This window comes from Argopecten irradians, chromosome 14 (genome assembly GCF_041381155.1).
Source record: "Argopecten irradians isolate NY chromosome 14, Ai_NY, whole genome shotgun sequence".
In the NCBI taxonomy this organism is placed as follows: domain Eukaryota; kingdom Metazoa; phylum Mollusca; class Bivalvia; order Pectinida; family Pectinidae; genus Argopecten; species Argopecten irradians.
The window spans coordinates 14,556,996-14,623,583 of NC_091147.1; the positions used below are offsets into that span (position 1 = coordinate 14,556,996).

General features: G+C 35.2%; 2 protein-coding genes across 2 annotated transcripts; both read right to left on the reverse strand.

The window, feature by feature from the left end:
• Positions 1-2,524: 2,524 nt before the first annotated feature.
• LOC138307651 (uncharacterized) lies at positions 2,525-8,053 on the reverse strand. Its single transcript, XM_069248467.1, has 3 exons — positions 7,670-8,053; positions 4,740-4,931; positions 2,525-3,909 (listed from the first exon to the last, which is right to left on the reverse strand). Exons 1-3 carry the CDS (start codon positions 8,049-8,051, stop codon positions 3,191-3,193), a joined length of 1,293 nt encoding a protein of 430 aa, XP_069104568.1. The 5' UTR covers positions 8,052-8,053; the 3' UTR covers positions 2,525-3,190.
• An 8,583-nt stretch (positions 8,054-16,636) lies between these two features.
• LOC138307545 (protein unc-93 homolog A-like) lies at positions 16,637-59,075 on the reverse strand. Its single transcript, XM_069248347.1, has 5 exons — positions 56,515-59,075; positions 30,239-30,372; positions 22,944-23,057; positions 21,254-21,521; positions 16,637-18,571 (listed from the first exon to the last, which is right to left on the reverse strand). The coding sequence occupies exons 1-5, from the start codon at positions 57,941-57,943 to the stop codon at positions 18,339-18,341; spliced, it is 2,178 nt and encodes a 725-aa protein (XP_069104448.1). The 5' UTR covers positions 57,944-59,075; the 3' UTR covers positions 16,637-18,338.
• Positions 59,076-66,588: the final 7,513 nt, after the last annotated feature.

Sequence of the window (66,588 nt, forward strand, 5' to 3'; positions counted from 1 at the left end):
CAAAATCTGGATGGCACAACTAGGAACCAAGGGTAACCTCCATGTGAAGTTTGAACAAAATCCCTTCAGTAGTTCTCAAGAAATATCGATAACAAACTTCAACTGCCAAAATCAAAGATGGCTGCCTGGCGGCCATCTTGTTTTTCTGATCAGCCTCAAAATCTGTATGGCACAACTAGGGACCAAGGGTACCCTCAATGTGAAGTTTGAACAAAATCCCTTCAGCAGTTCTCAAGAAATATCGATAACAAACTTCAACTGCCAAAATCAAAGATGGCTGCCTGGCGGCCATCTTGTTTTTTTTTATCAGCCTCAAAATCTGTATGGCACAACTAGGGACCAAGGGTACCCTCCATGTGAAGTTTGAACAAAATCCCTTCAGTAGTTCTCAAGAAATATCGATAACAAACTTCAACTGCCAAAATCAAAGATGGCTGTCTGGCGGCCATCTTGTTTTTCCGATCAGCCTCAAAATTTGTATGGCACAACTAGGGACCAAGGGTAACCTCCATGTGAAGTTTGAACAAAATCCCTTCAGTAGTTCTCAAGAAATATCGATAACAAACTTCAACTGCCAAAATCAAAGATGGCTACCTGGCGGCCATCTTGTTTTTCCGATCAGCCTCAAAATCTGGATGGCACAACTAGGGACCAAGGGTAACCTCCATGTGAAGTTTGAACAAAATCCCTTCAGTAGTTCTCAAGAAATATCGATAACAAACTTCAACTGCCAAAATCAAAGATGGCTGCCTGGCGGCCATCTTGTTTTTCCGATCAGCCACAAAATCTGTATGGCACAAATATGGACCAAGGGGACCCTCCATGTGAAGTTTGAACAAAATCCCTGCAGCAGTTTTTAAGAAATAAGTGATAACAAGCATTGTTTATGGACGGACGACGGACCACGGACGCAGGGCGATTTGAATAGCCCACCATCTGATGATGGTGGGCTAAAAACTAACAACAGCGACCCAGGCGATTAGAAACACAAAAACTTACAACAGCGACCCAGGCAATTAGAAACACAAAAACTAACAACAGCGACCCAGGCGATTAGAAACACAAAAACTAACAACAGCGACCCAGGCGATCAGAAACACAACAAGAGATCCCAGAGGGATCTTGGCGCCCACCAAAGAATGATTTATGTCTGACAATGGAAAGAGGATCTTTTCCCTGCTTTTCAAACTTTTTCAAACACACTACATATAAAATTTGAGACAGATCGCTATAGTACTTTCTAAGAAAAAGTGGTAACAAACTTCAACAATGAAATCTAAGATGGCGGCCGGTTGGCCATCTTTTTTACCGATCAGTCCCAAAAAGCATTATGGAGCAGTCCTTAAAGGTACTATGCACAACTAGGGTACAAGGGGAAACTATGCTTGGAATGTGAGAAAGATCCCTTCAGTACTTTCTGAGAAATAGCGATTAACAAACTTTAACTATCAAAATCCAAGATGGCTGTCGGTCGGTCATCTTGTTCACCGATCGGTCCCAAAATGCAATATGAACAACTAGGGTTCTAGGGGAACCTACATATGAAATTTGAGAAAGATCCCTTCAGTACTTTTTGAGAAATAGCCGTAACAAACTTAAACTATCAAAATCCAAGATGGCCGCCTGTCGGCCATTTTGTTCACCGATCGGTCCCAAAATGCAACATACACAACTAGGGCCCTAGGGAACCTATATATGAAATTTGAGAAAGATCTCTTCAGTACTTTTTGAGAAATAGCGGTAACAAACTTAAACTATCAAAATCCAAGATGGCCGCCTGTCGGCCATCTTGTTGACTGATCGGTCCCAAAACTAGGGTCCTAGGTGAACCTACATATGAAATTTGAGAAAGATCCCTTCAGTTCTTTTTGAGAAATAGCGGTAACAAACTTTTAACTATCAAAATCCAAGATGGCCGCCTGTCGGCCATCTTGTTGACTGATCGGTCCCAAAATGCAATATGCACAACTAGGGTCCTGGGGGAACCTGTATATGAAATTTGAGAAAGATCCCTTCAGCACTTTTTGAGAAATAGCGGTAACAACCTTTAACTATCAAAATCCAAGATGGCCGCCTGTCGGCCATCTTGTTGACCGATTGGTCCCGAAATGCAATATGCACAACTAGGGTCCTAGGGGAACCTACATATGAAATTTGAGAAAGATCCCTTCAGCACTTTTTGAGAAATAGCGGTAACAACCTTTAACTATCAAAATCCAAGATGGCCGCCTGTCGGCCATCTTGTTGACCGTTCGGTCGCAAAATGCAATATGCACAACTAGGGTCCTAGGGGAACCTACATATGAAATTTGAGAAAGATCCCTTCAGTACTTTCTGAGAAATAGCGGTAACAAGAATTGTTAACGGACGGACGGACGGACGGAAGGACGGACGGAAGGACGGACGACGGACGACGGACCACGGACGAAAGGCGATTTGAATAGCCCACCATCTGATGATGGTGGGCTAAAAACTAACAACAGCGACCCAGGCGATTAGAAACACAAAAACTAACAACAGCGAGTATGTTCTGAGAGGTTTCGGTTTTATTAGTTTTAACGTCCTATTAACAGCCAGAGTGATGTAAAGATGTGTCGGATTTGTTGGTGGAGTAGACAGTACCAGGAGAAAAACCACTGACCAGCAGTCAGTACTTTGCAAATTAATGCCCCACATGAGATACAACCTCTCGACGCAGAGGTGGAGGGCCTGTGGCAATATGACGAGACATCGTCACCATTCGGCCACTGTGGCCCCATGTTCTGCAAACATGCATAGTAGAACAATATGATTTATATCAGTATATCGCGAAAATTTATGTCCATGAAAAAGTTGTTAGGCATGAATAAAATGTGAAATTAAAACCATCGAGAAAATGCGAAATTAAACCATGGCGAAAATAAGTTGATTTATAACTGCATAGATTTATCCTGATTCTTCAGAGAAGACCAATGGATTTTTTTCTACTTAGCTTTATTATACAAGAACAATGAATTATATAGGTTCATTTTGCTTCACACATAAACTGTAGCACCAAGATACATTACAAATTGCTACTTTCAATGGTGCTAAGTTAATGTATATGACAAAGGCTAAATACACATTGTACATGTAGTGTACCATAATTATTATTCCAAGCATTTGGGAACATTTTGTACAAGTTATCCAAGAAAGTCAGTTATTAGGAAATCTATTCGTTTGGCTTTCTAAGTTTACAATACATCTTTAAGTCTTGTGTCAAGGTTCCAACAGGCTTAGAAGATATCAAGTTATTGGAAGGCATTCCAATCTGTATCTCCTTATAGAACCTTAGCTTATTTTTCATGTACTCATGAAATCTGGATTTGTCAAGTTTCACTTTATCATGAAGGTCTTCAACACCAAATGTTTCGAAATTCAAAAATAACCACAGAACTACAGTAGAGAATACTGAGATTAGAGTCTCTGATGGTGTCACATGCCAAAGTTGTAATAATTCACCTGACTGAAGTAAAATGTCATTCACAGGATCATAAAGAAAAACAGATGCATGCTCAGCAGTACAACCAATGGTAGGAATAAACAGCCCAGTTAAACCATCATCCATATTGACCTGTGTAAATGCGTTTGTCACTGTTTCTGATACTAACTGGTCTAGCGTACGTAGGTCTGTAAGTACATTTCCATTTCCTCCACCCATCTCAAGAAGCACTTCAGAATTGTCACTCGAGGTAACTTTCCTTTTCTTTGTAGATGGTTCTGAGGTGGTTGTATCTGGTGATCTAATATCTGCATCATTTGAGATGTTTTTCGACACCATGTTGTGAGAAAAGTTTCGAAAATTATTATTTTTATTTTCTTCAAAAACTGTAACTGCAACCATATTGTTCACAAGAATATCAGCTTTTCCATGCCATGTGGAGAAGGACCCTAGAATATAAAATAATAAAAATCAACACGATTCACTCTCACAATAACTTATTACAAATAGAAAAAAAAAGTATCTAGATTATAGTGAATGCTCATATAAGGCATGTACATTAATTGTTCACAATCTATATAAACATAGAATTGGTACACATTTTTAACATACTTTTAAAAATAGTAAATTCTTGCTATATAGTGTTTCTCATACATACAAATATTTTTTGGAGGGGGACAATATAGACACATCCTCAGATCATAACAAACCAAGAATATTATCCTATCGAAATCACATATCACAATGTAAATTCTTGTTTTTCACATACATGTACTTATATTTTTTGGAGTTGAGAGAATATTACCCCAAAAAAATATATCAAAATCACAATACAACCATTTATCGATTGCTTTAAACCTTTCATTTTCGTTAGTAATAGCATTCAACGTTCTTCTCCAACATTGGAAGGGAAATAACTCTGGCAGATTTTATATAGATGTTCTTGTCTAATGCTTCAGAAGGAAGGGAAGTAATTCTGAGAGATGTATACTTTTTTTCTTTAAATTATAATGTGACTACCAATAAGAGAGAAGGGAGGTAATCTGGACATTATCACTAGAATATGGTTCTATGTGAAAAAAAAAAAATCCTTACTATAAACAATATAAGTAATATAACTTACTATAGCTTAATGGATAACAGAATTAATGTAGGTAAATCCTCCAACAGACAAAATGGAGCACAATACTTAGTATACATGTAGCTGATTTGTTTTATTGGTAAAAGAATTCACTTCTTCTGATTGTCTGAGAGCATGACAGAAATCAAAAGTCCATACCTATTGATGTATTGCCAACACTAATCTCCACATTAGAATTCCCCGGAAGCTGTTTTTCTGTATCATCTATGATACATTGTTTTCCAGGAATCAGCTGTGAAAATAGGTGCTGGGTAAGTGCTGCAATAACATTTAATTTACCAGAAGCTTCCTTCATTATTTTTTCTATGGCTGTTCCATGACTCCTCCGAGCTGAAATGAAACAAGTTTGTTTAGGCTTTTAAAAGCATAAATAATATGCACAGAGAAATATGAAATTATTTTACTTCACATTTTTTTTCTTAGACCCCCTAAGTTTTTCATTTCTACACTGCAATTGTTTTTGATAATTATCTAGACCAGAGGCAACTTCGCTAGCCAAGGGTATTAGTCCGATTCTCTTTCTATTACCCTTGGCATATCTCACTTCAGAACGGGTGGTCCCGCACTGCGCCACCTGCTGGATCACCGCAGTTGCGCCCCTTCCATTTACGTAATAAGCAACCAATTAAAAAGCTCGTATCATTGTTGTATGGTTGAAAAAATGGCAGCGCCCTATGAAACATGCGTGTTGTTTGCGACCGATTCAAAATACCAAAGATGAACATGTGTGTGAGTCATTTGTTTATTAGTAAGTTCGGACACCAGTTTTTGTGTTTCATGCAGAAGTTCTGCAATGTCCAATTTTGTAACGAGATCGCAGTATATCTTTTAATTGTTTAATTTGTGAAACATAAACCACGCACGTACTTTCCAATCTGTTTGGAGAGCAACGTCTCCAAGACGTTCATTTAGCTGGTATAAAACATCTAATTGATGAAATAGATAGTAATATAACTTCGCTAGGAGTTGATGTTGACAGGCATGACATGCCTGATGCCTCATTATACAAATGTAGGTCACTATACTATCGCTTCAGTTCAGTTTTGTTGACATATCAAATCTGCGTTTTCATTGGTCGCCTGAACCTAGCCGCATCCAATCAGAATTTGAAAGCAAAAACACCTGTTCTGAAGTGAGATATGCCAAGGGCAGTAGGAAGAGAATCGGACTTAATACCCTTGGCTAGCGAAGTTGGACCAGAGGGTGATATATATATAAACATCATACAAGAAAAGTGAGAAAGCTTGAGTTAAAAGGCTTTTTCAAGATTTAAATTATGTAATTTTGGATATGTGGATTTTTTGAAGGTGCGCTGCAATTTTTTTTCTTTTTTCTTTTTTTTTTCTTTTTTCTCAACTTAGACAGATTCAAAATCTAATTTTGACTACTTTTTTATATATATTTTTTCTATCATTGACCGATCATGATCACTACATACATATTCTACAATTGCAATAGTATTGCATGGATTATATATCAAACTAGTACTCCAGTCAATGAATAATTGGTTGCTATGTCTTACATCTAATGCAGTGTTTGTTGATTAAGAGTTACTTCCCTTTATACCTGCTGGCTTATTAACAACAATTTAAATTTAAGTAACACATTATCAAACACACTAATGATCATGAACAATGTTGGTTTTTATATATTTATATATTTTTTTTTATATTACAGTATATCGTGACTGTTATATTTAGTCATTTGTCGTACATACCAAACCTTTTGTGAGTATTAATCCAAGCTAAATTACAGCAAAATTATCTAATCTTTTAAACTATTGATAGCTTACATGTAATTGGTGTATGACATATGTACTGGTAATAATTGTTATTGTTTTATTGAATTAACCATTGATTTATGGAGTTGAGAGGCATACAACCAATAGCTCCATGCATAGTATTATTACAATATATGAACGTAGTTCATAAATAATAATAAAATATGCACCTTATATTTGAAGAAAACCTAAATGTGTGTGGTACAGAATTAGACTGAGTGGCAGAGCCGATAATCAATGACGAGGTAGCTAAATCAATCGGTAGATCATGATCAATCATCCGACTAGTGTTTGGAGGTCCAAGGTTGGAGCCCTGCTACATTTTCCCCTATATCTCCTGTAATATATACTAATACTGTGTATACTAAGTAGAGGATATGCTAAATTGTAAGATGTTGTGTTCTGGGAACAAAGACATATATAGAGAAAGGAGGCCAAGGGAGGAATGCAGCAGAATTAAACTGGCCATCTTTGGTAAAGCATTGTGACCTTGGGTATTTAAGGAATGATTTTTATTGTTTGTTGTTTTTATAATTACTGGTGTGTAAACTGCATTTTTTGTACAGATATTTTTAATGATGCGCGTTAGCACGTCATGTTGAAATATCTGTACAAAAAAAGCAGATTACACACCAGTAAACAACAAACAATAAAAATCATTCCTTATATTTACATTTCGACCGACCATTTCATTTAAATTAAGTGTTCAAATGAAATAATACCTTGTTTTTCAATGTTATACGATGGTTGGAACAGCCGGTCAATTGATGGAATCCCGGAACAGCTGGCTCAATTTGGCGAAAAATGTTGTCAAATTCAGAGAGTACACAAAATTTAGTGCCACGTTAACTTTATATTTTTCATCCCATTTATACAATATTTTTTAAATATTGTATTTGCTAATATATAATTTTAGATTTACATTACATTTATACATGCATGCGCAATTTATTGAAGATTTGTCATACATATACAATATGCCTATCCGGATGCGTATTCACACAACTTGCGGAAGTCAGTGTTCCAGTGTGTGTATTCTTGCGTGGCAACCACTGCGTTTATGCAAGTGTAAACGATGTCGCAGTTGGTAAGGTTATATAGCAAAAAGAAAACAGAAATGTATATATTAAAATATCAAAGCTCAATCGGTAGAGCATCGAGACGACAATCCCAGATTTAAATCTTGGTCAGACTACTACATTTAGTTCTCTCCCGTTACATGAATTGTACGCTCACAATAGCTATATCGATGCTGTAAAGTAATGCTACACTATATTTATATAATTACCATGTAGAAATTCCAGTAAAGACAAGAAACTTTTCGCTATATCTATATCTTCGTCGTATAGTATGTAGTCGACTCCATCTTCCAGGAAGCCATTGATAATGACCAGTTTGAAAAGATATTTCATGTGGATCAAACCAATATCCTCGGTGTCAGTAATCCCGACTTCTTCAATGTATGGTTTGAGCTCCACACACGCCTCTGAAAATGCACAGGCCCTTTTTGCGTTGCAGGAGTCTATAACCAGATTGATAAATGGTGCATCGTTTTGAACAATATGCATCAAGCATATCTTCACCAGCCTTTCTTCTTCAGATTGTTTAAATGCTCGAATTTTGTCATACACAACATTGCGATCACTCATATTTTCGATGTGCGCCGCCATGTTGGTTTTACTAAAAGTGAAGGCGGATCCGGACAGAAACCGTCGAATGATCCGGAATTTTCAAATATTGATTTTATACCGGGTACGTATTACTTCGCGCCGGTTTAGAGATACCTAACACTAAAATATGTATATATTGGGCTAGAAAATAAGATCCACTAAAATGTTTGGATAAATTGCGCACTGTTTTATAACTGCTGTTCAATTTTATTTTTGAAAACTGAGATATTTATACTTTTGTGTCAAATACCAAACTGTACATGTATATATGCTGTCAGTTCTCGTTGTGTATATATGTTTCTGTTCTCATTAAGAAATATTACATTATTAATTAACTGTAATTCCTTCACTGGATTTTATCTACATGAAAGCTTAATCACAAACCACGAAAGATAATATACAGCAAAATTAATTTGGAAGCCAAATTGTCTTCTTATGCTTTAGCCCGTGCATGTGTTGTACATCTTTATGCAGTTGTAATTTAAATTACATTTATACATGTATGCAAATGCATGGCATGTACATGTATAGATCTAGACTGCATGTATACATATATAGCTAGGGTAAAGGTGGTATTTTCGATACGCCATGCAGAATGAAGCTCGCGGATGGGGACTCTTTTCATATCTACTGTACATGCATATCATCTGTGAGATAAGAGTATAGTACTCCAGTCTCAAACTCATAAATAAAATATGATGAAATTTACATGTTTAATAATAATAATTATACTATCTATTACAGTTGTAGCAGCAGATCTCGTTGTTACATTGTATGATGAACGGGAGTTTTTTTTTTCAGTACCAAGGAACCTTTAATCAACAGTTACAGATCAATAGAACTACATTTGTATTTAATATAATATCGATGACGTCACTTTTAATACGGCATCATATCAAGAAGTCAAAGATGGATTTTACAAACATAAAATGTAAAATGTATCTGTTTTTTTTTATATGCTAAATATACAAGTAGACATTTCCACATTATGACCTTAGGCACCTGAAATAAATTCACCGGTCGTCGATTTTTTGTTCTATTTTTGGTGTACTCAAACTGAAAATGAAATGGGCGAATCAAATTTGCTAATAATTGACAAGGTCGCAAACAACACTGAAAATGTCAGCAATTTATGTATTTGAAATGTTGTGGAAATTTTATTTGAGCACATTTTGCCACCTAAAAATTTGTAAGCATTATATGTAGTTATCTATATACATTCAAGAAAATCATATAGTTTGACCACAAAAACCATTATTTTTTTATTATTTTTTTTTATACAGTTTTTGATAAAAAAAAAAAACAGCCCTGTCAAGCACCCCTATTGAGCACATTTAACTTGGCCATATAAAAGTATAGGCCTCTTGGATATTTTTTTTTATTTTTAAATGTTTTTCAAGGGTTGGCATTAATATTGTTACATATTAAATATAGTTTAAATAAAATTGGTTTGTGGGCTTTCCATTATTCATGAAAGAGGTTCTTTGACTGCGCTAAAATCAGTACGATTGCAATATACAATGTATTGTATTGTACCTGTCGGTTTGACGCTTAAGTTAGTTGTATATGCTGCAGAGATAAGTCTGTCATATGTTTTGTTTTTACAAAATATTGCTTAAATCAAATTCTAATGTTATGTTGGTACAAAATCCATGCATGGATTTCTATTCAAGAGTTCCAAAACAAAGGACACAATTTCAATTTCTTATGGTTCATTCTCAGTTTTAGATCAAAATGAAAAGGGACTGAACAACTGGCAAGGTCTTTGAAATAAGTTTTCTCCCAGAAATCTCTTAAGTTTCGGTTGTGATTTAATTTGAACATGTAAGGTCATACCAATATATGTGTTAATGTAATTAGAAATCTTGTCCCATGTAAGTTCTATGTGTCATAACTGGGCAAACATTTTACGCGTTATTGTTTTTCCAGTTATCTATATGAAAGTATAAGACTTTGCAACAACACACAATTTATGCACTCCAATAGTTCTTGTTTTTATTCTTTATTTATGTTAGATGAAATTACATCTGAAGATGTCACTAATATTTACTGATATCGTTGTATAAATGTGAAATGAAATAGTAAACCACAACTTGACTTTTAAGTTTGACTGTATGTACTCATTTCATTTCACTGCGATGTAGACGTAAATATCATGAGTAGTGGTGGACAGAATTGAAAAAATTCTGATCCCTTAAATAACTTTGTAAAATAAAAAACCTATGCATTGTACGTATTATTAATATCAAAATGGTGGTAACTTTTGTCGATAAAAACCATATCAAAAGTGATGTTCGTGATTATGAAATTAATGACACACATATCTTCAAAACCATCTCTTTTAATTGAATTTCCAAACTGGTTCCCGAACTTATTTATTTAACCTAAATACTAATGGGCTAAACCAACTTATTTTCGCTCGGATTTTATTTCACGTTTTATCAAAGTATTTTATTTTTTCACGACAATTTAATTTCGCGATCTAAACTTCTACTTGTACGTGTACTTTGAACATTTTCGCGAGGATTGGTTTTCGCGATATATTACAGCCCCCCGAAATTTCATCTCATGTGACGATAAAATCGTTTACAGTATATTGTTAACTTCATGTCATTGCGAAATATTTCATTACATATGTCTTGAATGTTGAATACATTTTATGGTCAACTTGATATTTCATTGATTGTTCCCATTAGTTATGGTATTTGGCCCCTTAGTCTCATTTCGAGATTTGTTGCATATAGATTGGATACATTTTCCGGGTCAATCTAATATTTCATTGCTGTCATTTGTTTTTGCCTCTTAGTCTCGTTGGGAGATATTTCATTGCGTATGTCTTGCATGGTTTAATTGATTTTAGGGTCAACTTGATATTTCATTGATTGCCCTCAATAGTCATGACATTTTGCCCTTTTTCGTTAAGAGATATTTCATTGTATATATCTGCATGGTTTAATTCATTCTAGGGTTAACTTGATATTTCATTGATTGTCTCATTAGTCATGATATTTTGCCCCTTTGTTTTCATTGAAAAATATTTTATTGCATAATTATATCTGCACGGCTTAATTTTTTTAGGGCCAACCTACATATGTAATGTAATATTTCATTGCTTGTCCCCAGTAATTAAATAATTACTTGGTTTTCGCGTAATAACGTAAACAAATTACTGGTATTTTATCTATTGAAGACCAATAGGCTTTCGCAGTAAAGATTTTTGTAAAAGAATAGACGACGCATTTTGTAATTTATATAGTTTATTTAGTACAAGAAAGACAGGGTTTTCCTTGGAGAATATACCATTGTGTGCGAGTGGTATATGATGATACACATTTAACAGGAGTGTAATTATAAAAACGATGACATGGAACAGTTTCATGAGCAACGAATTCACTTACAACAACGTAATGTTAAGGAGAGGAATAGTGAAATCGTACAACGTCTCAATCCAATGGAAGAGAAAGGAAATATCCAATTCGTGCGACGTCATAATCCCATGGAAAAGTGTAGAAATATTAAGTCGAACAACGCCACAATTCCTCCGAAATGATAAGAAATATTTCATTTGTACGACGTAATAATTCCTAAGAAAATATTCAATTCCGCGGAAAAGTGAGAAACAATAAATTTCTACGACTTCACAAGATCTTCAAAAGTAAGAATACATATTCATTTCATGCGACGTCACTATTCCATGGAAAAGTGAGAAATGTTCTTTTCTGCGGATGAGAGGAATATTCAATTCCAGAAGGTAACCTGTTAAAATCTCATGACATCACTATTCCACGGGAAAGTGAGAAATATTCAACTCGTGCATGCAACGTCACATCTCCATGGGAAAGCGGAAAATATTCAACCCCTATAACGCCACAGTTCCTTGGAAAAGATAAGAAATATTTAATTCGTACGACATCACAATCCCGTGGAAGACTAACGAATGTGCATTTCATGCGACGTCGTCAGTATTCCGTGGAATAGTGAAGAATGGTTTCGATTTGTACAACGTCGCAATCCTGCGGAAAACTTTGTTATCATACAACGTCACAATTCCATGGAAGAACGAAAACATTCAAATTGTACAACTTCATGATTTCGTGGAATAGAAAGAAACATTTAAATAGTATAACGATTCATGAATTGTGGAAGAGTGTTGAAAATACTCAAATTGTACAACAATATATATGACTTGGTGGAATTGTGAGGATATATCTAAATCGTACAACAACTAATGGATTGGCGGAAGAGTAAGGAAGTATTCAATTTGCACAATGATGTATATTCAACTCGTTAACAAATTAATGCCACGATCTCGTAAGTTAGAAAATATTCAAACTGTACAATACTGTTTGTGCTACTTTTATGGCGTTTTGTGGGAATATTCTATTATGATCACAAAGTCATGACAAATCTGTGTAGTTAAATATAACGAGTGATAATCCTACAATGCCTTTGTTGAGAAACCAGAAACGAGTTACCCACACCAATTTATTCTTCGTTATTAAAACTGACAATGCGAGTAAAAAGCATGCATTTGAGACCGCCTCTCTGGTTATGAAAGTTTCGTATCCTGGGACGTCAGTAGCCATTTTTCGTTTACTCTGCTTGGATACCAGTCTTCTGACTGTTCTTTATATAACGCATCTCAGTTGAATGCCTTTTAACTTTGCATTGTCAGCTTCAAGGTATGTGTATCGGTGCGTATATGGTACTACATTGTGTGCGGCTTGACTCACAACATGTATGGAATACTATTATCAGGATTCACATCAAACATAATACATATAACGTGTTTTCTCTTATTGCAACAATTAAGAGCTCTTTAACATGAAGACCATATCACTACATTAAAATCCGGGTAGGTTGGATTGACTCATGATTCAGTGGAATAAACTGTAGTTTTTGCATAAACACATAACTCAGAAAATACCCCACAACTTAGGAATGTCTTTTCTGTTTACATTAAATCATGACTTTCATCAGCGTGTAAACATCACTTTGCTATGTTTTTATTACATATGTATTTATATTCGATTATGTTCGTTACGATTTTTGTGTGTCGATCATCTGATATGATACAATTTTACTGATGAACAACCAACAAACTTCAGTTTAAGCCAAAATTAAAATTACACATGATGTTGTTTTGGGACCATGTTATGGGCACATGTATTCTAAATAATCATTCCACGTACATTAACTATATAACATGTCGAAGTATACTAATGATTGAAATACTGACATCAAAATATGGAGTTGGCATTTATGTTGTCATGGGTGCAAACCGCATTTGCTAAAGTAAAACGATATGGCTGCAGTGTGCATGTAAATAACATATACATATTATACAATACCCGAAATTCATGGATCTATGTAACATATCAAACAATGCTCTTATGTATTAAATTCATATCCTATGCCCATAAATATGACGTGACGTATTCACAATTTGACACATACATTTATCATTATAATTCAAACACTACAAAAATACTGTAAATCAACTTATCGTCGTGTGCGAATAATTTCGCAGATTCCGCGAAAATATTTCAATGACAGGTAAAACGCAGGAAAATTCCGTCTTTGCATATTACAGAGTTAGCTCCCTCGCGTGTAGGTATCGATTGTTACGTCATTATTTTGTAAGCGCCATTCACGTCGGTTTTTTCTCTCGAAAAGTATGACGTTACTCTCGCAAACGCATGACGTCACAATCAATACCTACCTGCAAGGGCAGATAACTCTGTAATATGCAAATACAGAATAGATCGCGAAATCTCCCTATGGCATGAAAACGCGGAAACAAGTCGCCGCGGCAATAAGCTGGTTCACAGTATGGCATGACCAAGGTGAATTTAATTAGCTTTTGTGTAGCATTCATGTCTCGTCAACAATGGAATCATATCTATAACAAAGTATGCTAAACATCGCTTCAAATCTGATTGCATTTAAATCATATTGATATATACACATACCAGACCAAATCAGTACAACTAATATAATCACCATAAGTATACACCTGAACAGTTTGTAGTATAACACAGTCATATGAGAATAACAATGAACATCAAACATACTAACAACACATCTTGCATCCCCATCCTCATCCCCCATCCCCGCCCCCAACAACTCCTCAGCATTGATTATTTGTGCTGCAAATGTTAGCGATTGATAATTATATCAATCAAAATCATAAAAAAGTTCTGTATGTTTCATGACCTTATTTTATCACAATAAAAGTTAGACAACATATTTTGTGTTTGGAGTATTTTCTATGAAGAAATATGACAAGATCGCTACACATTAAATATATCAGATCGTTAAATGACTGGTTACCATCATATTAAAGTCACACTTTAAAAAACACGTACATTTTGTTATTATGATTCCTCCTTCAAAATTAGTCCTCTTAAAGTGGGTTGTAGTCAACATCCACTTTGGATAACAGTAGATGTTTAGAGAATATGACATTTATCATCATAACAAAAACATCAGAAAAATAAATTAGCATTATCAGGGCCCAGTTGTTCAACTTTAGACTTATCACAGTTTAACAAAGATTTTTTTTTTAAATCAAGATAACATCATTTCTTTTGAAGTTAATTTCAACGAAATTTCTAAAAATGTCTCAGGTACTCCGTACTGCACCTATTTGCCAACTTTAGAAAGAAATGAAAATTTCACTTACTACTTATGTGTATATATGTGATTAAGCTAAATATCTTTTGAACAACTGAGGTGCTGTTATACATGTAGTTAAGTTCTATCCTTTCATGCACTTACGGAAATGATATATACACATTGTCAATGGATATGTTCTACGTTTTGTGTTCTATACATTGTATATGAAATACGAATTCATTTTATGTAATGCCTGAAAACTGTACATGTATTGATATTTATACAAACGACAATTCTGGTCGATCGAAGTATTTTTCTCTTCAATTCAAATAATTATGATAAAACGAAAACATCATAAAAAGAAGGTTTTGCACATGAGCCTTACTCAGATTTGAAAATTTTCCAGTATTCAAATTAAAAAAATGTTAAATACCAACGAAGAGAATTATTTTTCGTATTCTAATGAAGTTATATGTATGTTTTTCGCTTTTATTATGAACATTACGTTATGCTACTTATTCGATAAAAAAAATCTTTTCTTTATGAAAATAACATCATCCGATGTGTACAAGTGCCAAATACATGTATATAGTAATGTTGTATATGACCAGAAATGCTAGTAGAAATAAAGTAACGGCTATTGAACATAAACAATTCAATTTTAAAGGTGAAAATTGCTCATGCACACACGTTATATCTTACACAACAGAATAGCATTATATTATCTATACATTTATCAAACTTTCAGACCCTAGGACCACCACGAGACATTTTTCCAATACTGTAACTCGTTCAAACAAATATGGATGCACGACATTATATCTTTTACATATATATATATATTACGCATACTTTTTAACATAACTGTACCATATATACCTCAATGATTTACACGAAAGGAGACATCGATAATCGAATGGTATAAAATGACATTTATACATAAGATATATTGCATATTCCTCCGCTGAGACTTGGTCTGTGGTCGCTATTTACAGTCAGCCTTGCGCATACGTGAAGTAGTCATTATTTACAGTGTTTGAATATACGTTCAGATTTATTTACACTACTATGATTAGTTTGATGTTTTCCATGTAGACATATCTTGGTACTATTACAAGTGCTAGAAGGTAAGGTATTATCAGATGGGCAGTTTATAATATTTTGTGTGTAAATAGCTCGATTCCGCCAAGCAAACCAAGAAGGAGTCGATGCCTTTCGAAATTCATTAAGCATCGTTTTAAGCATCGTTTAAGATCAGACGTGGATTGACAATTATAAATAGATTTTGTATTCACTGGTTTGCATGGTCGCGACGGTCGCTAATTACAGTGTAAAAACATACATAGTGCAAACATGGATTGGTCACGATACAGGGTGTAATTTTATCAGTTCTACACAGGCGTTAAGTAGATGTAACCTGTGATTATTTACAGTGTAATAAGCTACGTCTTTTGGTAGAGTGTTCACAATGACTAAATCGGTTCTTTACATGCTTGGAGTGGTCACAACTCAGAGTGTGATTGAATCGGTTCTGTACATGCTTGGAGTGGTCACAACTCAGAGTGTGATTGAATCAGTTCTGTACATGCTTGGAGTGGTCACAACTCAGAGTGTGATTGAATCGGTTCTGTACATGATTGGAGTCGACACATCTCAGTGTGACTGAATCGGTTCTGTACATGCTTGGAGGGGTAACAATTCAGAGTGCGACTGAATCGGTTCTGTACATGCTTGGAGAGGTCACAATTCAGAGTGTGACTGCATCGGTTCTGTACATGCTTGGAGGGGTCACAATTCAGAGTGCTACTGAATCGGTTCTGTACATGCTTGGAGGGGTCAGTATTCAGAGTGCGACTGATGAATCGGTTCTGTACATGCTTGGAAGGGTCACAATTCAGAGTGCGACTGAATCGGTTCTGTACATGCTTGGAGAGGTCACAATTCAGAGTGTGACTGGAAATCAGTATTCAGAGTGCGACTGATGAATCGGTTCTGTACATGCTTGGAAGGGTCACAATTCAGAGTGCGACTGAATCGGTTCTGTACATGCTTGGAGAGGTCACCATTCTGTGTGTGACTAAATCGGTTCTTTACGTGCTTGGAGTGGTCACAACTCAGAGTGTGACTGAATCGGTTCTGTACATGCTTGGAGTGGTCACAACTCAGAGTGTGACTGAATCAGTCTATACCTGCTTGGAGTGGCCACAATTCTGAGTGTGACTGAATCGGTTCTTTACATGCTTGGAGTGGTCACAATTCAGAGTGCGACTGAATCGGTTCTGTACATGCTTGGAGGGGTCTTAAATCAGAGTGTGACTGAATCGGTCCTGTACATGCTTGGAGTGGTCACAATTCTGAGTGTGACTGAATCGGTTCTGTACATGCTTAGAGTGGTCACAATTCTGAGTGTGACTGAATCGGTTCTGTACATGCTTGGAGTGGTCACAACTCAGTGTGTGACTGACTCGGTTCTGTACATGCTTGGATTAGTCACAACTCAGAATGTGATTGAATCGGTTCTGTACATGCTTGGATTGGTCACAACTCAGAATGTGACTGAATCAGTTCTGTACATGTTTTGAGTGGTCACAATTCAGATTGTTACTGAATCAGTTCTGTGCATGAGTTAAATGATCGCAATTTAGAGTGATTGGATCGGTGCTGTACGGACGTGAAATGGTTCTTATTTACAGTGTGTCTAGATCAGTTCTGCGCATGCGCGGAGTTGTCACTACCTATCTATTGTATTAGTAGATCATTTTTGACAAAGCAAATATCAGTCACTATTTAGAGTGAAATATAATCCGTTCGGTTTCAGGCTTTGAACGGTCACTATTTGAGTTCATTAGTTCTGCACCATTTGATTTGTCACATCCAACCTGTATCTGAATTAGTTCTATGAGCAGACATGAAGTAGTCACTACTTAGGGTGTGACTTTATCTGTTCTTGACAGCCATATTTGATCATGTTTCCTTTAACGTTGATCAAGTATTCCCATTGTAGAGAATGCTTTAATTACTACCACTTCTGCACAAGTAAAGAGTCATCACTATTTAGAGTTGATAGATGTGGCTTTGCAGACTTTGATTAAGTGTCACCATCTGGAGCGAATATATAAGCTCTGCACAGGTCCCCCGAACAGATCATTGTCTGGACATAGATTGAATGTCCACTATAAACAGTTTAAGTAGCTCAGTTCAGCACAAGCGTGAACCCACTGGTCAGTGTATGTAGACCATTCTTCGCCGGCTTTCAATGCGTTGTAACTATTAACAGAATAAGTACATCAGGCGCACTATTGCACAGGTGTGATACTTGTTTTTATTTACAATGTTAGTAGATTATAATACACAGGAATTAATCCGAGTGTCACGTATTTACAGAGTTGGTTCTGTACGGATTAGACCGACTTTTTACAGAGGTGTTAGATGAACAGTTGACCGCAGATGTAGATAAACTGATTAGTATTTACAGTGTAAATATCCTGTGTTTACATATTACAAAGGTATCTGTCCCTATAGGTAGGTAATGACTGCGATGTCATGTTTTGATAATTGTAACGTCATATGTTTTCGTAGAAAACGACGTTTCGCTCCTAAAGTAAATGCGTCACAATCGATATCTTCCAGCACGGGAGATAACTTTGTAATGGGCAAAGACGGAATAGTTTAGTTCTGCGAGGGTTCATCGAACACGTCGTTGTCCACCTGCCGGACTTTGTACTCAGCCAGGACGTAGAACATGACAGATACCACGAGCATGATGATCAGTATGAACAACTTTCCGGAAACACACATGAAGGTCCCACTCAGGAAGGAGAAAGCAAGTCCGAAGCTTTGTAGCAGGCGGTAGTTGGCGAAAGCAATATCCGCGTCTTCGGGGCACGTCACACAAATCAGAGCTGTGAAATATACAAGGATTCAGTCATCAGAGAAATGTATTTAAAGAAGTATGTGCTCCATCTTATTAGCAAAGAGAGACAATCTATATGCCAAAGAGGGAACTCTCCCTCTGGTGTTTTTTAAAAAGTCATTAAAAATATTAATATATGCATGCGATTGATCCTATATGCAAAGAGAGGAAATATCACTACAAATACAAAGTAAATGGGATCCCTCCCTCTACTTTGTAACAAAAGTCAAATATTTTCAGATTTATCCAATGTGAAGAGAGGAAGAATCAATTCCCTGAATAAGTGAACGGCATACTTGTGAACAAAGTGACCCGATCCCCAACCCACACTTATTCCCTCCCTCTCGATATCGTTAAAATCTTTTAAGTATGCCATGTTTGTTGTGCCTCCATAAATGAAATAATGAATGAAAAAAGAAACGTTTTTAGAGAATCTAGTTGAAACCAAATGTGTGATGTACTTGAAAGTGTGTGTGAATGTTGATGTTGCATGTTATTGCATGCATATATGTATCGAGGGGAAAAACAATAAACATAGCTTCCCAATAACAAACCCGTTTGCTTATTTTATTTATTCGTCTATTTATCATAATAATCATTTATCTGTTTGTATATCTACTCCAAATGATTATTTCATTATTTTATTTCAAAATAATAACAATATATATTATCGGTTAGTTGATTCTATGTGTTGAGAAACAAGCAGTGGAAAACTACCTACTAGTTAAAACACAAAGATAATTTGTAGTAAGCATTAAACACTAAAAGATTATCCATGGTTACAGTTATTATGAACATGCATAATTAATGTTATAAATGGGTTATTAAGAGTTAAGAGTCTATTTGAATATCGTATCGCAATATAATGGTTAGGAATAGACATGAAAAAAAGTTTTAATCCTTAGAGTTATTGCGTTGGAACTGAAAAATAATTGCGTTCCAACGAAATAACAATGAACATTTTTCGGAAAAATATTTCGTTCCCACAAAATAATGAAAACTAACTATTTTCCACATTGGATTTATTTCGGCGATCAAGGTGAATTCGCCAAAGTTCGTCTCCGCGAAATAAACATCTTTTGCAATTTAACCTGAAAGGTATTCTCATTTGATTAAGAATCCACGTAACTTTATCTCCGCAAAAATATTTCAAAATGGAAATCGCGAAATTTAGAAGCCACGAAAGAAAGTAATTTTACAGTAATAGTAAGTTCCCTGGTAAAATAATTCGTTTCCATGCAACAACATTTATGGTTGTTGTTCCAGCAACCATATAAGTTACACATATGTTTACAGTGTGGAAAAAAGGTGGGGTTTTTTCAATTATTTTTCAGTGTCCGAGGATGATATAGAGGTTGACAAATTGAAAAAGTACATTGGCAAATTGCTCAATCGATCATCAATACCATAAGCATTATGAACTTAGATTTAGATATGTAATAGATAAATATATATCCATATGATTTGTTAAAGTCACTTGCCTAGGAGTGAAATTAATGCGTTTGATCCCCAAGTGTCTTACGAAAGTGAACGTAAATCAAAATTAGGTGCGGCGATCACGTAACAGCATTATCTATTTTACAATGGATATATGGTAGCAGAGTGGATAGTTTTTAGTGCAGCGTTTTTCATGCACACAATATAGATATAAGCTTAAATTTGTATATATTCGACAAATAATATATCTTATTTCAAGTACATGTACCACGCTGACATTTATACTCTACGTTAAGCAGAAGACAAATTGAGAATCACGCTACTGGGGAAACATCCATGATGATAAAGTTAAATACAATTATCGAGAGGATGAGCCATGAACGCAGTATGTATATTTTAATATATCCCCCATGTACAGTAATATATTAGTAGCGCTATAGTTGTATCGTACTGTGCCAAATACCTATCAGTTTCATCAGACTTATTGATCGGAGTCATACCAGCGTTTAAAGAAGTATTGATCCAAGTCACTGAAACGTTTTAGGAAACAGAAACAGAGTAACATCGACTTTTCCTGAGAAGATGGAAAGTTAGAATTAATTGCGAAACCATTCCATCTCAGACAGTTTCACTTATTTTGTGCATGGCCTAGAACGTATCAGTGAACAGTAAACAGACGTTGTAATGAAAGTAAAGAAAGCAAACACGCTAACCCAGGGACCAGCAACATTAGGCAGACAGAGTTTACATAGTTTACATGAGGGCAATTCATTTGAACGGTAATACGTAAACTTCTGGCCCGAGACGGTCATTCATGCCTTGCACGAGATGAGTCCCTGAGGAGTTGATGTTTTCATGTTCATGAACTTTACAAACGAATTAAAATAAACTGTTGTGAGTTTAGATATCGGCATTGAATTCCCTTCTTAGTAATATATGTAAATGTAAACAAAGCAAATTATCTTGATCGACATCAAAATTGTTTTGTCCACCTAAAGACATTCTCATTTTGTCCATTAAGCTAGACTCATAATCATGACGTTTTGAATTATCACAAACATTCTATATACATTACATACGCATGTTAACGGCTTTAAATCATAAATCCAATTTCCTAGCATAAGGAGCAAAGGACAAAGATGTATTGACAGTTCCCTATGATTAGTTTTATTACTTTGCTCATAGAGAATTAAAACTCGAGGTAGAGGAGGAAGAGGAGGAAGGGGATACTTACTGTTGCACTGTGTCTGCCAAACTGCATCGCAAAATCCCCAGGATGCTGCTAGCAAGAAATAAATGAATTTATTGTTGCTGTCGGGAATCCATATCAGAAAGCCTATCATGATCGCCATGTGTATGACCCCTCCAAAACCGAACACCACCTCCCTCGGGACCAACTTGGCGACCAGCGCCACCAGTATGGAGCTCACCACATTGGCCACGCCCATTACGATCATGGAGTAACCAATGTACTCCTCACCCAGCGCACACGTGACATAAGACTGCAAAAAATGAACATTTTTATTACCACATAATTTACATTTCACGATTTTTTTTCAGAATGGACTTATTTTCGAGAATTTTATGTATATCCTTTGAAATCGTCATTCACATGACAGACTCTGATGTGTTTACTATGTAAAACCAGCTTTAGGGACATCAGAGGGACGGACTCAAGAATCACGCAACATTCTATCTGGCCAATAAACAATGGAGTAATTTTATAAAACGTAATTTTTAATTGGTTAAGTTTAATTTAATGACTACTTTAGACTGTTTCATGAAAAAAGAGAAGGGAAAAGACTGTTTCAGGATATTTGGCCCAGTCTATGACAAGAAAAAGACGAGTACTGTATATCTTAATGTAGACATCGGCAAATTAATTCTATTTACCCTAATACAATTGTATAAAATACCTCATTAACTTTTTTATCATATAAATAATGTATAATATATACACAATGTAAGATAAACATTTCCAATACTTGTAGAACACAGTGTGTTACGCTAATTGTCTCCTAAAATAGTAGGACTGTTTTAGTTTTTACCTTATTGGTTCAGAGTTGAAGATTTATCTTTATGGTTTGCTATTTGTGACGCAAGATACAGCTCATGAAGAATATATCGTATACTTAAAGAGCAGAAGCCAGTGTCCTGAATGTGTTTGCTTAACTGATGGCATTAGAGAAAACAGCTAGTTACTGGAGACTTGAAAACATTTGTTTCTGTTGCGAGGTAATGTGTCTATATTTGGAATCACAATCAAATATAGAAGTAACACGCGCATTCACGTGGAGGTATGTCACGTGTCACATGTTCTTCATCTATTGAAGAGTATGACGAAAGTGTAACACAAAAAAAGACTGTAAAAGTAATCGAATCCATTAACAGCATAACATGGTCCATGTCATGAAGACAATAATGAGTTTGATTTCGTAATAATTCAATAATGCTTGTAATCAGCAACTCGACCAGGCCATAAATGAAAGCGTGACGCTGCCGCTTGCGACAGCGCTTGTAATTGTCTGATAATATCAGATACGAAGGCGTCATGATTTGATAGAAAAAATAATCCCTCGATAAATTTTGAATTTTGAAGAGATAATATATAAGTTTGAAGTATCATGATTAACCTGAATATATATTTTTATGCTATGGGGATTTACACACAATTCTGAGTAATATTGTTTGATAGTCGTAAGGCTAGATTTATGCATATCGACAGTCATAACGAATAAGCGAAATCGTTATTTATCCAGAAACAAATTATACCTAACGGTTGACGAAACAAAACATCACACTTGTGTCTATGTTATAGAATCTTTTTGAAGATATAATTTTTTTTTATTGATCTCGCAGATATGATACGTATATCATAGGAATTCAAGTACTTCAATCATTCAATTATTAAAATTATTACCAACCTTTGTGAAATCGGCAAATATGAATCCTTGTTGGAGTCCACTGAATATCAGCAGAGGAATCAGAAGTCGAAACGTCTTATGTGAAACGAGAAGCGCAAGGTGTTGATCGATGATCTGAAAAAACCAACAACGATAAAGACATCTGATAATATCAACAGAAGACAATGTCCCTAATTAGTCGTGGTAAAAACAACAACGATAAAGACATCTGATAATATCAACATTTACAATGTCCCTAATTAGTCGTGGTAGTTGAAAAATTACAGTAGTTTCACCGCCAGCTAAAGCATCACTAACGTCGACGAAAACTACTGTTAAAAGAGGGTATTTCCCACCATTTTACTGTTTAATCGTATAAAATAATACACTGTTGACAAATGGTATTTTTTCTATAGTCCATGGCACTGTCTACTGTATAGAATGAAGTACCGATTACTAATTATAGTTCAAATGATGAGTATCGTTAATGCTCTGGCGGCGGTGAAGTATCTTTAGATAAATTAATAAATTATTCTTTGAGGTATTTCTGTCGTTGAAACGTCACTTTGCTTGAAATACACTTTGCGATTTTTGGATTTGTTTATATCTTTCACCATTTAAACTTTTAAGAATACAGGCGAGACCTAATTGATTGTTCCCCAGCTGTCAATTAAATAGCGTAGACTTTGCATTTTGCATTGCCTGGTACGACCTGGTGTGTGTGAGCACGAGACGTGGCTACATACCGGCTGATGATGGGTCATTTGTACATACTTGGTACATGGAACTGTCTAATTCTTACCTATTCGAATATATATTCAAACGGGCCTCGTTACATTGCAGTATGTGGTATCCTTATACATGTAGTATATAGAGGTATCCTAATATTCGAGTTTGATATATAGCGAAAATTTTTCATAGAGATCAACCACGTACTTCGAATTAAACATTATATTCGAGATATATGAGTTCAGAATAAGGATGTTTAGCTGCATTTTGTTTCAAATAAATCGTCTTTGCCAAATATAAGAAAACAATGGTAGTTACTTGATATTCATTAAAATGCTTAGGATTCTACTGTATAGTGCTTTAAATTTGCAGGATCAATATTTTGTGAGATTAAATTTAGCGTTTAACCAATGCCTATAGTTCCTGACTTTATATGATACTATTGTACTTTTCAGTGAAAATCTAATAAACCAAAAATAAATCGCTATAGAGTATTCGAACTAAAATGAAATTGATATTTATCCATGGTAACAGAACTCAATTGATATTTATCCACGATAACAGAACTAAAATGCCATTGATATTTATCCAAGATTATAGAACTGATATGCAATTGATATTTATCCATGAAAGCAGAACTGAAATGCATTTGATATTTACTCATGGCAACAGAACTAAAATGCTATTGATATTTATCCATGGTAACAGAACTATGAATGCAATGCAATTGATATGTATCCATGATAACAAACCTAAAATACAATTGATGTTTATAAATGATAACAGAACTAAAATTCAATTGATATTTGTCCATGATAACAGAACTAAAATGAAATTAACATTTATCTATGGTAACAGAACTAAAATTCAATTGATATTTGTCTATGATAACAAAACTAAAATGAAATTAACATTTATTTATGGTAATTGAACTAAAATGCAATTGATATTTACCCAATATAACATTCATTTGTTTAAACCTTTCAGTAATTGTTTATTGAGCCAATTCCTTCAACACAGTATGACGTAAAACAGCTATATGTTTTACTGAGGAAAACTCTCTATGACCAACACCACTGGCCTGGTTTGTTGCCCTCCCAGCAGCCTAAGGTGTCAGTATCGCCACCCTGGGATACTAGTGTACCGTCAGGCCTGATTCGATTGCTCCAGCCTGAGGCGTTTGTGTGGGAGTGTGGATTCAATCGTCCCGACAGTTATAAACCTGTTTCCTTCTAGTATTTGGGTATCCATTAAGCCACTCTGTCTAAAATGCGGTTGTGTTCCAGAGTTTGTATTCGGTAACACATTTCTTTTAAAACACAATTACAGTCATCGGTTTTCTGAGGGGAAACACTAGTGTCATTCCTCTGACATACAACATGTCTTTCGTTGTATCCTGATCAATTCCTTTTCCTCTCTATATTTCCTAATACGTGTATGTATTCGTCTATATGCAGCAAATGTTTTAAATGCGGCTTGATATGATGTCCTGTCGACCCTTTTAGTCATTTTTGTTCATCTAGGCTGAATGGTATAACAAAGACGGTGTATTTGTGAACCGAACCCATTCCTATGAACTCGTTTATCAATAGTTAGTACAATATTTGTAAATGAATGTTTATTTCGAAATTTTGGGTAAACTAAGCTAGACTAGACTCGTCTCCAGTCTCTTAAATATCAAAATCATCTTTTAAATTTGGCTTCATGTTTTGTCTCTGCAACATATCCGATTCTAGCCTAAGTTTCACACCGAGTAAAGGGAGACAATCTAAAATTATAATTCATATGTGATATGATGGTAATTTTATCGTCTGACATAAAAAATGATGCGAAATACAAATTGCTGGAGGAATATTACTGGGTCAGGTCCAACTAGCGAATTCACCCATGAAAATAAATAGATACATTCAATGCAAATTATCTACCTCAAGTAAAACTAACCGTTTACATTATCACAAATATTAACATAATCTTGTCATAATTTAAAACAAAAGTAGGTCAAATGAAACATTTTGTTTGTAATAACTACAATAAATCATATTTCAGCTGCGTATCGTAACACATTTTATAATCATCATTTGATGAAATCATGCCCCGATAAAAACACTTTCAGAGTTAACTTCCCATTAGTTCTTCAAATATTACTATTAATATCGTATGAACATCTTTTAAAAGAAACTTGTTCCCCTGATATATATAACTCTATTCTATGATAATTTGGAATGAAAAGCAAAGAAAATGAGAAGCGACGCATTTTTTCAGGACCTTACATACAATCTGCATTACTTATTATTCAATTGGTATCAAATATTTACAAGTACGATGGAGCTTCCTCATTTTAGCCATCTTCAGGTAAATATGGTTAAATAATGATGTGGTGGAATAGAAAGACTTAGTGATTAGTAATTGATGACATCAGGTTTGAAAATAGGTTTCTGATAAGTGAGGAAAGTGAAGGAGGGCTGAAGTTAGTTGCGAGTTTCTACTTATGTAGTTCCTTTTCCGTTTAATAAAACTCGGATCTGGTTCCTTGTTCCGTTTATTAAACGAAACCAGGAACTGGCTACCAACTTCAGCTCTCCGATTGTGAATTGATGTATTCCGGAGTAACGAGCCTCCGCTGTAGTCTACATACTATGTGTATAAACTCTATTCACGTCATTTACATAAACTTATGTAATCCAAACACATTATAGATGTAGCATACCATTTGAGAACCATAGATAACATTTCTTGTAAACAGACAGGGACGACTTCAATGGCAGAAGAATCGCGATAGCTTTGCTTGCAGCTAGCCTCATAGCTAATCGATACACTAGTTTTCAAAATATGGCATAAGTCAGCTGTCAAACATGTGTTTGTAGTTGGATCATTAAAGTCGCAAATGTCTAGCAGTTTTCCTAAAATAACTTCATTTCCATATGAAATTATGATGAAAGGGCTCGCTATCGAGATTGTACAGTTATACTTGTAAAAGCGCTCGAATCCTATACTAATGTATTTAGAGGGCCTCTCTGATAGATGGTGGCTGTGCGGTAAACGCCAATATGAGCTAATGGCGTACTCTCATCACTCTCTCGCCACGACCACGTTTTGATGAAACCGCCACTACAGACTGGGCTATATTACATCTCCCCACTAACGCCACGTTAACGTCTATTGGAGGACGCGTTATAATAAAACACAATACACCAGATCAATTTTTATGACAAAACCTATTGTCATTTGCCATGTGCATGGTGTCAGGTTGTGAGTACCAGCCTTATCAATCGGCCGATCCATTTTCACTTTTTACTGTTGTGTAGAGGAATAAAGATTTCTTAATCTAAATCAAGATGGTTAATGGTAAAAGCATAATGTATTAACGGACGGAATGATTGAATGTGTGTTTTTATTTTTCAGAAATGGATATTTTTTGCTAATATTTATCGTTCATTCTCCAATGACACGTTATTCGCCGTTTATAGGATATAAAAGCAAGGCAAGCATGCCCTAAACACAATGCGATTCTAATAATTGCCATATATACACAGTATTTCTATTGAGTGACATGTTTCAGTAACGAACTGGTAAACGTTTATCATAATATGCGCCTTGTAATACTGTTTGGAACATTTTCGCGGGAAATGATATTCGCTGATTATCTGTATAGTCTTTCAAGCCGTCATTCATACGACAGGATATGATACATACGTAAACAAGGAGTTTGATAAATTTCGTGAATTTGGATAGATCCGCGAATTAAGCGAAATTAAAAACCCCGCGAATATTAGCAATTATATAGTAACTATATTGACGTTTAAACAAACTTCATGTTAAGATGGTAATATAAATGGTTGGACAAGTTTAAAAAAAAGACTGAGAAGTTGTCCGCGAACGAAGACATATACATATATATATATATATATATAAATTTATGTTCTTTTTTTAAATGTATCTGTTTAATATTTATATTATTATCTAGTCAAACATGAGAAGTTCAATCCAAATGAGACTAAACAAATATGACACCATGTCAAAATGTCCAATTTTCCCAAAGAGCTAATGATTTTAATGGAACTGTAATGTCACGTTGACATAGTGAATGTCAGGCTGGGGGAACGGAACCAAATTACGAAATCGATGTGACTACATTTACCCGCGTACAACCACAGATCCATACGGATCTTATATTTACTGTATAGCCCGCTCTATTCGCGAGTCAACATTTTTGCATTTTTTTTAAGTTTTAGAATTTAGCGATTTTATAATAAGTATATATATATAATTTATCCATTTCTCAAATTTTGCGGATATGATTTTCGCGATCACAGCAATATCTGGAGAAACCGCGACAATATCATCGCTGCGCCCGCGAAAATAAACGGCTAAATGGTAATAATTCTAGTTCGTATACCACTGAACAATGGAGTATAGAAAAGTCGTTTGGATGACAGTCATGATCGTCAGAAGAGAAAGTGTCTAGGTGGATATCGGTACAACGATGTTTTTGTTTTATCAGCTTAACGTCCTATTGACAGCCAGGATCATGTAAGGACGTGCCAGGTTTGTTGGCAGGAAAGAGTACCAGGAGAAAAAAACACCGACCAGCGGTCAATACCTGGCAACTGCTCCACATTGGATTCGAACTCACGATCCAGAGGTGGAGGGATTGTGTCGAGACATCTTAACCACTCGACCACCGCGGCCCCGTTACAACGATATTGCAGACTTATTGAACAATATTAAACATATTATGAAGACAAAAATGACTTTTATAATTAGGTGTTCTATATACACACGTTGAGTCATGTAGAGATTGGTAATTTTATATCCTAGAATATCCTAGAAAAGTAGTCTTTTATGTTATAAGCATGTTGTGTTTATACAAAGGTCGCTAAGGGAGATTCGCTGTATTCGTCAAATTGTACAGTACAGACAAGTATCTTTGAAGGGGATAATAGGCAGTCCAAACAAAAAGAACGCATTTTTGCTTTCAAGACTTACAATGTATTTGATTCAATTTTGCAAAGCCAAGAAACTCCTAATGAAGTTTAGCAGTATTGCCAAAACTCAGGATATTACCGTCTACTATGCAGTAAAATGAGTACACACATTTATGCCAGGGATAGCAGCACTGTTCTGCAACCTCAGTGCACACTCATTTATATAGTGTAACAACGAATTAATAAGTGATTTCTTAGACATATTTTCATATAAATACGAAAAGAAAACGTGAAAAATAAAAGTATGAGTTTTTGTTAATGTTTATAAAGTATCACATATGTTTGTCCGTGTTGTTGAATGAATTTGTCAGCTTATATAATAAAGAATATATATTTGAATATATTTGCTATATGCCTTATCTACAGCAATCTATGCTTGTTTATATATCATTAGATATACCTATGATGTATTGCTACTTATCTGTATTCTACAGATGCAGATCTGATTGTCAGATCAATTTCAGCAAGTGTTTGACGCTGTAAGGAACGAACACTAATCGATGTTTTACTAAACAGAAAACCTTGAATAAACACCAAAATAGTTTAACAACTCTAAACACGAAATAGGATGATCTCATTGGTAAATCCAGTCATACCGAGTTCAAGGTCAATGGCGTTGTTTTGTTCTAATAGGGCATAATATATAGGCATCAATACACTACTTAATCTATAAATAAAACATTAATCAGTTTTCGTTATAAGAATATTCGACATTTCGACATAAAGAGGTGATTGCACATGGTTTAATTAATTTTCTTTGTTAAAACGGTCATGTCACGAAATAATAGCTGCAAATGAAATGTAAAATTTGTTATCTATGCGTTATAGACATGTAAAATGATTTTTTTTCATATTATATCCGACCTTCTTGTTGGACAATTATTTTGTTCATACACCTAGAATGGTGCAAAAACTCGACACAATCATCGCAAAATTGCTTTAAGCAGCTTTAGCAAATAAACCTTGATGCACCATTCAATCAATAATTCAAGTTACGTTACCAAACTCATTGGTATACATTCTATGCGCTTTCACTATTATCAATTATAACTCCTCAAAACGCCTAATTGTACATAACGATATTATGATATTCTGAAATTATGGTAAATTAAGAAGTTTCAGACATTAAATTTATTTTAAATAATTATATGATAGGCAATCGGATATTATATACGGTCTTTATATCTTGCCTTCCGTTTAGTATTGGGCGAAGATACCTGTATGTCATCTTGTTATAAAAATATACAAATGTATCAATGTAGTGTGATGTAAGCTTTTCTTCTTTTGAAATGTTAAAAATATACTAAAGACCTTCATGGCAAGAGGTCTTTAACAAAAATCTGTCTGTTAAAATAGGACTTTTTAGGTCATAGCAAGGTAGCTGCTAAAGCATGTTGTTTAAATACTGATATATACAGTACATATGCTTTAGTGTATGTTTTAACACAGGTGACATGTCGTGATCTCCTTTCTAGCCATAGCAAACAAGATCAATACTTATACCTATACTTTTTACCATTCTCCTAACTTTTATATTTAAGAGGAAAGCGCCAGTAAACTACATATCAATCTTGAATATTACTTTGATAGATTACTACCTACCCCTATACATGTCTTCTCTGGGTCCACCTTGGCACCGATTCTATCTAGGCAGAAGAAAATAAGGCAAAACCCAATAAATCCCAATACCATGTAGGCACACATTAGCTTCCATAGAATATCGACATTATCCAAACCTGTAAAACATAAAATACATATGTAGTATAATGATAACATAACATGAATATGACATTTCATAATCTTCAATGGAACATCGAAATTGCCTAAACCTGTAAAACAAATATGTAGCATAATGATAGCATTACATAAATATGAAGCATAATGATAACATAACATAAATAAGACATACAATCTTCAATTGTATAGGCATTATCCAAACAGTAAAATATAAAATACATATGTAGCATAATGATAACATAACATGAATATGACATTTCATAATCTTCAGTGGAACATCGACATTGCCTTAACCTGTAAAAAATAAATATGTAGCATAATGATAGCATAATACAAATATGACATATTATCTTCAATAGCATATATAGACATATTTCCATTCTACTTTCAGTTTCCCGTTTAATTTATGTTAAACCAGATGGGCAATATCTGGCTATGAACTCCAATCTGGTCAAGCGTATGAATATTTGACGTTTCCGCTGCGTCACTGAGAATGTATACACTGTATACTTACGCCTATACATAACGGTCAAATATTTTTAAAAGTGGTTTTAAAGTTGTGCGGTCTATGAAATCTAATGGTATTATCGTATTGACAAAATAACATGTATAAAAAATATTATCGCATAATTTTCATTTGTTAGCTTGTTTCAAACCGTTTTGTGTTGAACTATATTCAGAATCTGATGCTATGGCTGTTCCGTTTATTGAACTTGGTGACGTCAACACTAGCGCAAGCGGGAAATTCAAAAGATATACATGTATAGTTTTGAATTTGAATGATCGTAATGGAAATATAAGTAATAAACTGTTACCAGATTGGACATACAGTTGATATGAAGCCCATCCGTCCGAAAGATAAATATTCATGGCGCCCTAACGGGCGCCATTCTATTTATCTTCCTTCCGGATGGGCTTCATATCAACTGTATGTCCAATCTGGTAACAGTTTATTGCTTAATTAGTCTAAACCTATGAAAAAAATGATATGAAGCATAATGGTACATGTATCATAACATGAATATGACATATCGTAATCTTCAATGGCATAGAAATTATTGTTGTGTGTGTGTTCGGTGAGATAGCACTATAAATGGCACTCACGAACAGATACACTCCGGATATACCTCAGCCTTTCAAACATTCACTCGCGTCAGATACACGCAACATGTCTCATACACGGTAGACAGTCCTTAAAGAGGCTCCACAAATGGTATTTTTTCTCTATTAACAACAGGAGCAGACCTTTTAGTATTTTTCGTCAGTTGCAAAAGTGACTTACTTTACACCATTATCAGCTTTGAAAAGTTTGAGCTTCTAATTTTACTTAGAGATAAAAGTATTAAAAATGATTAATTGCATCCCGAAAAAAATCCGTAGCACTATGTCCTATATGGAATGTACTACTGATTGCGTATGTACCAAAATAAAAATAAATAATTTTATATTGCTTTTTTAGTTAATTAGATATATATATACACTATTAAACACCAATTATTGTTCAAATGATGAGGATCGTGTTTTCTCTGTCGGCAGTGGAGCATCTTTAAATGACCCTGATTGTTAATAGGACGTTAACCTAATAAAACACTCACTCATTCTCTTGTACAATCTAATTCCTAATTAGGCAACTAATTACAGTTTATAGTCGTGACTTGTCAAAGTTAATATAAAGATCAATCTATTTTGTCACAGTCATGATAATATGTGATCTAATATCGCATGGAGATTTAGACACACACGGCTATTTAAACCATAAACATGTTATAATGCTTTCCACACATGTTGACATGAAAATGTCATATATATAAGAAATGTTAATTTAACCCTCTTTACTACAAGAAAGAAAATATACCTGTTAACTTAGAGCGCCAGACAAATAAACTATGATATAGTATTGGGTCTAGGTATTTATCCCTTAACGATGCAAAAATAATCACCCGTGCTACATCGGTGTTCACGTACGGACGAGAGAAATATTGACAATATATCTAAGTCTTGTTGAAACAGACCTCTGTGTTAATAACCTCAGACCAGTACCTCCCCCGGGATGTAACGTTTATCTTACTGGTGTTTTTGCAAGATGTACTTTGTAGACGGCTTGCTCTGACTAAGGCAACGGAGATGACGTACGAAGGTCATTCAGTATGGCTCCACAGCACGTGGAAATATCATTGATTATGTCATTTCTAAGAGGTATTTTATTTTATGTAAAAATATTTTATTATAACTGTATGATATACATTGTACTCAATAAAAAAAATTGTATTTTTTTTACTTATTTATTTTTTTTATTTTTATATTTATATTTTTTTCTAGCGTAGTATTATTTCTTTGTCCTCTATATATAAAGAGCCATAGAAATAATACAAAATGCACATCAATCTCAAACGACATAGAAAGAAAAGAAAATTCGACCACATTCAGAATCACATCCTTATATAATGACACACACGTCTACGTAAACACATTACATAACAATGATAACCTGCACAATTTACTATGTATAACAATATTGATTAAATTTAATCTCCTTTAAAATGTTACGACTCTTTTTTTTCCTATTTCCTTCGTTTCGTTTATCCCTCATTACAATGTATCACTCCAACTCCAGATATTAAAGTTGTATTCTCAATATCTTTTGAGGTTATAAAATCAGCCCAAAAGATATTGAGAATAATGCTTATAATTTAATTCAGATTACTCAATCAGGTACTAATGAGGCATTAATTTTCTTGATTTTACTTTCTTTTATAATAAAATAAATGGACTTGAGGCGCGTTGATATCCTATCCATAATTGAGTTTTTGCCAATGACTGTGTCGCTTTTAAAATGACCAGCGGAAACGTTCTGTATGTATGACATCATAATACTTGACATATATTTTTTCAGTCAATATAAAAATAACATCAAAGATCTATCCAATAGAAATGAGTGTAACATATGCAATTAATTTATTGAGGTGTGGCCAGGCAGCACTAATATGGCAAGTGCTTGACTCATTATCTATATCATGTAAATATATCTTACAGTTTACTTTTTATGTCTACTACACACAAACTTTGACAGTTTTGGGATCCGTGCCAAGCCCCGTGATGTGGATATGCAAAGTAATACAAACTTATGTATGAAGTACATTGAAGACGCCTTCAATTGGAAAATCTAAAGCTGAATTCTCCAAACATCATTCACTACCGCGTCAACCTAGATCTAAATGGTAAGTGATACTGATATTTTCTTGAAAAATAGGCGCCAGTCCATGGTACTCACATATAGGCGCAGCATATCAACTGCAGTGAAATCGATCCGGAGAAGAACAAAAAGAGCCTTCCCTTACATTATAACGGTGCCAACTGGACTCTTTTTCAAAAAGTTCAATTTGTTCAATCCTTTTGTTCAAATTTCTCCAGAAAACGAAAAACGCTTCAAAAGTTGGACTTGAAGAAATAAAAAGATTACCTAGCGAGGAAGATAAAGAGTTAGTCTTCATGATATGAAGTGATCCACTATAGATGAAGAAAACCCCATACATTTGAAGTAAAACTGTAAATACAAACAAACTCGGTGCGATTTTATTCCGAAGAAAAAAAGGAAAAACTCCAAAAGTTTGGTTCAAAACTGTTAATTCCGATTGGTCTGTGGAACTAATATTTATAATTTAATAATTAGGACGATTTGATGTTAAAGCCTATGTCATTACGCCTCTACTCTTTATATATACAATGCAATGCTGTCAGCATATAGTGCTTTTCAATTTGTAAGAGGATTCTGAAGTTAAATTTGGCATCGATATCTACTTACAATTATTGTAAGATTAATTATGTTTGTGATAGTCGAGAAAAGCCAGAGTACCCCTTACCGGCGGGATGTACCTAACAACCTCTGCTTCAAGAACTCGTGACCTAGATATGGAGAACTTGTGGTGAAGTACCACAATTTTTTCTATTGACTGTCAAGTCTATATTTGAGAAAATGATTACATGATGTGGAATAAAACTGTTTCCAAAATCGCTGCGTTCAAATTATTATATGGTAATATAACTCTAAGAAATTATTCGCTTTTTTCTATATTAATCTGCCTATCAAGTGAAAGATATGGTGTTACTGAGTTCAGATTCAGAGACTTTATATTTCTTTTTCACCACTGGGTATAGAACTTTCTATCAAACAAAAGGTTAGCTCCCATCCACGTATCTAAATTGGGCTGGTGTATTTTGGTCTACCAATATCTGAAAAATATAAAAAGCTGTCATTTTTTAGCCTGAGGGTTGATAATTCCATACAGACGAGAAATAATTATCAAATAGTGATGGATTTCGCCTCGGGCAAAGTACAAGCAATCATGGTAACCAGCTCGATATCAGTTTGCGGAACTTTCTGTATAGTTACACATGTGATATTCTCCAGACAAGTGTATCTTGAGTACGATAAGTATTATTAGATAATACAATAACCGACGCGTGACTACATTCTTATCCGAACTCAATGACATGCTTTACCAGCTTTGGTTAATTAAAGTATTATCAAGGTAGTCATTCAACGACAAAATATACAGATTTTGTCTTTGTAGAGAATTGCTTTATAGAAGTTTTGAAGCTATATAGAAGTAAAGGGTCAGTCGTATATATCCAGTATAACCAGTGTAAATACAAAGTTAATTGCATGTGTAGAATTGGATGGCAATATTTTTCATTCAATTTTTTTTTTATTAATATTAAATGAGTTATTTCGTTTAATGTAATCTGCCATATGCAAAATGCAACAAGCGAGGTATAAAATTTCATTTCAATATTGAGCTGATAGTGCAAGGTTTTAAGCATTTAGAATACATTGTTTGTTACAAGTCATAATTGAGAGGCAACAATCATTTAATGAAGATTGTTCTTATTATTGCTAACACGGCAACGTCTTCTAAACTAAAGACTAGACTAGTCCATAATGAAATTTCAGGAATGAATGAAGTAAACCATGGAAGCAATTGTGCTGAAATAATGGAGAAGCATACAAGTATTACATTAGATTTCGACAGCTACGACGATGATAATTCAGGCATATGTTGGACAGCTAAATATATCATAACACGATTTAAATTAATACATAAAGATTGCTAATCATATATTTATTTTATTATTCACGTTTAATTAATTTTAAAAGTATAAAAAATGTCTCACATACCGCCATCCCTCGTTTTTCCTTTACTAATGTAAGTGGAATTCATATTCTATTAATAGTTTCTGAATCAGTTTGTCCACGAACTTAGATAAACCACTTTAATTCTTATTTTCCTTTTTCCTTTTCCAATTTATATTGGTTTTTTTATTTCATATCATTTTTATTTCATATTATTTTTTATATTACATTGGTTTTTTCATATTATTTTTTCTTTTCATTTTTTTTATTTTATGTATTTTTTTTCTAATTCATATCATTTATTTATGGGAGTTGATGACTTGAGAAGTGATTCATATCTCTAAATACTAGAATAAACAACCTACAAATCACTGGAGAATGTCTATTTCTGCACTTAACATACATCCCTCTGGTTGGTAAATGTTCGTGATTTCGATTTCAGCTGAACAAACGTCATCGACAATTAGATTACGAGAAATGGAAGCGGGGATGGTGTCGCTCACCATTTCACACATTTTCAGCAGTACGGTTTATTAAATATTCAATTACTATTGTTTAATAGATGAAATGTATAGTTACCATGGCGACTGGTAGCTCGCGACTTCCAGTGAGTCATTTTGTGGCCTGGTAGATGATAGATTAATCATAGCAAATGGTAATTTTATACTTAAGACATTGTCTACAATATTTACGTATCTGGTAATAGTAGGTCGAGTCCTCTGCTACTCGATTTATGTAGTCAAGTTAAATTTATTCTATATAATCCTATACATCTTCTCTTACACACTTTAGAAATAAAGTTATTCTCGAATATTGAAGTAGTCGGAAATGTGCTTCGTTTTCAAACTCCTTTTTGTACAATTATTGATTTTGAACTTCTAAACGGTTTTGTTTATTATTGAAACGTAAAGCTGTTTCATATGTTCCTCTGTTTGTTTTCTCAGAATATCATGCATTTAAGAATCCTCTTTATTGTGGAGTCGATGAGAAACTACTATAAAAAGGATATAAGAGTCAAACTATCACAAGGAGACACAACAGGAATTTATCACAACTTTCCTTATCATACAGGCATGCACGCACTTAACTCATTGTATACGGCAAAACAGAACTTAAAAGAAAATAGCTGTTATAACGTCAGACCAACCAACCAATTAGCATCTTCGGATTTTATTTCTTGTAAAATATGTTATTTCAGTCTTGTATTGTATACTTACATATGTCTTAATTGCATAATCGCAAAGTTATTTTCCAGGCAAATAAAATGCGTTCCGTGTATTGTGAATATTACCGTTGTTCAGTTTAAAATGAAGTTCAATTAACAAAATAACGAATATTGTCAAGATAAGGACACCATATCCTTAAGATCATATAGAATGGAATGAAAACATATTTTCATTGGAAACACATCTTTGATCTCGCCTCATAAGTTCTATTTATCAGTTTTCATCAGTTATGAAGCAATTTCGCCAATAGGCGATCGCGCAGCCTGTAGAAGATACCATAAACCATTACACCAACATCATAATAAAAACAGGACATACCAGGGGGACAATGTCTACAAAATAAAAGTTGTTTGGCCAGTACCATTATACAGGAGGCACTAACCTAGCCTCTATTAGTTTGCAGATGGCCGATTGTCTTACATGACTTGCCCTCCGCTAGGTGCTGTAGGCTGATGCCATTACAGGACCAGAGTGCTATAACGAGTCTGTATTTACCGTGAAGCTTTAGCGACACAGCTTTTATATATCTATATCTTAATGTATTTGTCCTATCTAGCTAGCTGACTCACCGTGCGACTCGCAGCACACGTGTAGTTCGCCGGAGAACGCTAGGCTGTACATCAATAGAGAGACTGCAACGTAATTGCACTAGAAAGACAAACATCACAATAGAAGTGACATTACAAACTTAAGGTTCTTAGTAGTTCATACACAATGGGGACCGCGGTGGCAGCATATTACTACAAACCATCCAACTCTTTGCCGTTATTTGAATCACATGTGAGGCAGTTGTAAGGTACTTGACGCTGTTCGGCGGTTTTCTCCGGATACTCCGGCTTTGCTCATCTTTCTTAAACCTGATAACATCCGTTTAATTGCCCCTAGTTGTTAATAGGATAGTAATTATTAAAAGCAAACAAACAAACAACGTCAAAGTCCGTATACCTGACAACTAAGACAAACTGTGGACAGACTTGTGTGATGTGACAGATATGACATAGTGGTATCATAGCCATGTGATATCGCGATATCTGAGTATCTCAATTTTGGTAATATGACGGTAATAAAATTGTGAGGTCACAGTTAAATGGTGATTCCATGGCATATAACGTGAGGGGTCGTGTGTGGAAAGCAACATAATTATCACAGTTCTAGACGGTAGCGTTGGACCGTCTAGTATTCAAAAACCTCGACCTGGCTATGCCGTCAATTTTTATGCAATAACTAGAGAATAAAAACCAAATAATAGGTAATAATAACCGTGCCAAAACATATTTTATGGCTAACTTAACATGGCACTCAGCTTTAAATAAGCAGAAAGAAATTGTCCTTAGTACCGCAATAACTTAATTAGCAGAAAAGTCGATTATTATCAACCATTTTATTTTCTCCATACAGCAATTCGCATCTACGTTATTTTAAACATATTTGCGAATACTTATTTTTTGACAATTGTGCATTTATATAAATTTTTTGATAATTATTCGCGAAATATTTGAAATTGAGCTCTCTCATGAAACATCGCGAACATTTGGCACCCGAAAATCATTATTCGCGGTATTGAACGTGATATGAATTATTCTAGGACCATTAAGCCGCATTTGGCTACGGTCTAACTTCTCATTGCGATTTTGTTTGGTTTTTTTTTTTTTTTTTTTTTTGAAAGATGAGAAACGATTCTGACTGCACAGTCTAGGTTCCCTTGTGTGTGCCACAAAGGCATACAACATATCACACATGGGATAACAATACGCCACCACCAGCAGCACGGTGCCTATACATCTAACATCCAAAAGTATTAAACCTAATACGAAAACAAATCTGCAGCACGAAGTCTATCAAGTTGACATATTGTGACAATATAACGAACACATAACAACATTTTACAGTGCGTACCGTAGAAAGCACTGACAGTAATTGATTCTGATCAACTTCTCCAAGTGTCCAGCCGCTCGGAAGGGACCAAATATTGACCATAAACTGACCAATGTAAATATAAAATCGACCAACGCCGGTTTTTACTCTGATCACAACTGCACGAGGACCTATAGGGGGAATGTTAACAACATCTATCAGACTTTCATCTCTGACCCGTCCAAGATAGAAATTAAAGCAAACCCGTCCACATATTATTGGATAATGACGACAGTCTTCTTGGTTTCAACTGGTAAACAGGTCCCATGAAACAGATCCCCTTCCATTTGGTTCCGGAGAAGATCCCATGGGAACCGAAAGGAGACTTCCTGAGAATCCGCCGACAAGACACCAGGTCAAACCTATTATATAGTTCGGGCCAAAATCGCGTCAGAAGGGGTTTTGACATCACGCTAATGGCGATGTTTTGGGAACACACATGTCAACGTAACACTTGATTTATCCATTCTCTGGCCACATTGGGCACCCAACAGCTATCAATATTTATTTCTGGGAGGCTTTCAATGAAATGGTTTAGAGAATTCCCGGAGTGTAGTCGATACGAAGATTGGATTTCCAATTGAATGGAATAGGAATCACAGTTACAATAAATCATAACTGTTTCGTTAATAAATATATATAGGACGTCAAATAAAATCAAACAGAGTTATCTTCTCTTGTCATCGCCATGCTAACTGGTAGAATTGCATTTCACCTGTTGTCCGAATTACATTTGAGCGTAATGACGGCTAATTTTGGAATCTTAATTTTTTCTTTCTTCTCTAATACAATTGACTCCTTTCTTTCCAAAATCTCATAACAGATTAACCTTTTTTAACGACACCTTCGAGTAGATGACAAGGTCCCAGTTTTATGAACATTGCTTAACTTTAAGGAATCCCATAACTTAAAATGTCCCATTGGACAGCATTCTAGATTTTAAGGAAAACCTTAACTTAAGGAGTTTTCCTTAACTTCCGTAATACTTCCCTATGGAAAATTTTAAGTTAAGGGATTCCTTAAAGTTAAAGAATGTTCATGAAACTGTGCCAATGGATGATACATTGCTTAAAGTACTGAACCCTTCTTGTGTCACTTATCATTGTGTAATGGATTGCGTGGTGAACAATTTGAGGATCCATGCTTTACTCTTGGACAGGGAGCAACGAATTGAGTTGAAAATGTCATCTTATATAGGCCAGTTACAAAGGATAATGCATTGCGTTTAATAGTGATTGTTTCGGAGAAGACTGGGCCCAGTTTCATGAACATTTCTTAACTTGAAAGAACTCTTAATTTCCACGTAGAAAAGCATTATAAAAATTAAGGAAAACATCTTAAGTTAAGGAGACTTCCTTAAAATCTGTTATGCTTTCCTATGGAGAATTTTAAGTAAGGGGAGTCCTTAAATTTACGGAATGTTCCTGAGAGTTGGCCTAGGGCCAGAAAAACCAAGGTTTATAAATTAAATATTTATCTAAGTAATGGAATTAAATCATAAAATAGTTTGATTGTCTGCAAAAAAAAGGAGGGGGGAAAGAAGAAGAAGGAGAAGCTGTACTATGTAAGAGGAATGACCCCAGAGTCTCAACCGCGCATCCTTCTTACTTCCTGGGATATCACATAACAATAGGACATAGAATGCTTAAGCACGAACCACGTGCAAGAAGAAACTTTACCGGAAATACAGAATGACTACCCCAGGTGACATCATCATAGGAAAATCCAAATTTTCAACAGGCGCTTTGCATCATATCAGTAGAACTAGAATATCTAGTCATTAACTGGATCCGTAATACAAAGAGAGTGAGTCAAGCAATAAAAAGGGACATTATACATGGGCCATATAAAGCCAGTTTTCATTTTTCTGTAGTGACTGTTAAAAATCAATACGGCAGGAAGCATTATAATCTGGAAATCTGGTTTAACTTCTAGAGAGGACGGGCATTATTTGAGGAGGAGAGTTTAATCAAATTGTTTTAGATTTAACATTTGTTTGATATATACCTATCGGGACACTCAAAACACAAGCTATAATGACCTATAATCCAAGGATAGCAATTTGTGTAGACGCTTAACACAAAATCAATACTTTTTAAGACTATGATACAGTTTTCAATGTCAGATATATTGAAGGAAATTATGAACTTTATATGGTATATGTAGTATTTGGAATTAAGCACGGCAAGTAACTTTTGCAGAATGGATAAAATCCGTGAAACAGCACTGATCCAATATTTTGCATATAACTTTTTACACACCTAAGAAAGCACATCTTGATATGGTATTAACATAAGCGAATTATGCCTCTTCATATCCTACAGTATAACGATAAATGGGGTAATCTAAGCGCGACAGACAGAGCTTTAGTGATGACCCCAGTCCTTGAAGCTTGTCATCGTTCCAATACCATAAATGGTCAATAGTATTGTCATGACTGGCAGACAAGTTACAGAAAGATAAATAGCCGGTATACATTGCATTTTCCAAAAAGGTACGCCCCATTCTGACAGGAGATCTTGCAATGAGAAAATTTTCAGCCCGTTGGGTACAAAACTTTTGACAGTTGATCTGAAGCACATTGTTCCCTGCTGATCCGAACCATTCCGAGATAGATCCTCGAGCCTAAATATCTTCAGTTCTTTGCTGTAACAGATGAAACCTGGGTCTATTACTTAACCCCAGAAGGCCACACAATAGGCTAAATATTAGAAACACCGTTTCATCTTCGCCAAAAGCCAGATACTGTTCTATTAGCTGGAAATGCTATGATCTCGGTGTTTTGAGATGCTGACGGCATTCCGATGGTAGATTATCCCGAAAAAAGTGTAATCAACGGCACAAACTTTGCATTGCTTTTTAAAGAAAAATTCAGTAAAGATGTGCTGTTCCATTAAATTTTACAACACATGTTAATGAAGGACAAATGACCCAAATTTAACCTAAAACGAATAAGGATACATGACTACCATTACAAAGAACATGCTTGAGAGATGGGAGAAACAACACCGATAACATTATCAATACTCCAGGGGTTACTATCAATGAAGTTATATCCAACCATGCACTATCTCATAGTAAAACTGAAGGCAACAGAACAGGTAATTTAGTCATTAGATGTTTATCAAATGAGCCGTAAAACGGTACACTCTGGTTAACTGTGTGGCTTTGAATTTGGTCGTCGCTCTCTCTGTAGTCTTCAAAGGAAATCTTTGCAGTCTTGTGATTGGTTCAGATTTTTCTCCTGGGCTGTCTTCAATTTTACTATGAGATAGGCCAGGGGTGGATATAACATCAGTGAAAGTAACCCCTGGAGTATCGAGGATGCACCGTTAACGCTGTGCCAATATCATCATTAACTAGAAATTCTGAACGTCTATCTTCACACACTTCTGGGATAGCGCTACAGTTACATGTAAGTGTGTAGAGATAATATTACGCAGAGCTTTCGTTGACAATTTCCCCTTGGTGATGACAAGCGGTCTTAACAGCCTACCGCCCACGATGCAGACAACAGTCACTCTGTCAAAGACTGACGTGGAATAGGTCTTTGTTTCCAACAGCCACAAAAACGTGAGTGACAAGAAGTCATGCGTATGACACAATATTAAAGTACACAAATGAACCATGTGGTGGTAATACAGGAAAAAATATTACGAATATATCATATTGTTCTATGAATGCCATGTCAACAATTAAGGTCATTTCAGACGTCTCCCAACAATGTGTTATCAAATAGCGACAAGTATGATCTTATATTCACTTATAATATTATAAGGAGAAAAATATCAATTTAGTATCTAGATAACAGCACAGTTTCAAAAGGTTTTATTGGACGTATTACACACATTGAAATACAACAATCGAAACAGAAGTTTCAACATACATTAGAACATATATCGGGCGAACATTTTTATTCCGAGTTTATTTTAAAGTAATTGTATTTCTAAGGTCCTTTAACAGAATGACTAAGAAAACTATAAAACAAAGAATGTTCAGCGTTTACGTACAAGTTGGGGACAAAGATCTTGCTGCAAAGCACATCAATTGTGTAATTTGGTGCGGAAGTAATCAATTATAACTGACACTGCAGTGAAGAATCCATCTATCGCTCTGTGTTGTCAAATTGCACCTTGTTTTCAGTTTTGGTCATTACCCCTTATTTTCAGATGCCTGAACGGTTCTGATAACATACGTATCTCTTGCTTGGAAACAGTGGCATTCAACAATATTATACTAGCTTACATTATAACCAGTATTGGTGAAATCTAAAATTTACACATGGTACAAAGCGAGAACAACACTCTAACAAACTAAGCAAACTGTCGGTTTTAAATCTAATAGTAAAGCAATCGTTTCCTCATAAAATTTTCACTCCGCCCAATGAAGACAGACCATCATGTTTCGACAAACCAGGTGTGATTTTCTGCCTCGCGTAGGGGTGTACCAGTGGTACCAAATAGGGGCCCCGTAGGGAAACAATGGGTATAGTATCAAGGGTGTCATTATTACATAGGGCTTTCGGGGAACAAATCGATGATTTTTTTTCTATCCTGACTAGTTTCGAATATATTGCAAACTTTTGCTGACGTATTACTCAAATTTTTATGTTAGTTTGGGTCACAGTATACAAACTAGGTAAAATCCCACTTCGGTTTACAGTACCGTAAACAGAAATATAAATATCAAGTGAGTTTTTTTTTTTTTTTTTTTTTTTTTTTTTTTACAACTTGCCGAATTCTTGTTTGGACAAGAATTAGCCCGTTGACAGTCAATGCTATTTAGTGGAATATGTTGTTCAGTGCCTATGGCAGTGTGTTTTAATGATATAGTACTAAAATCAGAATATCTATTAAAGACAAGGCTATTGATAAGACGCTAAAAAATGTTCCCAATAAAATAGCTTTTTCTTCTTTTTTCTTTTTTTTTCTTCTCTCATTGCGATCATTAAATGATCAAATCATGTAAAATGAAATCAACTGTACAAAGCACTATTATAGTTGTCATGGCAACTTTATCAATCACTGAATCAACGAACCTGGAATATTGCTGAGGTCGCCTCACAGTACTGTGTGATATAGACAGTATGTGTGATATAGACAGTAGACAGTGTGATATAGACAGTACTGTGTGATATAGACAGTACTGTGTGATATAGACAGTAATATGTGATATAGACAGTACTGTGTGATATAGACAGTGTGATATAGACAGTACTGTGTGATATAGACAGTATCGTGTGATATAGACAGTACTGTGTGATATAGACAGTACTGTGTGATATAGACAGTACTGTGTGATATAGACAGTACTGTGTGATATAGACAGTACTGTGTGATATAGACAGTACTGTGTGATATAGACAGTACTGTGTGATATAGACAGTACTGTGTGATATAGACAGTACGTTGATATAGACAGTACTGTGTGATATAGACAGTACTGTGTGATATAGACAGTACTGTGTGATATAGACAGTACTGTGTGATATAGACAGTACGTGTGATATAGACAGTACTGTGTGATATAGACAGTACTGTGTGATATAGACAGTACTGTGTGATATAGACAGTACGTGTGATATAGACAGTACTGTGTGATATAGACAGTACTGTGTGATATAGACGTACAGTGTGATATAGACAGTACTGTGTGATATAGACAGTACTGTGTGATATAGACAGTACTGTGTGATATAGACAGTACGTGTGATATAGACAGTACTGTGTGATATAGACAGTACGTGTGATATAGACAGACGTTATATAGCAGTAGTTAGCAGTACTGTGTGATATAGACAGTACGTGTGATATAGACTAGTGTGATATAGACAGTACGTGTGATATAGACAGTGTGTATAGACAGTACTGTGTGATATAGACAGTACTGTGTGATATAGACAGTACTGTGTGATATAGACAGTACTGTGTGATATAGACAGTACTGTGTGATATAGACAGTACTGTGTGATATAGACAGTGTGATTAGCAGTTGTGTGATATAGACAGTACTGTGTGATATAGACAGTACTGTGTGATATAGACAGTACTGTGTGATATAGACAGTACTGTGTGATATAGACAGTACTGTGTGATATAGACAGTACTGTGTGATATAGACAGTACTGTGTGATATAGACAGTACTGTGTGATATAGACAGTACTGTGTTGATATAGACAGTACTGTGTGATATAGACAGTACTGTGTGATATAGACAGTACTGTGTGATATAGACAGTACTGTGTGATATAGACAGTACTGTGTGATATAGACAGTACTGTGTGATATAGACAGTACTGTGTGATATAGACAGTACGTGTGATATAGACAGTACGTGTGATATAGACAGTACTGTGTGATATAGACAGTACTGTGTGTGATATAGACAGTACTGTGTGATATAGACAGTACTGTGTGATATAGACAGTACTGTGTGATATAGACAGTACTGTGTGATATAGACAGTACTGTGTGATATAGACAGTAGTGTGATATAGACAGTATGTGTGATATAGACAGTACTGTGTGATATAGACAGTACTGTGTGATATAGACAGTACGTGTGATATAGACAGTACTGTGTGATATAGACAGTAGTGTGATATAGACAGTAGTGTGATATAGACAGTACTGTGTGATATAGACAGTACTGTGTGATATAGACAGTTGTGTGATATAGACAGTACTGTGTGATATAGACAGTACTGTGTGATATAGACAGTACTGTGTGATATAGACAGTACGTGTGATATAGACAGTACGTGTGATATAGACAGTACTGTGTGATATAGACAGTACTGTGTGATATAGACAGTACGTGTGATATAGACAGTACTGTGTGATATAGACAGTACTGTGTGATATAGACAGTACTGTGTGATATAGACAGTACTGTGTGATATAGACAGTACTGTGTGATATAGACAGTACTGTGTGATATAGACAGTACTGTGTGATATAGACAGTACTGTGTGATATAGACAGTACTGTGTGATATAGACAGTACTGTGTGATATAGACAGTATGTGATATAGACAGTACTGTGTGATATAGACAGTACTGTGTGATATAGACAGTACTGTGTGATATAGACAGTACTGTGTGATATAGACAGTACTGTGTGATATAGACAGTACTGTGTGATATAGACAGTACTGTGTGATATAGACAGTACTGTGTGATATAGACAGTACTGTGTGATATAGACAGTACTGTGTGATATAGACAGTACTGTGTGATATAGACAGTACTGTGTGATATAGACAGTACTGTGTGATATAGACAGTACTGTGTGATATAGACAGTACTGTGTGATATAGACAGTACTGTGTGATATAGACAGTACTGTGTGATATAGACAGTACTGTGTGATATAGACAGTACTGTGTGATATAGACAGTACTGTGTGATATAGACAGTACTGTGTGATATAGACAGTACTGTGTGATATAGACAGTACGTGTGTGATATAGACAGTACTGTGTGATATAGACAGTACTGTGTGATATAGACAGTACTGTGTGATATAGACAGTATGTGTGATATAGACAGTACGTGTGTGATATAGACAGTGTGTGATATAGACAGTATGTGTGATATAGACAGACAGTTGTGTGTGATATAGACAGTATGTGTGATATAGACAGTACTGTGTGATATAGACAGTACGTGTGATATAGACAGTACTGTGTGATATAGACAGTACTGTGTGATATAGACAGTACTGTGTGATATAGACAGTACTGTGTGATATAGACAGTACTGTGTGATATAGACAGTACTGTGTGATATAGACAGTACTGTGTGATATAGACAGTACTGTGTGATATAGACAGTACTGTGTGATATAGACAGTACTGTGTGATATAGACAGTACTGTGTGATATAGACAGTACTGTGTGATATAGACAGTACTGTGTGATATAGACAGTACTGTGTGATATAGACAGTACGTGTGATATAGACAGTGTGTGTGATATAGACAGTACTGTGTGATATAGACAGTACTGTGTGATATAGACAGTACGTGTGATATAGACAGTACTGTGTGATATAGACAGTACTGTGTGATATAGACAGTACTGTGTGATATAGACAGTACTGTGTGATATAGACAGTACTGTGTGATATAGACAGTACTGTGTGATATAGACAGTGTGATATAGACAGTACTGTGTGTGATATAGACAGTACTGTGTGATATAGACAGTACTGTGTGATATAGACAGTACTGTGTGATATAGACAGTACTGTGTGATATAGACAGTACTGTGTGATATAGACAGTACGTGTGATATAGACAGTACTGTGTGATTGATATAGACAGTACTGTGTGATATAGACAGTACTGTGTGATATAGACAGTACTGTGTGATATAGACAGTACCGTGTGATATAGACAGTAGTGTGATATAGACAGTAGTGTGTGATATAGACAGTACTGTGTGATATAGACAGTACTGTGTGATATAGACAGTACTGTGTGATATAGACAGTACTGTGTGATATAGACAGTGTGATATAGACAGTACTGTGTGATATAGACAGTACTGTGTGATATAGACAGTACTGTGTGATATAGACAGTACTGTGTGATATAGACAGTGTGTGTGATATAGACAGTACTGTGTGATATAGACAGTACCGTGTGATATAGACAGTGTGATATAGACAGTACTGTGTGATATAGACCGTGTGATATAGACATTACTGTGTGATATAGACGTAGTGTAATAGTGTGGTGATATAGACAGTACTGTGTGGATATAGACAGTACTGTGTGATATAGACAGTACTGTGTGATATAGACAGTACTGTGTGATATAGACAGTACTGTGTGATATAGACAGTACTGTGTTGATATAGACAGTACTGTGTGATATAGACAGTACTGTGTGATATAGACAGTACTGTGTGATATAGACAGTACTGTGTGATATAGACAGTACTGTGTGATATAGACAGTACTGTGTGATATAGACAGTACTGTGTGATATAGACAGTACTGTGTGATATAGACAGTACTGTGTGATATAGACAGTACTGTGTGATATAGACAGTACTGTGTGATATAGACAGTACTGTGTGATATAGACAGTACTGTGTGATATAGACAGTACTGTGTGATATAGACAGTGTGATATAGACAGTACTGTGTGATATAGACAGTACTGTGTGATATAGACAGTACTGTGTGATATAGACAGTACTGTGTGATATAGACAGTACTGTGTGATATAGACAGTACTGTGTGATATAGACAGTACTGTGTGATATAGACAGTGTGATATAGACAGTACTGTGTGATATAGACAGTGTGATATAGACATTACTGTGTGATATATACAGTACTGTGTGATATAGACAGTACTGTGTGATATAGACAGTACTGTGTGATATAGACAGTACTGTGTGATATAGACAGTATGTGTGTACCGTGTGATATAGACAGTACCGTGTGATATAGACAGTACTGTGTGATACCGTGTGATATAGACAGTAGTGTGTGATATAGACAGTACTGTGTGATATAGACAGTACTGTGTGATATAGACAGTGTGATATAGACAGTACTGTGTGATATAGACAGTACTGTGTGATATAGACAGTACTGTGTGATATAGACAGTACTGTGTGATATAGACAGTACTGTGTGATATAGACAGTACTGTGTGATATAGACAGTACTGTGTGATATAGACAGTACTGTGTGATATAGACAGTACTGTGTGATATAGACAGTACTGTGTGATATAGACAGTACTGTGTGATATAGACAGTACTGTATGATATAGACAGTACTGTGTGATATAGACAGTACTGTGTGATATAGACAGTGTGATATAGACAGTACTGTGTGATATAGACAGTACTGTGTGATATAGACAGTACTGTGTGATATAGACAGTACTGTGTGATATAGACAGTACTGTGTGATATAGACAGTACTGTGTGATATAGACAGTACTGTGTGATATAGACAGTACTGTGTGATATAGACAGTGTGATATAGACAGTACTGTGTGATATAGACAGTACTGTGTGATATAGACAGTACTGTGTGATATAGACAGTACTGTGTGATATAGACAGTACTGTGTGATACCGTGTGATATAGACAGTACTGTGTGATATAGACAGTACTGTGTGATATAGACAGTACTGTGTGATGTGTGATATAGACAGTACTGTGTGATATAGACAGTACTGTGTGATATAGACAGTACTGTGTGATATAGACAGTACTGTGTGATATAGACAGTACTGTGTGATATAGACAGTACTGTGTGATATAGACAGTACTGTGTGATATAGACAGTACTGTGTGATATATAGACGAGACTGTGTGATATAGACAGTACTGTGTGATATAGACAGTACTGTGTGATATAGACAGTACTGTGTGATATAGACAGTACTGTGTGATATAGACAGTACTGTGTGATATAGACAGTACTGTGTGATATAGACAGTACTGTGTGATATAGACAGTACTGTGTGATATAGACAGTACTGTGTGATATAGACAGTACTGTGTGATATAGACAGTACTGTGTGATATAGACAGTACTGTGTGATATAGACAGTACTGTGTGATATAGACAGTACTGTGTGATATAGACAGTAGTGTGTGATATATAGACAGTACTGTGTGATATAGACAGTGTGATATAGACAGTACTGTGTGATATAGACAGTACTGTGTGATATAGACAGTGTGATATAGACAGTACTGTGTGATATAGACAGTACTGTGTGATATAGACAGTACTGTGTGATATAGACAGTAGTGTGTGATATAGACAGTACTGTGTGATATAGACAGTACTGTGTGATATAGACAGTACTGTGTGATATAGACAGTACAGTACGTGTGATATAGACAGTACTGTGTGATATAGACAGTACTGTGTGATATAGACAGTACTGTGTGATATAGACAGTACTGTGTGATATAGACAGTAGTGTGTGATATAGACAGTACTGTGTGATATAGACAGTACTGTGTGATATAGACAGTACTGTGTGATATAGACAGTACTGTGTGATATAGACAGTACTGTGTGATATAGACAGTACTGTGTGATATAGACAGTACTGTGTGATATAGACAGTACTGTGTGATATAGACAGTACTGTGTGATATAGACAGTACTGTGTGATATAGACAGTACTGTGTGATATAGACAGTACTGTGTGATATAGACAGTACTGTGTGATATAGACAGTGTGATATAGACAGTGTGATATAGACAGTACTGTGTGATATAGACAGTACTGTGTGATATAGACAGTACTGTGTGATATAGACAGTACTGTGTGATATAGACAGTGTGATATAGACAGTGTGATATAGACAGTACTGTGTGATATAGACAGTACTGTGTGATATAGACAGTACTGTGTGATATAGACAGTACTGTGTGATACCGTGTGATATAGACAGTACTGTGTGATATAGACAGTACAGTGTGATATAGACAGTACTGTGTGATATAGACAGTACTGTGTGATATAGACAGTACTGTGTGATATAGACAGTACTGTGTGATATAGACAGTACGTGTGATATAGACAGTACTGTGTGATATAGACAGTACTGTGTGATATAGACAGTACTGTGTGATATAGACAGTACGTGTGTGATATAGACAGTACTGTGTGATATAGACAGTACTGTGTGATATAGACAGTACTGTGTGATATAGACAGTACTGTGTGATATAGACAGTATGTGTGATATAGACAGTACTGTGTGATATAGACAGTACTGTGTGATATAGACAGTACTGTGTGATATAGACAGTACTGTGTGATATAGACAGTACTGTGTGATATAGACAGTACTGTGTGATATAGACAGTACTGTGTGATATAGACAGTACTGTGTGATATAGACAGTACTGTGTGTGATATAGACAGTACTGTGTGATATAGACAGTACGTGTGTGATATAGACAGTAGTGTGTGATATAGACAGTAGTGTGTGATATAGACAGTACTGTGTGATATAGACAGTACTGTGTGATATAGACAGTATGTGTGATATAGACACTGTGTGATATAGACAGTACTGTGTGATATAGACAGTACTGTGTGATATAGACAGTACTGTGTGATATAATACAGTTAATGTGTGATATAGACAGTACTGTGTGATATAGACAGTACTGTGTGATATAGACAGTACAGTGTGTATATAGACAGTACTGTGTGATATAGACAGTACTGTGTGATATAGACAGTATGTGTGATATAGACAGTACTGTGTGATATAGACAGTACAGTGTGATATAGACAGTACTGTGTGATATAGACAGTACTGTGTGATATAGACAGTACTGTGTGATATAGACAGTACTGTGTGATATAGACAGTACTGTGTGATATAGACAGTACTGTGTGATATAGACAGTACTGTGTGATATAGACAGTACTGTGTGATATAGACAGTACTATGTGATATAGACAGTACTGTGTGATATAGACAGTACCGTGTGTGATATAGACAGTACTGTGTGATATAGACAGTACTGTGTGATATAGACAGTACTGTGTGATATAGACAGTACTGTGTGATATAGACAGTACTGTGTGATATAGACAGTACTGTGTGATATAGACAGTACTGTGTGATATAGACAGTACTGTGTGATATAGACAGTACTGTGTGATATAGACAGTACTGTGTGATATAGACAGTACTGTGTGATATAGACAGTACTGTGTGATATAGACAGTACTGTGTGATATAGACAGTACTGTGTGATATAGACAGTACTGTGTGATATAGACAGTACTGTGTGATATAGACAGTACTGTGTGATATAGACAGTACTGTGTGATATAGACAGTACTGTGTGATATAGACAGTACTGTGTGATATAGACAGTACTGTGTGATATAGACAGTACTGTGTGATATAGACAGTAGTGTGATATAGACAGTACTGTGTGATATAGACAGTACTGTGTGATATAGACACTGTGTGATATAGACAGTACTGTGTGATATAGACAGTACTGTGTGATATAGACAGTACTGTGTGATATAGACAGTACTGTGTGATATAGACAGTACTGTGTGATATAGACAGTACCGTGTGATATAGACAGTACTGTGTGATATAGACAGTACTGTGTGATATAGACAGTAGTGTGTGATATAGACAGTACTGTGTGATATAGACAGTACTGTGTGATATAGACAGTACGTGTGATATAGACAGTGATATAGACAGTACTGTGTGATATAGACAGTACTGTGTGATATAGACAGTACTGTGTGATATAGACAGTACTGTGTGATATAGACAGTACTGTGTGATATAGACAGTACTGTGTGATATAGACAGTACTGTGTGATATAGACAGTACTGTGTGATATAGACAGTACTGTGTGATATAGACAGTACTGTGTGATATAGACAGTACTGTGTGATATAGACAGTACGTGTGTGATATAGACAGTACTGTGTGATATAGACAGTACTGTGTGATATAGACAGTACTGTGTGATATAGACAGTGTGATATAGACAGTACTGTGTGATATAGACAGTATGTGTGATATAGACAGTACTGTGTGATATAGACAGTACTGTGTGATATAGACAGTACTGTGTGATATAGACAGTACGTGTGATATAGACAGTACTGTGTGATATAGACAGTAGTGTGTGATATAGACAGTACTGTGTGATATAGACAGTACTGTGTGATATAGACAGTACTGTGTGATATAGACAGTACTGTGTGATATAGACAGTACTGTGTGATATAGACAGTACTGTGTGATATAGACAGTACTGTGTGATATAGACAGTACTGTGTGATATAGACAGTACGTGTGTGTGATATAGACAGTACTGTGTGATATAGACAGTACTGTGTGATATAGACAGTACTGTGTGTGATATAGACAGTACTGTGTGATATAGACAGTACGTGTGATATAGACAGTATGTGTGATATAGACAGTACTGTGTGATATAGACAGTACTGTGTGATATAGACAGTACTGTGTGATATAGACAGTGTGATATAGACAGTACTGTGTGATATAGACAGTACTGTGTGATATAGACAGTACTGTGTGATATAGACAGTACTGTGTGATATAGACAGTACTGTGTGATATAGACAGTACTGTGTGATATAGACAGTACTGTGTGATATAGACAGTACTGTGTGATATAGACAGTACTGTGTGATATAGACAGTACCGTGTGATATAGACAGTACTGTGTGATATAGACAGTACCGTGTGATATAGACAGTACTGTGTGATATAGACAGTACTGTGTGATATAGACAGTACTGTGTGATATAGACAGTACTGTGTGATATAGACAGTACTGTGTGATATAGACAGTACTGTGTGATATAGACAGTACTGTGTGATATAGACAGTAGTGTGTGATATAGACAGTAGTGTGTGATATAGACAGTACTGTGTGATATAGACAGTACTGTGTGATATAGACAGTACTGTGTGATATAGACAGTACTGTGTGATATAGACAGTACTGTGTGATATAGACAGTACTGTGTGATATAGACAGTACTGTGTGATATAGACAGTGTGATATAGACAGTACTGTGTGATATAGACAGTACTGTGTGATATAGACAGTACTGTGTGATATAGACAGTACTGTGTGATATAGACAGTGTGATATAGACAGTACTGTGTGATAAAGACAGTACTGTGTGATATAGACAGTGTGATATAGACAGTACTGTGTGATATAGACAGTACTGTGTGATATAGATAGTACTGTGTGATATAGACAGTGTGATATAGACAGTACAGTGTGATATAGACAGTACTGTGTGATATAGACAGTACTGTGTGATATAGACAGTACTGTGTGATATAGACAGTAGTGTGTGATATAGACAGTACTGTGTGATATAGACAGTACTGTGTGATATAGACAGTACTGTGTGATATAGACAGTACTGTGTGATATAGACAGTACTGTGTGATATAGACAGTACTGTGTGATATAGACAGTACTGTGTGATATAGACAGTACTGTGTGATATAGACAGTACTGTGTGATATAGACAGTACTGTGTGATATAGACAGTACTGTGTTGATATAGACAGTACTGTGTGATATAGACAGTACTGTGTGATATAGACAGTACTGTGTGATATAGACAGTACTGTGTGATATAGACAGTACTGTGTGATATAGACAGTACTGTGTGATATAGACAGTACCGTGTGATATAGACAGTACTGTGTGATATAGACAGTACTGTGTGATATAGACAGTACTGTGTGATATAGACAGTACTGTGTGATATAGACATAGTGTGATATAGACAGTACTGTGTGATATAGACAGTACTGTGTGATATAGACAGTACTGTGTGATATAGACAGTACTGTGTGTGATATAGACAGTACTGTGTGATATAGACAGTACTGTGTGATATAGACAGTACTGTGTGATATAGACAGTACTGTGTGATATAGACAGTACTGTGTGATATAGACAGTACAGTGTGATATAGACAGTACTGTGTGATATAGACAGTACTGTGTGATATAGACAGTACTGTGTGATATAGACAGTACTGTGTGATATAGACAGTACTGTGTGATATAGACAGTACTGTGTGATATAGACATAGTGTGATATAGACAGTACTGTGTGATATAGACAGTACTGTGTGATATAGACAGTACTGTGTGATATAGACAGTACTGTGTGATATAGACAGTACTGTGTGATATAGACAGTACTGTGTGATATAGACAGCAGTCCGTGTGATATAGACAGTACTGTGTGATATAGACAGTGTGATATAGACAGTACTGTGTGATATAGACAGTACTGTGTGATATAGACAGTGTGATATAGACAGTACTGTGTGATATAGACAGTACTGTGTGATATAGACAGTACTGTGTGATATAGACAGTAATGTGTGATATAGACAGTACTGTGTGATATAGACAGTACTGTGTGATATAGACAGTACTGTGTGATATAGACAGTACTGTGTAACATGTTGTGATATAGACAGTACCGTGTGATATAGACAGTACTGTGTGATATAGACAGTGTGATATAGACAGTACTGTGTGATATAGACAGTACAGTGTGATATAGACAGTACAGTGTGATATAGACAGTACTGTGTGATATAGACAGTACTGTGTGATATAGACAGTACTGTGTGATATAGACAGTACTGTGTGATATAGACAGTACTGTGTGATATAGACAGTACTGTGTGATATAGACAGTACTGTGTGATATAGACAGTACTGTGTGATATAGACAGTACTTGTGTATGTGTGATATAGACAGTACTGTGTGATATAGACAGTACTGTGTGATATAGACAGTACTGTGTGATATAGACAGTACTGTGTGATATAGACAGTACTGTGTGATATAGACACAGTACTGTGTGATATAGACAGTACTGTGTGATATAGACAGTACTGTGTGATATAGACAGTACTGTGTGATATAGACAGTACTGTGTGATATAGACAGTACTGTGTGATATAGACAGTACTGTGTGATATAGACAGTACTGTGTGATATAGACAGTACTGTGTGATATAGACAGTACTGTGTGATATAGACAGTACAGTGTGATATAGACAGTGTGATATAGACAGTACTGTGTGATATAGACAGTACTGTGTGATATAGACAGTACTGTGTGATATAGACAGTACTGTGTGATATAGACAGTGTGATATAGACAGTACTGTGTGATATAGACAGTACTGTGTGATATAGACAGTACTGTGTGATATAGACAGTACTGTGTACGTGTGATATAGACAGTACTGTGTGATATAGACAGTGTGATATAGACAGTACTGTGTGATATAGACAGTACTGTGTGATATAGACAGTACTGTGTGATATAGACAGTGTGATATAGACAGTACTGTGTGATATAGACAGTACTGTGTGATATAGACAGTACTGTGTGATATAGACAGTGTACTGTGTGATATAGACAGTGTGATATAGACAGTACTGTGTGATATAGACAGTACTGTGTGATATAGACAGTACTGTGTGATATAGACAGTACCGTGTGATATAGACAGTACTGTGTGATATAGACAGTACTGTGTGATATAGACAGTACTGTGTGATATAGACAGTGTGTGATATAGACAGTACTGTGTGATATAGACAGTACGTGTGATATGATATAGACAGTACTGTGTGATATAACAACGTGTGATATAACAGTGTGATATAGACATTACAGTGTGTGATATAGACAGTATGTGTGATATAGACAAGTCGTGTGATATAGACAGTACTGTGTGATATAGACAGTACTGTGTGATATAGACAGTATGTGTGATATAGACAGTACTGTGTGATATAGACAGTACTGTGTGATATAGACAGTACTGTGTGATATAGACAGTACTGTGTGATATAGAAGTACTGTGTTATAGACAGTACTGTGTGATATAGACAGTACTGTGTGATATAGACAGTACTGTGTGATATAGACAGTACTGTGTGATATAGACAGTACTGTGTGATATAGACAGTACTGTGTGATATAGACAGTACTGTGCGATATAGAAAGTATTGTGTTGCAAGTTCATTGCATTACGGCTATAATGTTAATGTTACCAACCCCCAAACTTTTCCCCAACACATAAAAATATGGACAGTTCTTTTGAAATAATACCGTGTTGAAATTAAATTAAACAGTACCGTGATGATGTTGATTCAATATCGATACACAAGAGTCTTTGTGATAAATTTACCCTATATCTACACATAATAATTTAGTAAAGTTACAATAGGGTATGTATAAATGATTTTTGTTATTTATTTTCGAGAGTTTAACGGAGCATTACCTTGGCTTTTCCTTGAGTCCGGAATACCACAAGGTTTGAGAACGCCGCACGTGACTGGACCAACTATGTCTTCGACCATTCCTGCGTCCATACCCATATCTGTATAATTTCCCATATAATCCATCGGAAAAGCATCAGGAAAAGGCGTCTCAGGTTCTTTCTTGTAGAAATTCAACACAAAAGAAGAAATTAAATTACCCCAAATATGTGTTGTTTGAAAACAGGCTAGAAATATTCCATGAAACCGAAGGACTTCCTTGTCTATGTTACCTCTACTTACACGTGAAGAATCGAAAGCTAATTTTAAAATGTAAGATATTTCTGCTGTCCAAAGAATTCCCTGACCACATCCAGAAAACACAGCAGTTGGTATAAGTGTGTAAAAGGTAGGATAAAAGTTGGCGCCTATCCACGTGAGAAAGCTAAACATCCCAATCACAAGCGCCCATTTAGCAGACAATTTGTTGATTATCGAAGGGGCCCATAAGCACGTGAAAAACATGGTCCCGTGAACAACGGACATAGCTATGATGCCTAGGTTATATTTGTCGTTGATGGAACTCTGTAGATTTTGTATAGCCCTAAATGAGGAAAATAGCGTTATAAAACTAATGCACAGAAACACTAAATTTTTCTTGAAGGTGAAAACAATTATAGAGGGTACAGTACTACTTAATTCCGAGCATGGTGTTCCAACATTTTCTTTTGTGTTGTCCTGACACATTACATGATTCTCCCCCGTTATAGGGAGTCGCTTCCCACCTCCTCCTTTTTTGTAACTTACAGGGCTTTGGTTACTAAGGTCATCGTTAAGTTTATAAACTGACTGTTTAGGTTTTGAGATTTTAGATCTACAAGCAATGGCCGTCTTAAGTTCGTCCATGTGATCAGGTGTGCCTCCACCGGAAGTGGACAGGCTGACAGTCATCCTATTGCTGGGTGTATGGTTCATTCGAAGCTGTTGTTGCTGTTGCTGCTGTTTCTGCTGCAATTGTTGTTGTGGTTGTTGCTGTTGTTGCTGCTGCTTTTGGTGTCTTTGCTGTTGCTGTTGTTTCTGCTGTTGTTTCTCGTCGTTTTTTATGTTATCCTCTACATGTGACGCTGATGTCATCATGATGTTGTTTTTAGAGGGTTTTGGCGATGAACAATTATCAAGGACTGATTTTAATTCGAGGGCATCTTCACCTCTCCTTGTCGCCCGTACATAGCTTTCCTTTCGACCCCTTTTTGTGAGGTAACCTTCAATAAAGTCTGTCTGTTCCTCTACATCTGCGGCGCTTTTCTTGACAGCATACCTGTAACTTTCTGTTCTCTGTCTACCTGCCTGAGTGGCGTAAGTGTAACTAGGCCTCCTGGGCCTGTAGAGCCCGAATCCTGCCCCAAGACCCGTCATATCGAATGGGGATAGTGTGGAAGACGATGCTGACATCTTGTTTTTAAAACAAGGTTTTCCTCTACTACGAGAGGTAAGCAAGTTGGGTTGTCAATTGAGCGTATTATAAAACTGATTATTAGGAAGATGTCACTTAGTGTGACAAAACAACGTAAACGTTCCAGAAACAACATGAATGGAGACTCACTCATATAAATACCGTTCCGGTTCGTCAAAATACCACCAATCATGTGTATCCGCCTAATCTAGCATCACTTTCTCCGAGTCAGTATCGGCGCGGTGACTCACACTGCAATGGAGGACAAAGCGAACATTATAGCCAGTTCTTGTCTCGATTATATACAGCAATGTTAATATAATAGTTTTAATGTCCACATCTATGCGCCTTCTAAGTCATCGTTTGGGGATTCGGTTATGATGAAATTGAATACAGCTGTACATATGCCAGTCTGTATGGCAATCAATAGACTCGATGATCGGTTCTTACGCGGCTTTAATTAACCTCCACGCTAACTTCCCAGTGTTTCCGGTGTTAGTATTGGCAAGGCGGCTTTACCGTTAGGTTTCACTCACAGCTTGTTATCCAACAATACTGAATACACAGACAACGAATTATACAACACAACGCACACATTGAGAAACAGCAGGCAAAGTAACTCCTTTTGGACACAAATAATCGGCACACATGAGGATGCTGCAACACAGCCAATGTAGACAACCGGCGACCGTCACACACAACTGCGCTCTCAAACACTGAGAAGCGTCTTGCTGCTTATTTCGATGAAAAAACAACAGAACATTTAGCCCCGGCTAACAATGTTAAATGGTGACAAAGTGTGTACTCCGCCATTCCTAGAAAAGAGAACTACAAGTTCAGCTACCAATATCTCCTACACATATGCTGTGCCTAACACAATCGATGAAACCAGGCTCGCCTCTTCGCGTATACAAGCTGAACCATCAAAGCTAGGCTGGTTATAAATCCAAACCATGTTCAAATAAAAACGAAATTCAGCAAAATGTTGTCCTTAATTATTTCTCCCGAACAGTCTGGCCTTCATGGAGCTCTTGTTTGTGATTCACACTACACTGTACTGGTTTTCACTCGGTGGATAATGGCGTACAAAATGTTTGTCTCCTTATAGACAACGTAAAGGTAGTGCTTAGTGCGCTCCTTGCCCGCCGCCTGTTTCTCCCTGCGCTAAGTCACTAGATTCGCTAATGTCTTGTCCCGTGGCAAAACAAACAGAGAGACGTATATATATGTTTACTGTTTAAAACTGGCAGTGTCGTCATCTGGTAACCGATCATCGCAAACATTTATCTAAAAATTGAAAGGGGTTATACTATAGTGGCATTTTTTTTTCTATTGTCATCGTGAATTTGAAAATTATTTTTAAATCACAAATCTAATAATTTTGTTTCCATAATTTGTTTATCTTTGGTATGAGATATTTTTTTAATATAACAATTCAACATTCATTATATGATTTTGAAAAGACTATTGAATAAATTGGATTTATATTGGTCAAAAGAACTAAATAAATAAATGTATAAAATCTTGTGTTATGTTTTTTTTTCTATTGTCATCGTGAATTTGAAAATTATTTTTAAATCACAAATCTAATAATTTTGTTTCCATGATTTGTTTATCTTTGGTATGAGATATTTTTTTGATATAACAATTCAACATTCATTATATGATTTTGAAAAGACCATTGAATAAATTGGATTTATATTGGTCAAAAGAACTAAATAAATAAATGTATAAAATCTTGTAGTAAGGGCTAAACTTAACATCTCGCTATATCCTTTTCAATAATCGTGGTTTTACATACTCCGCCCTTTTGTATCAACAACACATTTAAAGATTATATAACATGTGCTACTAAAACTATATCGTAAAATTTTGGTTCGTTAAAGTTTATTTCAACCATTTCAAGTCAAAATTGCAAAATTGTTTGCCATAATCGTTATTTCAAAAAATCATCAAGCGTTTAATATAAGCAAAATTATTACATGTTATATAATCTTTATCTTTATATAGGGAGTCGTTTCCCACCTCCTCCTTTTTTGTAACTTACAGGGCTCTGGTTACTAATAATAATATAACATTCTTTCTTACTCTGGAAACTCCTATCCCTATCAACGATGTAGATTGAATTTCGCGGAGATAAACTTTCGCGAATTTATTTGAATAGCGGAATTTGAGAAATTAGATAATTCACGAAAGAGAGTTGGTTTACAATACGCAGAATTATTTGACAGTGAAAGAGAATGATGAGTTTTGCTTCATTGATATCCGTGATAACTAATGTATATTCTTAATGTTATATTACATAACTAATTACTATCTTACTACTATAACATTATTCAGTCTATTAATGAATTATCTCCGTTGTACATTTAAATCATTTATAAAAATATCAATATGAAATTTATTCCCAAACTTATATATCCATAACAGTATAGAACTTGGCATATAAATAGTAATGATGATATTATTTTGTTACATACCAAATTTATTTAATTAAGATGTTGTTTAATCAACTTAATGCATGTATATACTTTAATTTGATTATAGTTTCTGACTAGGAAAGGGCTTATATAGGCATAGCCTGTGGCCCAATCCTTTTGATTGATTCAATAAAATTGGTTGAAATGAAATAATGTATATTTTTACAATAACGTCTTCATCAAAACGCATGCATGTAAATCTGGAATAATATAGGTGTTCTATTTCTGGAAAGATACAACTACAAACTACTTAGAATATCTGAATGCTGCTAGTGTGCTCGTTGCCATAACAGAAAAAAACTAATCTGGAGATTATTATTTAGGTAAATCATTCATTAATCTATTCCTGTGCTTAAAGATTTTTTTACCCCTTTCATTTTTATGTTCTCTTTTAGCCTAATATGTTGATTCCCCCAAATAACCCATTTTTTCATACTACAATCATTTTAGAGAAATTTAATTTCATAAAACCTAACATCTGAGCTCCATTCCATGAAAAAAAAACAATTATTGTTCTCATCACGTATAACGACAATGGTTCATAGCCCAGATAATCGCCCGTTCGAATAAAAGGCACCGGTACATTAACTGCAAAACATGAATGGAGAGGTACGTATTTCGTACTCGATTTGTCGTTTTGTGCGATGTTAATTCTATACACGTGTCTTCTCACACTATCGCTTCGCTCGGAAGTATTAAATCCATTATCACTAGAAAACCACCCAATAACATGACTGTGCCCACTATATTCGATACTATAGGAAGATAGCTTTAAATGAATTCTCCCATTTTTATAACATCATAATAACCACGGCCCACTACACCCATATGTATCCCCTAATCCAGAACCATGTCAATATGATGCATTCTTCAGATCGCAATCAGATTGAGCCCGATCAAACTTTCTAAGAACTCGACTTCATTGCTGGTCAAATAATTAAACCAACACCCAGTTATTGTTATAAGACTAGTCACTAATAAGGTTGCAGTCTTTCCTGACCAGTGCTCGAACAAAAAATACGGATTTTGGCTGTTAATTTAAAATTGTATGCATTGATTGAAACTTGTGTTATTTTAACTTAGGACAGATTTATGGTAAATATTTTAAAAAAACATTAAAATGAAGTTCACGTGATGGCTTGTTTACGGCAGCCAGTCAAAGACCACTGTCAAAATGGCGGAAATTGCATAAAAAGGGTTTGGTTCTCGAACACCCCAATTAAAAATAATAAATATTGTATTTCTGAAAGATTTCCCAATAATCTGATCTATTGAAACTTCGATTTCTCAAAAAAAAATACAAAATTTATTTTCTAAATCCACAACCTGTTCATATTCGACAAATAACAAAGTAAACTATTTCGTGGAAATATAACAGAAATCACTGGTGAACAAGCATTTTAACGGGGCAGGAAGAGAACAAAATTTTAAAAAAAAATCACATCTTTTCGTTACTCCGGACAAAACATGTTACGAGTGGTTTTTTATTTTAAGATAATTAAAGATGCCCCAGCGCCGACAGAGCATAAATGATATTCATCATTTGAACAATAATTAGTGTTTAATCGTGTATAAATAAGTCTAATTATCACAAAAAAAAATAATATAAAATAATTTATTTTGCCTTTGGATATGCGCAAACGTCAGGATGCAGTTAATATATTTTTTTTTTAACTTGGAGTAAAATTAGAAGCTCAAACTTTTCAATGGAGGTAATGGTGTTAAGTAAGTAACTTTTGTAACTGAAGAAAAATACTAAATCGTCTGCTGCCTGTTTTTGATAGTCAAAAAATAACATTTGGCAGCAGTGGAGCATCTTTAAATATTTTTAGAATATTTTTAACTTTTCATGCGATGTTGTTTATTTTGGCGATCGTCAATTTTTGGTTTGCTATCAGAAGTCGTCTGCTCATATTCAAATTACGGAACTGGTAGAACTTTTATTGTTGGCGGAAGAAAAGTGTAAACACACACCACAATTATCATGCACCATGAACAAAAGAATCGACTGATTTAAGAAATGAGAAACGAAAAATAAAATAAGTGTTTGAGTATTGGTCAGGTGAGTCTACATGTAATTTGAAATCAATATATTCCCTCATCCCTCTATAAATTCATTTGGCAAGAAGTAGTCGTGAGTTATTCGCTGAGAAAATGTGTGTAGCATAGGATAATATTTTGGTCGTTTGTATTAAAATATATCACTAGCAAACGAATTGTTTTATTAACTATAACGTTGTCACTTCGTTTACTTTTCGACTCATGGGTCATAATAAAAATTCTATTGTAAACCAACGTAATTTCCCGTTTTCATACCAATATAATTATATTGTTGTTAGATCCTGTATTGGAGCGAATCGGAGCGTGTTGTAGAGCATGGTAGTGAGGGAGTGGAATTAAAAGTCTTATTTCAATTGGATTGGTTTTCACACTTAATGGCTTTTTCAGCGTGATTGAGACCTAACTTTACTTTTCTGTATTTTGATTGAGACCGTAAGTTCTACTTTTCTTATTTTGATTGAGACCAAAGTTCTACTTTTCCTGTATTTTGATTGAGACCTAAGTTCTACTATTTTGATTAAAGCCCTGTATTTTGATTGAGACCTAAGTTCTACTTTTCCTGTATTTTGATTGAGACCGTAAGTTCTACTTTTCCTGTTTTTAATTGAGACCTAAGTCCTACTTTTCCTGTATTTTTTTGAGACCAAAATGTTCTACTTTTCCTGTATTTTGAATTATCCTGATAATAATCCGTCCACATATCTCCATGTATGCTATCGTACCCGATGTACTCGACTTGCCACTTGCACGTGACCACCTGCCCCGAAACAAGTGACGCTTCCATATATAAACTACCAAGGCACACACGTGTACATGTGCGTGTAATATCTAATATGTTGAAGTGTTTTATTAGCTCGTATTTGACATATTTTGGGATCTAGCTGACATTATTACTTCAATGAAACTTTGTCAGGTGAGTGCAGTATTTATATTTAGTTTGACAATGTTATCTCCTATTAGATTTCCGTGTCTGTTTACGTTTATAATCAAAATGGATCTCGCACGCGGAAAGAAAGTATGAATTCATGCATTACTTTTAATTTAACTGTTTATATCTTTATATGATTCTTTAAAAAACTTTATTTGAGAAAACATTGAAAGTACTAACCATTTTATTATCATTACGTCTTGGGTATATAGTACAGTAGATCTAGAGCCGGTCAGGTGTTAGTTGTTACACCTTGAACACCAAGCGTTCGACTGATAGCACGTGTGTGTGTTTCACATGCTTTATATAGGGGTCGGTACCCGGTGTTGTATCCAAGCAGAGTTAAAACAAAATGGCGACTGCCCGTCCTTAGAAACGCAAGGGGTTGTCTCAGAACCGATTTTTGAAAAAAAATATAATGAAAAAAAAACTTTTATTTTTTTTATACTCAAATAATTAATTTTTCTTTGTTTTCATACCAAATCTGGCTTTCTGATTGGCCAATATTTTTTTTGCATACGACCAGGATTGACTAATTAAATAATCCCAGACTATCGTTTGTTCAAGTGATAGAGTTCATTTTCGTTGAATATTGATTTTTTAAAAAAATGTTCCCATTAGAAAAACCACTTTATGTTATCATTTTAAAACAAAAATATCATTCATTTTTCAAATGATGTATGAATAGATTGATTATGAAGCTAATTGCATAAATTTTTTAATTTTGATAAAGTATATTGAAAAAAAATGTTTGTACAAACTTTTGTTTAATCCGCACTACGATTCAACACAAGTATCAGTTTGATTGGTAAAAATTTTTTTTTTTCATGATCATAAAATTGAACTTATCTTTTTGGCAAATAAATTTTGCTTAAATTTATCAAATGCCCCTCAAAAAATTTTTACCAAATGCAATGCATTTGCATTGTCAGCCTTTAAGACCAAAATTCTATACTTTTCTTGTATTTTGACCGAGACCGTAGGTTCTACTTTTCCTGTATTTTGATTGAGACCGAAGGTCTACTTTTCCTGTATTTTGATAGAGACTGAAGTTCTACTTTTCCTGTATTTTGATTGACACTGAAGTTCTACTATCCCTGTATTTTGATTGAGACTGTAAGTTCTACGTTTCCTGTATTTTGATTGAGACCTTAAGTTTTACTTTTCCTTATTTTGATTGAGACCTAAGTTCTACTTTTCCTTATTTTGATTGAGACCAAAGTTCTACTTTTCCTGTATTTTCATTGAGACCGTAAGTTCTACCCATCCTGTATTTTGACTGAGACCGTAAGTTCTACTTCTCCCTGTATTGTGATTGAGACCGTAAGTTCTACGATTCCAGCATTTATGAAACATTTTCTTATCGAACACGAAACATGCAAAAAATAACCGTAGAGGAAAATAAGTTGGTTTATTACAAAACTTCTGCATTTGTTTTTGACAAGATTGAAATTGAAATGACATTAAAGTTGAAAAAAATGTGCTGATCTGATTCCATTTGGTTATTATTCCAAGGCTTATCAGCAGGAACAAAAACTAGAAGCTACATACCACGTTAAAAAAGTCTTTACCGTAAAACGCCCTGCAAGGATAATTGGTGTCAATTTGATGGTGATGCCCTTCAAATGGAATAACGTAGATATTTTGCTCCGGGTTAGACCACTAAGATTATTCCATAAATCAGGCAGTTGCCAAGCTTCTTTTGGAATGAGTGAATGAGTAGATCTTAACCTGAGAAAGCAAACCATGAAACCATGACACGACGCAAGTAATCTGACTACAATATTTTTACAACAGACTATATTTAAAGGATATGCTTGGAAGGTGATGGTAATGTTCCATTCGCGGGCGTGATGCAATCACAAGCACCTTGACTGGGCTAGAAGTATTCTTCCGTGTAGTCCACTTTTCAGTTTATTAATTAGTAAGCGATGCTGATAAAACAACATATATTCAACTCCATTCGAGTCTTGTAATGAATAGCAGCCTGATGCTGCAGCTCAACCCTCAGACTGCTAGAAGAATGTTTCAAAGTATGATACAAAACAGCGAAAAGTAATATGCACATTTAATGCATTCTGACTTAAAATCATTCCACTGATACAACACAATGATCCTTCACTGCCCTTCGTTCCTGAATGGTAACCTACTGTAGGCGACCTTCACCGCCCTTCGTTCCTGAATGGTAATCTACTGAAAGCAACCTTTGGAGACTCTGGACAAGCAAAAATGCTGAAGATTAAATATGGGTATGTTTTTCACGATGTTGATTGTGGTATTCACTGCTAGGTTCCTGGAAGTCTTCAGCTCAATGGTAACAGCCAAACTGATATGTATCTATGTATTATATTTTATGATAGGTGGCTATCTTGGATTTTGGACTGACCAGGAATATACATGTATATATACCAACACAAGGGTATCCCCCAAACCTGAGTTCAATGTAAAAAGTTGTAATTATGATACATGTATTTACAAATGGCACACGAGCATATCAAACAACGATAGGTGGGCCCTTTTGTAAGTGTGGAAACGACTTAAAAATACAAGCAAAAAATGTATGTATGAAAATCTCTCAACAACATTTAATATACATCTGTTAAACAATGTGATCCTGTACGTGTAAACTTAGTGCACTGAAATTGTAGCGCTAGGAGAGGGTATTGACTTATTAGCACAGTCACTACATTATATATGTACATGTATTTAGAAAGACAGCAAGCACAAATGTAAGCACTCTACTTAAATTAACACAATGATGTGAGCACAAAAGATGCTAAAATTAGAATACCACTAAAATTAGCACACGTAACAGTATCACAATTCCATATCACACTTACAATATTTAAAAGAGAATGGTTCCCATAGATAATACTATATCAAACCCCTCCCCTCCAACCCCCTTTTTTCAAAAACAATCATCAATCATTCAAATTTTGCACATGATGTAATGAGATTATTGATAAATGCTGATGAATATGAAACGGATCTCTTGCATAATCATTATGAGTTAGTTTCAATGTGACCCTACATTATATAAGTACTCATTTTTATCAATATGTACTCATTGTTATTAGAATTAAATGGAAAATTTTAATGGATTAAGATAAGTATAGACCGAAGTTGATAAGGTGAGTTCATTGGCACTGCCCTGTGAACATTTTTGAGGCAAATG

Bases quoted from the DNA above. Each gene is read 5' to 3' on its own strand.
- LOC138307651 (XM_069248467.1), bottom strand. From the start codon at position 8,051: ATGGCGGCGCACATCGAAAATATGAGTGATCGCAATGTTGTGTATGAC. The intron at 4,932-7,669 runs GTAATTATATAA...GTTTCATTTCAG, and splicing joins TTTACTGGAATTTCTACATG to CTCGGAGGAGTCATGGAACA. The intron at 3,910-4,739 runs GTATGGACTTTT...TTTATATTCTAG, and splicing joins TGTTGGCAATACATCAATAG to GGTCCTTCTCCACATGGCAT.
- LOC138307545 (XM_069248347.1), bottom strand. From the start codon at position 57,943: ATGTCAGCATCGTCTTCCACACTATCCCCATTCGATATGACGGGTCTT. The intron at 30,373-56,514 runs GTAATGCTCCGT...TATGTTTTACAG, and splicing joins GGACTCAAGGAAAAGCCAAG to GTTTGGATAATGTCGATATT. The intron at 23,058-30,238 runs GTAGGTAGTAAT...TGGTTTTTTCAG, and splicing joins CAGAGAAGACATGTATAGGG to ATCATCGATCAACACCTTGC.